This window comes from Apteryx mantelli, chromosome 4 (genome assembly GCF_036417845.1).
Source record: "Apteryx mantelli isolate bAptMan1 chromosome 4, bAptMan1.hap1, whole genome shotgun sequence".
NCBI classification, from domain to species: Eukaryota; Metazoa; Chordata; class Aves; order Apterygiformes; family Apterygidae; genus Apteryx; species Apteryx mantelli.
In genome coordinates this window covers 19,829,277-19,895,919 of record NC_089981.1, presented here as the reverse complement: position 1 = coordinate 19,895,919, position 66,643 = coordinate 19,829,277, and the positions used below count along the sequence as shown (strand labels likewise).

Genomic DNA, 66,643 nt, shown 5'->3' with positions numbered 1-66,643 from the left:
AAGCAAAGTAAATAAGTCAACATCTGTTAGTAGGCTTTTAATGCAGAAATTAATACAAGAAACATTCAGTTCTCTTAATGGTACACTAATTTATAAAGAGATAGGTGAATTAAGATTTGAAATGTACTTACATTTGCGTGAATTCAATGTGATTACTTCAGGTAGCTACTCAGCCTGAAATACCTGTTCACCTTGATCGGTACAACTTTCCTGAAACTTCAGTTGGTCTACATTATTTTTGTTCCATTGGAGACAAAGGAATTCTGTACCCAGATTATGCCAAGTGAATTTTCTGTATTAAATTAGATGGGTCAAATTCTAAGGTGACACTAACCAGTGCAGTTCCTTTGAAGTGCACCTCCAGAGGTGAGGTCATCTCATCTCATCTCATCTCATCTCATCTCATCTCATCTCATCTCATCTCATCTCATCTCATCCTAACTTATGTAGACTTGACTGCTCCAAACCAGTGCTCCTGCCTCAGCTGCAGGCTATTCTCCTACTAGGTGGAGTCACTCATCCAGTTATTTGATAAACATGAAAGTCTCTATTTTTATTTGAGCTTATTATATTATTAACATTTTTTTAGAAAAGTAAAAGTGTTCATTGCAGTCCTCTACACTCTGAGACAGACAGAGAAACAAGCATGCATTGAGTATTTATAAATAAAAAGCCCCTAGTGTTCTGACAATCAAAGCAAAACAGAGATCCAGTTTTCCCCTCTTCACCCTTTTATTAGTAAGTAAACATCCAGATGCAGTAATGGAAGAATAACGCAAATAAGAATAGATTGAGGCAGAAGCATATGGGGGTATGAAGTTGAGAGTGAATCCTTATCAACACAATCATTCCAAGCTTTCCCACCAGAGTGAGAATGTAGATCATGAGCAACACCACAAAGAGGGGGGCCTGCAGCTCTGGGTGATCCGAGAATGCTAGGAAAATGAAATCTAGCGCCATGGTGCTGTTTTCCTTTGCCATTTAGTAGAGTTTGTTTTGCCTCCTATGAGAGTAGAGAAAAAGAAAAAAGAAAAGTCCCATTTTTGCCATTAATCCAGAGACGAAAAGTGCTGGGGGTCAGTATCTCACCGAATTTCTGTCTTCCACTACAAATAGGGACTTACTGAGCAGCAGCTTGAGGTGGCTCCAGGAATATACTTGCTTTCATGTCAGACTATCTGGTAGAATACTTCCCCTTTCTTGTGGTTCAGCCCCTACACTATAATATTGAAACAGTGATAAAATAGAGCCAGGAATATAATGAGAAATTGGTTGCTAATACTGGAGCATGAGGACATGAAGAATTTGTGCAACAGCATACTCATGCAAATAAACTGTCAGTTGTATACATTATGAGTGTAAACATATAAACTAGAGGTGCCTAAGCTTCTACTACAGTTAATGAAATTCTGCTAATAATACGCTCAGGGTATCCCAAATGGCTGCATGCTCCCCCATTCAGGCAGCGAAATCGAACCCTCAGTGTTCAGTATGAGTTTAGCACTACACTGTTAATATCAGAAATGCTAACGTCCCAGTTACATACAATTTTATTTCATTCCTTCTTGTCAATATCTATGCTAAATTCAATACATTTTTCATCTATGTTATGTTCATTATGACCTTTTTACCGATGTTAGATGAGACAGATGGTAATGTGAACAATTAACGTGCAGAGCCCGACGCACTGACCCGTCACTGCTGAACTCAGCCAAAGGGTGATGCTGACCCCTGTGTTCTCTTCTGGGGCTTTGCCATGCCCTTCTGCTCGGGGGTCCCTACTTGCCCTGGGGCTGTGCAAGGATGGTCACACTCCACCTCCCCTCCCTGGGGTTTGAGTTGCAGCATTTTTGCTTTGGTCTGGACCTGCTCCCTTTTCCAAAATCCGAGAGCAGGCAATGCCCAAAGGCTGGAAGTAGCCTGGGGTGGAGGGCAGCAGGGGTGTTGCTGAGGAAGGGGAGCAGCAGTTGGGGAGCAGCAGCTGCTTGGGCTCCCTGCATGGCTGAAGCTGTTGCCCTGACTGCACCCAGCAGGAGCTGGTTGGGGGCTCCCAATGGGTGGAAGCTGGCCCAGAGAAGTAAGAGGGGGCTGGATCTCCTTCCTTCTGCAAAGCAATGCCTGAAATGAAGCAGTAGAGTGTAGCAGCCAGGTTGGGTGCTCGTGAGTCTGTTCTGCCTCCTTCTGGGTTGGGCATTTGTTTCTACGCTGATGGGAGCACTGGCTGCCTCTTGTCAGAGTGGGGCCCGATGGGGGCCCTCCTGCCAGGGCTCCCCTGGGCCGAGGGGTCTGTTTGCAGGGCATGCAAGGAGATTTGTCCACAGTTTGCAATGCTGTTGGGCTCAGTGATGCCAGCTGAAGCCATTGCAGGCGAGGCGTCAGCCCTGTGTCCTTCCTCAAGCGAGGGATGGCAGAAGAGGTGCTTTATTTTCAAGGCAGAGTCTTGTCCAGACAGCTGTGGTCTTCCAGCCATTCCTGACCCTTTTGTAAGGGAAAACAGGGTGCTTCTTTTCCTGAAGAATCACCCATGGTTCAATAAGGTTGGCATCACTGCGATCCTGCCACCCCTTTTTGGAAAAAGTCCTTCTACAATTCATTAGCAGCTTCTCTTCTACAGTGTTGAGACGGAGGCCAGCTGGAGAAAGATGCTCTTGCACTTCCTAAGGTGAAGGGACATTAGAACAGGGACTGACCCTGCGGGAGAACCGTTCCACCATGATCTGCCCTGGTTCCCCTCCATCTCAGCAGAGAGCTCTTGAGGCAAAAAATAGGCAACTCCAGGGCCTGTGTGCTGTAGGCCCTGGTGCTAGAAAAGGTCTAGAGCTGCACCTCAGACCGCAGCCACCCCTTCCATGGGATATGTAAGCCATGCAGAGCGCGGGGGCCTGCTCTTGCCCCAGCACACCGTCTCTGGAGAGAGCAGGGTAGGCGAAAACTTTTCTTCTCCTTTCCTCTTGGCTTCACGCCCCATCAGAGTAGCTGGCACTTTGTGGCAAAGACACAGTGTGTGGGTATGTTCTGCGCTGCCACAGACTGCTGGAAAGAGTGCGTGTCCTACCCCTCTCAGGATGATCCGGATTCCTTCAGGGCCTGAGTTTTAGGGCCGTTTAGTTTAATTCCCACAAAGAAAAGACACCCACACGTGGTGAAGAGACAACACTGTTTCTTTGGGGAAAGGGCAGCAGAGGGTGGACCGGCAGCACTAGCCCAGGCCCCTGCGGGGTGGAGATGTGCTGCAGGCAGGGAGAGAGGCCAGCAACCGCCCAGACTTCCCAGCACGCTCAGGTGGCCCCTGTGTGCAGAGCACCCCGAGATGAGGACTGAGCAGAGCTCCGGCAGCAAATGCAGTTTTCTGCCAGAGAACGCTGCCACCTCTTCCACATGCTCCAGATCCCGGAGGCCACGGTTCCTTGGTTGGCTCTGTATGGAGACTTTGTCCTTGAAGCTCTCAGGATCAGGATGGTTTGGACCACCAGGGAACGGATTGAGGGCATGCTTGTCCTCTGCAAGGGCTGAAGGGCTGAAATAGGAAGGACGAGAGCAGAGATCAACCACCTGTATCTGTGCAGACCTCAGGCATGCCCTGGCCTCCTGCCAGGGCCAGTCCCACCCAGCTCTTCCCAGGGCCAGGAGAGAGCAGGGGGGACAAATGGATCAGCTGCACGTGTCTGGCCAGGAATGTCCCAAAGGCCCCTGAAATCTCTCTCTCTCCTCTCCCCACATGGCCCCTGCTGCACACGGGGAGCAGAAGCCTCCTTGCCTGGGGATGGGGATTGGCGCTCGCTGCCCAGGGTCTTTCTTCCTCCCTGCCAGCCCTGGCTGACAGCCTGATGGCCCTCACTCACCCTCAAAGATGTCCTGCAGCTTCTCCTCGCTCTGGTCCCTCATGTGCTGCCCGAGGAGCCCTAGGCACACACAGCCTGTCACAAATGCCGCTGCCCAGCGCAGCCCCAGCAGCACAGCTCCTGCCAGCCCTGCCGGCCTGGCCCCGCACCCTGCTCCCCACAGGCAGGGCTGACTCCAGGGTGGTCTCCAGAGCATAGCACTCAAGGAGGCTGTAAGGGCCTGAAGAAGGCTCCCACTAACAGCACATGCAAGGACAGGGATGGGAGAGGGTGACATGGAGCTGCCGGGCACCCAGGCCCTGCACAGGGCAGTGGGGGCTCTGACAGCCACAGGGCTGGTTGTCACTGCCAGTGCAACAGCCAGGACTGGGACCAAGCTGCCCTGGGATAGAGAGGGACCCCAGCGGTTGTGTGGCTCACCAAGAAACCTCACAGCTGCCTCTTGCAAGGGCTCCTGTGGGCTCTCCAAGTAGAGCAGGCCCTGGCGCAGGTATTCCTCTATCCTGCTCCTGTCTCCCGCCAGCTGGAGAGAGCACAAGGGCACAGGGTTGGTGCAGACCCTCCGCACTCAGCTGGCCAGTCCCTGCCCGCAGGACCAGTCTGCCCTTCCTGCCCCTGCTGGGACATTTGCCCAGCCACGAGCCATGTAGTGCTGAGGTTTGGAGGGAGCAGAGGGCAAGGTGCTCCCCAGGGATGCTGAAGTGTCAGCTGGGCCAGGGGCTGCTTTAGCATGCCGGGGTGAGCAAGGGGAGAGGAGCCTGGAGAACAGCCTGCCGGGGCAGTGTCCTTGAGGAAAGGGAGCATGTGCGAAGCTCCAGGCTGGGGGCTGTGGTTGCAGCTGTGGGTAGGGGCACAGCTGCCTGCCCCACACATTGGGCCTGGAGGGGGGCAGGCCTTGTGGAGGCTGGGTGCTGGGCACTTTGGGGCTGTCCTTTCCAGGCACTCGCCGATCCTCCACGTCTGCGATGTCTCGGTCAGGTGCCTGAGCTGCTCCCATTTCAGCAACTTCGCAGCCCTGAGAAGGGCTTCCTGAGAGGCCTGCACAGCAGCAGAGGCTAGGAGATGCCAGCACGGCCCAGGGGAGGAGACCTTGCGCCTCCCTCCTTGTGGCAAGGCTCGGAGCCTTTCTTGGCCCCTGATGGGAAGATGCCGCAGCTGGGGACCAAGCGTGGCCCTGGGTTCCAATGCCCCAGGCAGAGATGTGAGGCAACCACCATCTGAGGCCCCTTGTGCTGCCAGGGCAGCAGGACAGAGATCCCTAAGAGCTGCTGAGCTGTAGCCAAGGGCAGGAGGAGGCTGAAGTGCTGCGGTCACAGAGACGCCGGTGCAGGCCTCAGGCAGAAGCGCCTCCCCTGGGCATTCCCAGCATAGTGCTGGGCTCCCCATCCTGCTTGGTTGCTGCTCCCTTGTGCCCAGACTCCAGAGCCCGGAACCGGGGGTGCAGGGCTGGGAAATGTCCGTGCCTGGCTTTCCAGCCCCTGCTAGCTCTGCGCCTGCAGGGTCTCTTCCTGTGGCCTGTGCTGGTGGAGGGCTGTATGGAGGGAGTGGGGGGTGTGAGGGGACCCCACCTCTCCATCCATGTGTGCAGGAGGAGGCATGGCAGGAGGACGAAGGCAGCGGTGGGCTTGGTGTAGACAGGGAGGGGGTCTCTGCACCCTCCTCTGGCACTCAGGAGGTTGGGCCTCAAGGTGACACACATTCAAAGGGTCTGATTGCCAGCAGCCTTTGCTCCTGATGCTCAGGCCCACCCAAAGGGGGTCAGCATTGCCCTCCCCAGATGACCGGTCAGGTTAGAAAGGCACACCTGGGCCACGCTCTGGACCTGGTCATGCAAGTGGAAGAACAGGAGAAGCAGGCTCCTCTGCACTTGCTGCTTCATCTGCTGCCTTGCAGTGCCCACTACCATCTCCATCGCATCTTTGAGGAGCTGGATGGAGAGCTTTCGCACACAGCTGGACTCCTGGTGGGAAGGAAGAGGAGAGGAGCTCAGCACTGGCTGCTGCAAACCCACGATGAGCAAGGGGGTCCATGTGGCTGGAGCAGACGGGGCTGGCCCTCCACCTTGGCCCGTGGGCGCATCCCCCTGCTCAAAGCCTCATGTGCCTGCCCCAGTGAGTGCTGAGAGCCCGCGGTCATGCCTGGCAGAGCTGCCTGGGCTCTGAGAGCAAGCCTCAGCCTGCAGCTGGACTGCCCAGGGCCTGGGCTGGGCACGCAGTGCCTGTCACGGGGGCTGGGATGCCCCGGGGATGGGAAGGGAGGAGGGAGAAGTTGTGGTGGCCTGCAAGGGGCTGAAGGGAAGTTGTCATTATGGACCGTGCATCTGCTGGGCTGGGCATGAGCATGGGCCATGCCAGGGATGGGCTCTGCCCCAGGCCACTGCTGAAGAAGCCAGGCTATTCAGGGCTGTGCTGCAGGAGGAGGACAGGGCAGTGGTCCGAAACCTGCAGGGCAAAAAGTTTCCTGACAGCAGCCAGGACCCCTTCTGCAGAGGGAGGCACAAATTCCCATGCTAGTGGGCACACGTGGAGACAAACAGCCCAGAGCCCTGATGCCATACATAGCACACACAGGCCCGCCAGCAGGACCCCCGGCTCTGCCCCCAGCCTTACGTCATCCAAGAGTGGCAGGAGCTGCTGAGCCAGCTGCAGAGCGATGGGGCTGGCCCTCTGCCCGTCCTCCAGGAGATGGAGCATGTTGCTGAGCACAACTAGGGCCTGTGCGCCGATGTCCCTGTTTGCATCCTGCAGGCACTCCATGATGACTGGCAACAGGGCCTGCATTTTCCTTGCCTGTGTGAAACGCAACTGCATTGAGCACAACGTTCCTGCGACTGAGGTGGTTTGGAGCTGGCTTGCTTGGTGCAGGGCCAAGGTCCCTCTGTGGCACCGGTGCTGTTCTCCTTGTGCAGCACAGCCAAGGCTCTGCCCCAAAGGACTTGGGGGCAGAGGAAGAGGGTAGCTATCACCGCTCCTGATTCGCAGCAAAGTGCAAGCTACTGTGTTACCCAGCACTCCCTGCCCAGCCCCAGGCCGCTGGCATGGCTTCAGCCGGCTGTCCCCACTCACCGTCTCGGGTCTCCCACACAGTATGAGGAGGCCTCTCAACACCAGCCCACGCATGACTGTGCTCTGGCTTTGCAGGTATCTCTGGAAGAGGTTCAGGACACGCTCGTCCTCTCCGCTAAGGTCAGCACAGACCAGCAGCTGAAACACACACAGCAGCGACAGGCTGATGAAGCTGGCAGCACTTGCCATAGCAGGCAGTGCCGGATCAAAGCAAGAGCTCGGGGCAAGGCCACCAGGCCCAGACAAGGGCCAGCCTGAAGGCAGCAGCGGTTGTGAGAGCCCCTGTGGCCCTGCCCTGTGCTTCAGGGCACACCGTGCAGAACGCTCGCTTGCTCCTCTGGGCCTCGCAGCCAGCCGCAGCCTCTTGTTCTCATGCCTCTGAGGAGCAGTCGAGGAGAGAAAGCAGGCACAAAGGAGGCATGAAATACAGGTGGTGACAAGAGTTATCCCACCAGAAATGTGCTGAGGCCAAGGGTACTGCTGGGATGCACCCACTGCCCCGCTCCATTCACTGCCAAGCACCCCAAAGCTGCGGGCACAAGAGAGTAGAGTGGTTTGTGGCACCCCAGAGAGGCCCCGCTTGGCACTGGGCTCACCTCGATGAGGAAAGCCATGGCAGGGATCTCGTGGCAGGGCTCCTCGCTGCTGAGCAGCACTGTCAGCTGGTGGAAGATCCAGGCACGCTGGGGATGCAGGGCCTTTCTCATCTCTCTGGCAGGGGGAAGAAGGTAGCGTTGGTCCTGAGCAGGGCAGGCAAACCTGTTCTGGGACTGCACTGCCCAGTCTAGGCATTCTCCCACAGGCCAGGCCCAGCCAGGAATGGGAATGGGCCACCAGGAACCTCATGAACTTCAGCGGGGAGAAATGATAAGTGCTGTGCCTGTGACAGACTGGTGTGTGCTGGGGAGCATCTCTGCTGGGAGACCTGCAGTCCTGGCAGGCAAGCCTGAGCCAGCAGTGTGCCCTGGCAGCGAGTGGAGCCTAGAGCATCCTGGGCCACGTGCACAGGAGCACAGCCAGGATGTGGAGGGCTGTGCTTATCCCCCTTTACTTGGCACTTCTTAGGCCATGTTTGGGTACCCCCTCCAGGTTTGGCCCCCACAGCAAGAATGGTGTCAACAAACCCGAGCAAGTCTAGCAGGGACCACCAAGACAGTTGGGGACCACCTGTGAGAAGAAGCTGAGGGGAAAGTGCTTACTTAGCCTGGAGACCAGAAGGCCTTGGGAGGACCTAAGAGCAGCCTCACAGTGCCTACACGCCGGTTATCAAGAAGCCAAAGCCAGACTCTGCTGAGGTGCACAGCAGAGAGATGAGGGACAGTGGTCATAAACCAAAATGGGGAGGTTTGACTGGATAGAAGACTGTTTTTCCCCCCAGAGGACAGTCGGGCACTGGAAGGGGGTCCAGCAAGGCTGTGCAGCCTCCATCCTTGGAGATTTTTCAAGCCTTGACTGGAGAAGGCCCTGTGCAATGTGATGTGAATTCAGTGTTGAAAACCTGCATTAAGGAGGAGGTTGGACTAGAGGCCTCCTGAGGTCCCTTCCCACCCGAGTCCGTGATTACTCTGATTCAGTGATCACCTACGAAGGGGCTGAAGAGCCAGGACCTTTGCGCAGGCCACCCTGGATAGTATGTGATGTGGAGACAGTAATGCTAAACTAGGCAACATGTTGAATGAGACATCCTGTTTTTTTCCAAGCATCCTTAAAATACCACCACTGCTCTCTACTGGCATGAGTACAGCAGAGCAGCTCCTGAACATGTCTTAATGGTGGCACATGGCATGTTTTAGGTTGGACAAGGCTTTTCTTTCACAGGTGCTCTCAGGCAACTCATATGCATCCCTTCCCCAGCTGTTTGCAGCCACTGTCCATTCCCACCTGCAAGTGTATCACTGCCACCAGGGAGCCAAAGCATACTGCCTGAGAGTCCTCCTCAGCTGAGCTGAGGGTTAGATATCTGCCCTGCTTCCCACACTGAGGCCACAGGCACACAGAAAAGGAAGGAAGGAAGGAAGGAATGCTGCAGAAGAAAAGCACTAGCTGAAATGCCACTTGTGACGCTGGCAGGGCCGTACAGCCAGCCCTGCATTGGCATCCATCAGAAGAAAGGTCGTGCAAGGCAGTGATCTGCTTGGAGGATGAAAGTGGTCTCCCATGGCCAAGAGCATCTTGTGGGGAGCAGCCCCAGAGGAGATGAAGGGCTGTGTGCTTGGCACCCGGTTCTCCAGCTGTGGTAGGGCTCTGGTGTGGGGCTGCCCCCGGGCCCCGGAGCAGTGATCAGGTGGCTCCCGTGTCCAGAGGTGCTCCACTGGTCATGGTGCATTAAGGGAGTCCTTAGCCCCTGAGCTGGGCTGGGGCACACTGCTTCTGGAGAGAACAGATATCTCCATTTTGCCCTCTATGTTCTCCACAGGTTGAACTATCAGTGGAGAACTGGACAAACTGTGGAGCGTGAGGTGCTGTGGGGGAAGCCAAGCTTGATCCTCTTAGAAATGAATGCATTTGTGAGCAGAGAGAACCTCAGGTAAACTAGCCCAGAGGTAGGTGTTACCTCCAGAGTTGGAGGTAAATCCCAGAAAGAAAGACTTAGTAACAACAGATGTAAACTCACTGAGTGTGAACTCAGAGACTTGGTAAAAGAGTGTCCTGGTTGGGATTCACCCGCCTAACTGCAGGTGTTCAAAAGTTGTTTCTGTAAGTCTGGCCTTGTTGTCCAGGTGTCCTTAATCCTGTACAGTGAGAAATAGGTGCTTCTGATGAGTGATATGTCCTGCAGAGGTGTCCAAAGCTAGCCTGAGTCCTTGAAAAGACTAAGTAAAGAAGCTGATATGGCACCCCACCGGAGGAAAACCCTGCTGCACAATCGTATGAGGAAGGGCAATATGAAACTGCAAGTTGTCTTCAAACTGGAGAAGGGAGAATGGTAGCAGATTGATTTCTGTGTTTTGGTATGCTTTTTCTTTAACGCACGTTCAATTCAAGCAAAAATATTACACAAATAAAAGTAAATTTAACGTGACTGGCCATGACAGAGACGAACAGATTTCCTTCAACTGAGCCAGTAGTAAGAAGTTACTCATACGTGTTTCTCCAGAAACACAGGAAGAAGTTGTTCTTCTGATTTACATCCTTCCACAGAAATGCATTGTCTTGTGTTTAGTTCTTCCCTGCAAAGTTAAGTGCGTCAGTATAATGACTTATCCTCTGCAGGCATTATTTCTGATATGTTTGGGGGATTTGCCAAAACATTAGCTGCAGAGAGAAATCTCTGCGTGATGCAAGCCCAGGTCCTCAGGGGAAGCTCGCTCTGTTTACCAGGTGCCCTGGAGAACCTCTGATAACTTATCCCATGAGTATGGGATGAGTGGGACATCATTCTGGTTTCACAGAGACCGACAGAGCCTATATTTGGACTTCCGCTCAGTCCTCACTGAGTGGGGGTCTGCCAATAGCTCGGGGAGACCACTGAACGGAGCAAACGTGAGTGAATTTCTGAGACAAAGAGATGCTGGATGGCGATGTGTTGAGTGTCCTCATATGTCTCTGAGAAGAATTGGATAACTTTGTGCCTGGACAAAATCCTCCGTCAGCACCTGGCTGATGATCCTACCTGCCTGTAGTTTCACTGGGACGGAGGAGAACTGTGAAGAACTGCAGGAGCACCAATGTGAGGTAGGAAATTAAGGATCTTGCTAAGAAACTACTGATAAAGAATGCAGCAAAGATGCAAAAGAAGAGGTGGGAAATGGCAGGGCACATGGAATAATGCTTTTACACATGGTGTCGGATTAACCTTACTAGACCTGTGCTGCTCACTAGAATTCACGAGCAGGAAGAGTGTCATAGTGCACAAGCAACACGGCCAAGGGGGATTCTTAGTTTAGCACTGTGTTTAAGTCAGGTGCTAAAGTTAATTTTTTCCACGTCCCAGAATAAGGCAGAACCTTTGTCAGCTTGTCTCACCCGTGGCACGCTTCCAAAATGAACGTTGGCCAAATACCTCACCATTACTATTCACTTTTGAAAGTTTGTCTGAATCATTACAGCTTGTCTGTATCCAGGTAAGAGGCATGACAGTTGGAGATTTCAGGTTCTGCTGAAAACTCTGGAAGACTAATGTATGTTAACAGGATGAGGTCCTGTGGGTGGGGCAATTTTGCCTCACCCAAACACACAACCATCCCTGGGTTGGTTACACTTACTTTTCACCACGGGATGACACATCTGTAGAAGAGCACCTTCCCCACCAGTCCTACGCGGAGTCCAGGGGACAAAGCACCAGGAAGCAGAGAGCACACCGACATCCAAGGCATACTTTGACACAGCTCTGCTAGGTCCTGGTGGTTTTTCAAGCGTGGGTCCCAGGCTGTTGTCAGGTCCAAGCTCGCCTCACATCTGTATTGTTTCTGCATTATGGAAACAAGTCCAGATGGGCTTGGGAGAAACGCCAGAGGAACTTGCTAGAAAGAAAGTTTGAGCCCATACTCCCCACTTGCTTGGGCAGGTAGCTGTGTCAGGCAAGGAATGGCCACATCTGCCCAGGAAGAGCTTCTGCCTTGGCCTCCTCAGGATGTTGCTGACACCCAGGGGAAAGTTGGCTGGGCTCCAGAGCCCCGGGATGCATGGTGAAACGGGGCTTTGCCGGCAGCTCTGCTGCAGGTAGCTGGCCGTGACCAGCGCTCCTGTAGGCAGTGCAGACAATCCTGGACCCCAGCAGGAAGGTGCAAAAGAGAATGTAGCTTTCTGTCACTCATGACTGCTCCATCCTCCTGTTTCCTCCCCCCCACAAATTAAGTTGTCCTTATCTTTTTCAGGACCTTCACTTGAGGCTCACGTGGTATAACTTCTGGAGTACTGTGTCCATTTCTGGGCTCCTTAGTAGAAGAGAGACATGGAAGTATCAGAGAGAGTCCAGCAAAGGGCTATGAAGATCATTAGGGGGGGACTGGAGCTTCTCTCTTAAGAGAAAAGGCTGCGAGAGCTGGGCCTGCTCAGCCTGGAGAAGAGAAGACTGAGAGGGGATCTTATCAAGGTATACAGATATCTTAAGGGAGGGTGTCAAGACGATGGGCCAGACTGTTTTCAGCGGTGCCCAGCGACAGGACAAGAGGCAACAGGCACAAACTGAAACACAGGAAGTTCCATCTGACCGTGAGAAAAAACTTCTTCACTGTGAGGGTGACAGAGCACTGGAACAGGTTGCCCAGAGAGGTTGTGGAGTCTCCTTCTCTGGAGATATTCAAAAGCCGCCTGGACGCGATCCTGTGCAACATGACCTAGGTGACCCTGCTTGAAAAGGGGCGTTGGACTAGATGATCTCCAAAGGTCCCCTCCAAGCTCCACCAGTCTGTGATTCTGTGATGAAGGCCACCCGTTCTCACTAGGTATTCTTCAGCAGCACTCTTGTTTCAATGGTTATATGCACTCAGTGATATCCTAGATCACTCCTTCTTTGCCCTATGTGCAGATCTCTGTCCTGTGAGGAATCTTCACTGACTCTTGGGCATCCAACCTTTGTAAGTTTAGCTCTACACAGGTCTCTGCTTTCCCTTTAAAAGCAGGAAGTGAGCAGCTACAGGTGATGATTTACCCCAAATGGCTAAGACCTTTCTTTGGAGGGGATGAATTGCCCTGCAGAAGTGCCTGACTCCAATTTATTTTAGCAAGCACTTCCTCAGGTAAGGGGAGAGCTTTGCAATGAAGAGGTTAGTGGAAGTGTAAGGCAAGCATTGTATCATGCCCTGCATTGGAGGAACATGTAGGCATTCTGTTACCCATTGGAAAATCCTTTCTAAAGCCTGTGAAAATGACAGCTTAAGGCATGCCTTAGTATTCTGAAAGGGCATTTGAAGGGTACTACTACTACTACTACTACTACTACTACTAGAGAAGTAGTATACCCTTCTGTAATTAAGCTGAGAGTAGTCTCGCTTGACTGAGCATAGAAGTTTCTACTTAGATATGTTTCATCACATCTATATTATTTAATAACAGTTGGTTCTGGACTTCTAACGTAACAACAGATATTTTAGATGTCTGCTTGAGCACTTTCACATCAGCTGTGCAAAAGAGACCAAACCCCTGAACTGGAAAGGAAATGATTAAGGGGAGATTTGCCTTAAGATTTACCCACCTTGGCAACCTTTGTCAAAAGGTCTTGCGTCAAAAGGTTAAAAGTGAGTGTCTAGCTGAAGGAGTTGTTTGGCGTGCACGATGGTGTGCAGGGAGGCAGCTGGCCTTGGTCACCTTTTCGACATCTACGGAACAAGCCTCAAAGCCCGAGCTTTTCATTTAAACCTCTCCCATAGTCAAGCTACCCTCAGAGGATAAGTCTTCTTAATCTAAGAGAAATAGTTCATAATAGGTCAGAAGAGCCAATCCTCTACACTGCCAGGAAAGCCAGAGGGCCACTTTGGCTCTAGCTTGTCTATAGCGTGGTAGTCCAATGAATCTCACTTCTAATGAAGGAAACAAGAGCAGAAGGAAAGACTCTGCCTAGTCTGTAAACAGATAAAGAGAGGCCAGTTTCCACCCTGAAAGCACAGCCACCTTTCCCCAGAACTTTAAGTTCCAAGATACCCTTCCGCTTTGTGATAGGACCTTGTATTACCTGGAGCCTTGAGAGGGATCTGCTTAGGCACTGTAGCTGCTGCATCAAAATACAGGAAAACATGAATAAGGGTGCATGGTCCGCAGCTGTCATCATTATATTTATGAAACATCTCATGAGCCCCCCAAAATCTGCATGTAGATACTGGATTTGTGCCTGGAAGGGAATCAGGGGTCACAGAACAGGTTGTGACACCCTGCTTTCTTTGTTGGATGCTTATGGAAAAGACTTTCTAAGAACTGCTGAGTTTTTTCTTCCAAAGAGGTTACTGTCACTGCAAGAGAATAATCAGCAGTTCTTTTACTTTTTTCCTTTTCCATTTAACCTCAAAGGCAGTGTCATCTTTTCACATTGATATTTTGAAGTGGAAATTGCATCCAGCATTGTTTTCACCCTCTTCCTTCTAGGTCTCTCTGCAGCGATTAAGGACAGTACCAATGGTGGATGAGAACTGCACCAGGGTGACCCACTTCACCCTCGCAGGACTCACAGATCACCCACACCTGAAGCCCGTCCTCTTCGCCCTCTTCCTGGGCACCTACATGCTGACCCTAGTGGGAAACCTCGGCATCATCGTGCTGGTCAGGGTCAGCCCCCAGCTCCACACCCCCATGTACTTTTTCCTCAGTAACTTGTCCTTCTTAGACATTTGCTATTCCTGCACTATCAGCCCCAAAATGCTGTTGGACCTTTCAGAAAAACACAGAGCCATTTCTTTTGCTGGCTGCCTCATGCAGTTAAACTTCTATGGTGTTTTTGCCACGTCTGAGATCTACCTTCTGGCTGCCATGGCGTATGACCGCTACGTGGCCATCTGCAGCCCCCTGCTCTACGGGGTCGTCATGTCTCCTGGACTCTGCACGTGCCTGGTTGCCGGGTCCTACCTTGCAGGGCTGCTGAATGCCATCATACACACGAGTGGCTTGCTCCAGCTCTCCTTCTGTGGCCCTCACGTCATCAATAACTTCTACTGTGATGGGCCCCCATTGCTTGTTCTCTCCTCCACTGACACATGGCTCAACGAGGTTGTGATGTTTGTGTTTGTGGGCTTCAACATGACCACCACCATCCTGCTCATCATCGCCTCCTATGCCCGCATTGCGGTGACCATCATGAGGATGAACTCTGCTGAAGGCAGGCGCAAAGCCTGTTCCACCTGTGCCTCCCATCTAGCAGCCATGACCATCTTCTACGTATCTGCTGCTTTCAATTACATGCAACCCAGTTCAATGAACTCAATGGAGAGCAAGAAAATTTCATCCATCTTTTATAGCATTATAATCCCCATGCTGAATCCCTTGATTTACAGTTTGAGGAACAAGGAGGTGAAGCATGCCACAATCAATATTATCAGGAGGAAAGTGTACTTCTGAAAGGCATTCTCATTTTATATGGTTTTCCTTAGTTTTTCTTCTTTGGAAAGAGAATGTTTCATGCATGTTTCTGAGATCTGCTGCTTCCAAAACTGTTTGAAACCTCATAGATTAGGACTGGAGAATTAATTAGCCAGCTCTCAGACTGATTGTGCCCACTGACACAGCTACATCTTTCTTGTCTGAAGAACAAGCTTCTCGTCCAGTTAGTCTGTCCCCCACACTCTCATAGATATATTGCCACTGTGCAAAACGGCAAAAAGTGAGTTTATGAGCTGGAGATGGTGATGCTGTGGATCTGCACACAAAATCACAGAAGGGTTAAGGTTGGAAGGGACCTCTGCAGCTGTCTAGTCCAAGCCCTCTGCTTAGAGCAGGATCAGCTACAGTGGGTTGCTCAGGACTGTGTGCAGTCGGGCTTTGAATAGCTGCAAGGATGCAGACTCCACAACCTCTCTGGGCACCCTGTTCCAGTGTGTGACCACCCTCACCATCAAAACCTTTTTGTTATGTTTAAATAGCATTGCCTGTATTTCATTTTGTCTTTTCACTGCGCACCACCGAGAAGAGTCTGGCTCCATCTTCCCTACCTCCCCCTGCATCAGGTATTTCTATACATTGATAAGATCCGCCTTGAGCTTTCTCTTCTCAAAGCTGAACAGTCCCAGCTCTCTCAGCCTCTCCTCACAGCAAAGATGCTCCAGTCCCTTAATCACCTTCACAGCCCTTTGCTGGACTCGTTCTAGGAGCTCCATGTCTCTCTTGTACTGGGGAGCCCAGGCCTGGACACAGCACTCCACGTGTGGCCTCACCAGGGCTGAGTGGAGGGGAAGGATCACCTGCCTCGACCTGCTGGCAACGCTCTGCCTCATGCAGCCCGGGAGGCTGGTGGCCGCCTTTGCCACAAGAGCACATTGCTGGTTCATGCTCAACTTGTTGTCCACCAGGACTCCCAGGTCCTTCTCTGCAGAGCTGCTCTCCAGCAGGTCAGCCCCCAGCGTGTCCTGGTGCATGGGGTTATTCCTCCCCAGAGGCAGGACTGTGAACTTCCCTCTGTTGAGCTTCATGAGCTTCCTCTCTGCTCCTTTCTCCAGCCTGTCAAGACCCCTCTGAATAACGACACAACCGTGTGCTGTATCAGCCACTCCTCCCACTTTTGCACCATCTGCAGATTTGCTGAGAGTGACTTTGGTCCCATCATCCAGGTCACTAATGAAGTCGTCAAACAGTATTGGCCCCAGTGTCTACCCCAGGGAACACCACTAGTGACTGGCCTCCGGCTGGACTTTGTGCTGCTCTTAATGACAGAGCTGAAAGGAAGAGACTCATTATCCTAGTGACCCAGGAAGATTTTTATTCCCCTTGACCATGCTAGTGAACACCTACACTGACCACTTCCCCAGTAATCTGCAATGATAGTGTTTCTAGTATAGCACCAGGAGGTCACAACACCGATGGGAGAGGAGAGGGCATCACATGCTGGCAGGTACGCACATGTGTGGCAACAGCAGAGAACAGTGCGTAACATAGTCAATCCAAAGGATAGAGGGGCAGTAAGAGAAGAAAATGGTGAAATGAATTCGAGGAGATTATAAGAGCAGGAAAAAATAAAAGAGAGTCCTCCAGGAACACAGGCTTTATGAGTGAAATGTCTTCTCACAGGCCCTCTTAAAGTATAGGAACGTTGAAATTCCCCTCAAAGCTTTTTCAGCTGCTTCGGACCATCTCCTTTTTCTGTTAGCCAAAACTATTTGTTTCTATTTTCCATTTTTGTCACGCAGCCTCACCATGTTTCCAGAATGCCTATGCTGAGTGAACGGGAGTTTGAATGTACAGTGTTCAATGAAGACTATTTAAAAGCTGTGATAAAATGTAAACTTCAATGAATGATGAACAAGCTTATGTTACATTTCTATATCTGAATAGTTTGAGGCTGAATCATGAAGTGTTGTGCTACCTGATTTGTTGACCACCACTACCCTCCTAGGATATTAAAGGTATAACTTCATATCCTTGGACTGACTATACTCTTCTGTATGTATAAAGAACATGTTAAATGAGTTGTTCAAATTCATATTCTGAGTCTTCCCTTAAAGTAAGTTTTCTTCTCTAGATTATACTGAGGGTCAGAGGCACTTTTTCCATTTCCTGCGCTCAGCACGGGATATGAAACCGTGGCCGAGTACAAAAAAAGGGGTTCTGAGCTGAAGTTAATGACGTTCTTTATTTCCTCCTGCGCACTGCTTTCTTTATAGGTATGCTGACTTTCACTTGCCATCTTCCTGCCCAGCACCTTCTTGTGCGTGGCTTCTTTGAGAGCCCCTTGGGGTGCAGGTCGCTGCCTTGTGCTCTGTGTTTCATGACTCTGCCCATGCCCACGCTGGTTAGCTCTGGATCACATTGCGGAGTGGTCCTGGAGCATGCGCCATACACCCCTGCTACAGAACACAGAGCTGGAAATCATGTGCTGACCTCAATCACCACCAAGGAAATCAAGGCTTTTTAAAATTGTCAAGCAGAGAAACTGAGGGGATGGTTGTTTGTCCCCCTGCAAGGCTCACACCACTTCCCTTTTCCTTCTCCGTCCCTTGGCTGTGGTGGTGCAGGCATCACTCTGGACTCAGGTGCCAACCTGGGTGTCCTGAATGCTGGCGGGCCCTCCCCATGCAGCTGCTGGGGGAACTGGTCCCCATTACCCCGGCAGAGCTTGAGGGCTCACCTGCATCCTTGCCGAGGCCGACAGAGGCATCGCTGGCAGCCCCTGCCTCGCGGACAGGTCAACATCGCCTGCCCCTGGTAGCACTGCCCGTGCACCAAGCGTGTGGCTCAGCTGGACACACGCTACCTTGCCATCTGATGGGTAGGGCCTGATGACCCAACTTGAAGGGACTACATAATCTCTGCTGACTCAGGCAGACGCTGCAATGCCATGAAGTTCTCTAAGAGAAACCAGGTGCTAATGTCCCCTTTGAGTCTGAGGTGGGAGGTTAGCGACTCCCTGAAGCCTGCCAAGATGTGGGCCTGCATGAATAGCTGAATTCACTAGGACTAGCAGCTCCTTTAAGCTCAGGCCAGGGGTTTCAGCCCTTCTCTGAGATGTATTGTAGGCGCGACTGGCTCCTCCCCTGTCTCTTGGATGGACCTCAGACCTGCACTGCAGGTAGCTTCCCTCCTAGATGGACCCTTGGAACATACATTGTGGCTGGTCTCTGGACCTGCCTGGTCTCCTTTTGCTCCTGATGGGAGGCCCTGGATGGACTCCGGACCTGCTTCTTCACTTGTGGTGCCTAGGGCTGCTGATGGGCCCTATTACTGGCCCCTGATGCTTGCTTCTAGTGTGTTGGGGGTCTCCTTCATGCTGAGTTTTCTAGCTCTCCATGCTGCAGCCCCTGTGAGGCCCCAAGCTCCTGCTGCAAGGTGCTAAGTGACTTCTGCCAACCCTTGGTGGCCAGGGGAAGCTGCCTTCTCAGCTGCTGCTGGCAAGCTGCATGGACTTGGACCTCTGGTGCAACCTCCGTACCAATGGAGTGGAGGACTGGGGAGGCATAGGCCAACGTACTGACCCGTAAGCTCCCTAACCACAGGCTTCAGGGCCGAGGTAGTTGTGACAAACCAAACAGCTTTAGAAGTGCTCGTTGCCATTAACAAAGAAGAAAGTTTCCTTCTTGATAGTCTCTCTGAGGTTGTCCCGCAGTGGCTTGTTAGGAAGAATGAGGTAAGGTGAGTGTGAGCTCTCCAAGAAGGTTTCAGGGTCATTAGGGACTTTCTTCCTAATGCCCAGAAGGGCTTGTTAAGCTGATGACTCCTGGAAGGCTGGCTGGCTGGCCCCCAGAGTGAGCTTCTTGTTTTGGGAAGCAGAACAGTGTCATTTGTGGCAGAAATAGATTTAACCTAGCCTAGCGTAGCCTAGGTGATGAGAGCTTGGAGTTCAGGCCAGCCGAGGGGCTTCCAGTGAGTCAAGCTTCAACTCTTCCCTCTGCCTGCTGGTGGACAAGGCCTCTCATTTGGTCTCCTTAAAGAATAAGACATCTCTGGTTCTCACTACACATACATTTCATATGCATTTGTTGGCATTCACTAATCAGATGTTTCATCTTTGCCTGTTTTTCCCTCCATAGAAAATCAAATAAAAACTTGAGAAGTCCTTTAGGTATTGTGGGAGCCTGGGTTGGTCAAGGAGAGGCTCGTGTCTAGCTCTGGCTGTGCTCCCCCTTTTCTGCCTTACTGTGTATGAAATAATTTTGCATTTGTCTTTGTACATAGCTGCTAAAGGCCTCATCTATCCTAGGGGCTTCGACTCTTCCGGGGGAGTCTGTGGGACATGTGGGTTTCTCCAGTACAAAGGCCAGCACATAAGTACGAAGGACAGGGTGAAAAGCACCAGCTTGTTGGTGCGTGTGTGTGAGGAGGAGCAGGGGATCACTGCGGGGATATCGCAGAAGAAGTGATTGATCACACTGGGCTTGCAGAAGCGTAGCTGGAAGCAAGGCTGCTATGTGTCACGGCATTCACGATCCCCACCGTGTAAGGGCCAGCTATCAGCCGGGCACAGATTTTGGGTACATAATGACAGCGTAGAGCAGAGGTTTGGAAATGGCCACGTAGCGGTCCTAGGCCATCGCTGCCAGGAGGTGACACTTGGTAGGCACAAAGAGGCTGAAGAACCACATGTGTGTGGCTCACTGCAGAAGTGAAATGGCTTTCTGCTGAGCAAAGAAATTGGCCAGCACCTGGGGGGTGACCACGGAGGAGCAGCAGAGGTCTACAAGGGACAGGTGACTGAGGAAGAAGTACGTGGGGGTGTGAAGTTGAGGGTCAACCCCAATTAGAAAGATCATCCCGAGATTCCCCACTAATGTGATGACGTAGCTCACCAGGAAAACCAAGAGAAGGGGAATCTGCAGTTCCAGGCAGTCTGAAAACCCCTCAAGAATGAACTCTATTGCTTCTGTGCAGTTTTCTACCATCCTTTCTTCCCAGCCTGAGTGAAGAAAGAAAAAGCCAGGAGAGGGGCTAGTGTTAGATAGCTCGGTAGCCATGCCCTGGTAGTCCTAGGAGATAATCTCATGGGGCTGGCAATCGCTTTTCTGTAGAAATGTGATGTAGGACTGGAAAGACTTCTGAATCACCTTTAGTCCTTGTGGGCAGCTCTAGCAAATCCTTCTTTTCAGGAGCTAATCCAGCTCCGTTCAGGCATTAGTTGCTTGCCACTTCCTTTCTTACTGCAGAGTTCAAATCAGCTATGCTGTGCTGGGTGGTCAAAATGTCTCCTTGTCAGATGGTGTCCAGAACCGCTAAATGATGTTTAGAAAAAGGTCATATATTGGGGAGAGAGGTGCCCGCCTGCCCGGGGAGAGGCTCTGGAGGAAGGAAGGGGGGCTGCTGGCTCTGGGAGGGACTGAGCATGCTTTTGGGGAGACGGCTGGCTCAGGGGGAGCTGACTGGGGGGTGGCAGGGAAGCAGACCTGAAGCTCCAGGGAAAGAGGAAGCCTTTCCAAGGTCTCTGGAGAGCCTGAGGGATCTGTGGACTGTGTGAAATCTACCTGGAGTGGAGACACAGGCTGGTAGAAGGCGTTTGCCCTGCAAGACTGCTGTGATGGGCACTAAAGGTGTGTTCAAGCCCTCCCTCACCCAGCGCGGCTCGACTCCCCCAGCCACCTAGTTTGCTTGTTCCACATCGGTATCTTTGCACTCCTACAGAGAAAAGCTTTCAGGACTGGAGCCTTTGGTGTCCATCACTGTGCTCTTTCCAGGCGAGAGCGGGGAAGATGGCAGTCCCAACTCAAGGCTCGCGGTTATTCATGTTGTTCCTTGTGAGTTCGCAATCGGTCTCAACTTACAGTTTAGAAAATCTGTGCTAGTGGAGACCTTGAGAGATCACCCAAGCCATCCCCTGACCTAGGACCAGTGCAGCCTGGCAGATGCTCTCCTGCGGCTTGAGGGCTCAGCCAGCTGCCCCAGCAACATCGCTGCACAGTCACAGGCTGATCACCAGTTGGGAGCTTCCCTGTTACAGGCGATGAAGCCCTCCTTGCCATTTGGAATAAGAAATCAAGAGTAGGAGTAGAATTTCTGCCTTCTCTTCCTTTGAGTGGGCAGCTTCAGTGTTGCCTTACCCTGCCTGTTGCGCAGGGTGAGGCACCCCACCAAACACATGCTGGGCCAAGCAGCTGCAGAGCTACCCTGATCTTCAGCTTTTCACTGGCGCAATTTCTCATGGAAACCCAAAGTCCTTTTGGTCTGCTTGCCCCACTGTCCTCTGACCACGAGGAACCTCTTTTGTCCCAAATCCTCTCCCTGGGAGAAGAGAGTTATCCTGGCACTATGCATTGCTTTAAAAAAAACAAAAACAAAAAGGTTCCTGTGTGTTTTGAAAGGATGGTCCTTTCAGTTAAGCTTACTGTGCTCGGGGACATGATTATCGCCTTGTTTTCACTTCTGTGTGATAGAGGAGCACATTGCTGGGGAATGGTGGACTCTGTGATGCTGGACCAATACCTCTGCTTTGCAAGTGTCCCAGCGACCTCAGTTTTGATTGCAAGGTCTGTTCTGCCTTAGGTTATCCTCAGGGTGGTGGGAAGAATGCTAGAGACTTGGTTTCTTTCCATCTGTACACATATACATTTGGCTCTGTTTATATGTATATATGTGTGTGTGTGTGTGTGGAATACAGAAGAAAGACTGAAAAGTGCATTTCTATTGGACGCAGCATGAAGTTTATTTATTTGCAATTTACTTAAGCCATTTAAAATAAAGATCAATCTTTAAATGAAAGGTGCCTTTTCATAATGCAGATGAAAAGGTCCAAGTGTATGTGCCAAGATGGTATACTTCCACGTCCGACAAAAAACATTGCTTTCTGAACTGGTCAAAATGTTCCTGTTTAATGCCTTCTCTATCCCTCCTGGGATGGCATTCATTGTGCATTTTAGTGCCCTGAGGGCAGCAAGGGGGCATAATAGCCCTGAGGAGCCTCACCTGGAGCCCCACTCACACCACCCTGCCCATGGCCCAGGAGCCCTGTTTAAGCTCAGCCCAGGGCCTTCAGCCTCTTCCTGAGCTATGCTGTAGGTGTGCTTGTCTCCAGCCTGGTCTCTGCCTCCTGGGTGGACCTCAGACCTGCACCATAGGTCGCCTCTGGATGGGCCCCAGACCTGGCTCCTTGCTTGCCGTGCCTGGGGCTGTCAAGGGAGCCTGTTGCCAGCCCCAGGCTCTGCCTGCTGGCTCTGTGCCTGTGGGTCTGTGTCCCCATGGGGAGGGTCCTGCCTGTGCTGAGGTCCCAGCTGGCCCTCGCTGCTCCCCAAAGCTTTGTCTTGTTGATATGCTTGTGGGCAGGGTGGCTGTGCAGAGGGACCTGGGCAGGCTGGGGGAATGGGCCACCGGGAACCTCATGAACTTCAGCAGGGACAAATGATAAGTGCTGTGCCTGTGACAGACTGGTGTGTGCTGGGGAGCATCTCTGCTGGGAGACCTGCAGTCCTGGCAGGCAAGTCTGAGCCAGCAGTGTGCCCTGGCAGCGAGTGGAGCCTAGAGCATCCTGGGCCACGTGCACAGGAGCACAGCCAGGATGTGGAGGGCTGTGCTTATCCCCCTTTACTTGGCACTTCTTAGGCCATGTTTGGGTACCCCCTCCAGGTTTGGCCTCCCACAGCAAGAACGGTGTCAACAAACCTGAGCAAGTCTAGCAGGGACCACCAAGACAGTCGGGGTCTGAGACACCCCACTTGTGAGAAGAAGCTGAGGGAAAAGTACTTACACTAGCCTGGAGACCAGAAGGCCTTGGGAGGACCTAAGAGCAGCCTCACAGTGCCTACATGCAGGTTATCAAGAAGCCAAAGCCAGACTCTGCTGAGGCACACAGCAGAGAGATGAGGGACAGTGGTCATAAACCGAAATGGGGAGGTTTGACTGGATAGAAGACCGTTTTTCCCCCCAAGAGGACAGTCGGGCACTGGAAGAGGGTCCAGCAAGGCTGTGCAGCCTCCATCCTTGGAGATTTTTCAAGCCTTGACTGGAGAAGGCCCTGCGCAATGTGATATGAATTCAGTGTTGAACCTGCATTAAGGAGGAGGTTGGACTAGAGGCCTCCTGAGGTCCCTTCCCACCCGAGTCCGTGATTAGTCTGATTCAGTGATCACCTACGAAGGGGCTGAAGAGCCAGGACCTTTGTGCAGGCTCCATGGATAGTGTGTGATGTGGAGACAGTAATGCTAAACTAGGCAACATGTTGAATGAGACATCCTGGGTTTTTCCAAGCATCCTTAAAATACCACCACTGCTCTCTAGTGGCATGAGTGCAGCAGAGCAGCTCCTGAACATGTCTTAATGGTGGCACATGGCATGTTTTAGGTTGGACACCTTTTCTTGTGAGCAGAGGGAACCTCAGGTAAACTAGCCCAGAGGTAGGTGTTACCTCCAGAGTTGGAGGTAAATCCCAGAAAGAAAGACTTAGTAATAAGAAATGTAAACTCACTGAGTGTGAACTCAGAGACTTGGTAAAAGAGTGTCCTGGTTGGGATTCACCTGCCTAACTGCAGGTGTTGAAAAGTTGTTTCTGTAGGTCTGGCTTTGTTGTCCAGGTGTCCTTAATCCTGTACAGTGAGAAACAGGTGCTTCTGATGAGTGATATGTCCTGCAGAGGTGTCCAAAGCTAGCCTGAGTCCTTGAAAAGACTAAGTAAAGAAGCTGATATGGCACCCCACCCGAGGAAAAACCCTCCACACAATCGTATGAGAAAGGGCAATATGAAACTGCAAGTTGTCTTCAAACTGGAGAAGGGAGAATGGTAGCAGATTGATTTCTGTATTTTGCTATGCTTTTTCTTTAACAGGTGCACGTTCAATTCAAGGAAAAATATTACACAAATAAAAGTAAATTTAATGTGACTGGCCATGACAGAGACGAACAGATTTCCTTCAATTGAGCCAGCAGTAAGAAGTTACTTGGATGTGTTTCTCCAGAAACACAGGAAGAAGTTGTTCTTCTGATTTACATCCTTCCACAGAAATGCATTGTCTCATGTCTAGTTCTTCCCTGCAAAGTTAAGTGCATCAGTATAATGACTTATCCTCTGCAGGCATTATTTCTGATATGTTTGGGGGATTTGCCAAAACATTAGCTGCAGAGAGAAATCTCTGCATGATGCAAGCCCAGGTCCTCAGGGGAAGCTCGCTCTGTTTACCAGGTGCCCTGGAGAACCTCTGATAACTTATCCCATGAGTATGGGATGAGTGGGACATCATTCTGTTTTCACAGAGACCGACAGAGCCTATATTTGGACTTCCGCTCAGTCCTCACTGAGTGGGGGTCTGCCAATAGCTCGGGGAGACCACTGAACGGAGCAAACGTGAGTGAATTTCCGAGACAAAGAGATGCTGGATGGCGACGTGTTGACTGTCCTCATATGTCTCTGAGAAGAATTGGATAACTTTGTGCCTGGAGAAAATCCTCCGTCAGCACCTGGCTGATGATCCTACCTGCCTGTAGTTTCACTGGGACGGAGGAGAACTGTGAAGAACTGCAGGAGCGCCAATGTAAGGTAGGAAAATTTTTTTTGTCAGCTTGTCTTGCCTGTGGCACACTTTCAAAACGAACGCTGGCCAATACCTCACCATTATTATTCACTTTTGAAAGTTTGTCTGAATCATTACAGTTTGTCTGTATCCAAGTAAGAGGCACGACAGTTGGAGATTTCAGGTTTGGCTGAAAACTGTGGAAGACTAATGTATGTTAACAGGATGAGGTCCTGCGGGTGGGGCGATTTTGGATCATAATTGTTGGAAATGCCTGTTCAGGTGTCAATGCCTGTCTCTGAACACCATTCCCTTAATCATGGGGATCTCAAAAACAGAGTATGTACTGACAAAAGGCATAGTATGCAAACATACTCCTCAGGTGTACTTCACTGCATCCCACCAGGAGCTGCAGGAGAAGAGATGCACAAATGAATGAGAGAACAAGCACGCCTACTGTAATGTGCAAGATGGGATTTGGGGGACTGATGAGACAGGATACCCCAAACCTCACAGGTCCCCCTTGCCTCACCCAAACACACAACCATCCCTGGGTTGGTTACACTTAGTTTTGACCATGGGATGACACGTCTGTAGAAGAGCATCTTCCCCACCAGTCCTACGCGGAGTCCAGGGGACAAAGCACCGGGAAGCAGAGAGCACACCGACATCCAGGGCACACTTGGACACAGCTCTGCTAGGTCCTGGTGGTGTTTCAAGAGTGTGTCCCAGGCTGTTGTCAGGTCCAAGCTCACCTCTCATCTGTATTGTTCCTGCATTATGGAAACAAGTCCAGATGGGCTTGGGAGGAACGCCAGAGGAACTTGCTAGAAAGAAAGTTTGAGCCCGTACTCCCCACTTGCTTGGGCAGGTAGCTGTGTCAGGCAAGGAATGAGCACATCTGCCCAGGAAGAGCTTCTGCCTTGGCCTCCTCAGGATGTTGCTGACACCCAGGGGAAAGTTGGCTGGGCTCCAGAGCCCCGGGATGCATGGTGAAACGGGGCTTTGCCGGCAGCTCTGCTGCAGGTAGCTGGCCATGACCAGCGCTCCTGTAGGCAGTGCAGACAATCCTGGACCCCAGCAGGAAGGTGCAAAAGAGAATGTAGCTTTCTGTCACTCATGACTGCTCCATCCTCCTGTTTCCTCCCCCCCACAAATTAAGTTGTCCTTATCTTTTTCAGGACCTTCACTTGAGGCTCACGTGGTATAACTTCTGGAGTACTGTGTCCATTTCTGGGCTCCTTAGTAGAAGAGAGACATGGAAGTATCAGAGAGAGTCCAGCAAAGGGCTATGAAGATCATTAGGGGGGGACTGGAGCTTCTCTCTTAAGAGAAAAGGCTGCGAGAGCTGGGCCTGCTCAGCCTGGAGAAGAGAAGACTGAGAGGGGATCTTATCAAGGTATACAGATATCTTAAGGGAGGGTGTCAAGACGATGGGCCAGACTGTTTTCAGCGGTGCCCAGCGACAGGACAAGAGGCAACAGGCACAAACTGAAACACAGGAAGTTCCATCTGACCGTGAGAAAAAACTTCTTCACTGTGAGGGTGACAGAGCACTGGAACAGGTTGCCCAGAGAGGTTGTGGAGTCTCCTTCTCTGGAGATATTCAAAAGCCGCCTGGACGCGATCCTGTGCAACATGACCTAGGTGACCCTGCTTGAAAAGGGGCGTTGGACTAGATGATCTCCAAAGGTCCCCTCAAAGCTCCACCAGTCTGTGATTCTGTGATGAAGGCCACCCGTTCTCACTAGGTATTCTTCAGCAGCACTCTTGTTTCAATGGTTATATGCACTCAGTGATATCCTAGATCACTCCTTCTTTGCCCTATGTGCAGATCTCTGTCCTGTGAGGAATCTTCACTGACTCTTGGGCATCCAACCTTTGTAAGTTTAGCTCTACACAGGTCTCTGCTTTCCCTTTAAAAGCAGGAAGTGAGCAGCTACAGGTGATGATTTACCCCAAATGGCTAAGACCTTTCTTTGGAGGGGATGAATTGCCCTGCAGAAGTGCCTGACTCCAATTTATTTTAGCAAGCACTTCCTCAGGTAAGGGGAGAGCTTTGCAATGAAGAGGTTAGTGGAAGTGTAAGGCAAGCATTGTATCATGCCCTGCATTGGAGGAACATGTAGGCATTCTGTTACCCATTGGAAAATCCTTTCTAAAGCCTGTGAAAATGACAGCTTAAGGCATGCCTTAGTATTCTGAAAGGGCATTTGAAGGGTACTACTACTACTACTACTACTACTACTACTAGAGAAGTAGTATACCCTTCTGTAATTAAGCTGAGAGTAGTCTCGCTTGACTGAGCATAGAAGTTTCTACTTAGATATGTTTCATCACATCTATATTATTTAATAACAGTTGGTTCTGGACTTCTAACGTAACAACAGATATTTTAGATGTCTGCTTGAGCACTTTCACATCAGCTGTGCAAAAGAGACCAAACCCCTGAACTGGAAAGGAAATGATTAAGGGGAGATTTGCCTTAAGATTTACCCACCTTGGCAACCTTTGTCAAAAGGTCTTGCGTCAAAAGGTTAAAAGTGAGTGTCTAGCTGAAGGAGTTGTTTGGCGTGCACGATGGTGTGCAGGGAGGCAGCTGGCCTTGGTCACCTTTTCGACATCTACGGAACAAGCCTCAAAGCCCGAGCTTTTCATTTAAACCTCTCCCATAGTCAAGCTACCCTCAGAGGATAAGTCTTCTTAATCTAAGAGAAATAGTTCATAATAGGTCAGAAGAGCCAATCCTCTACACTGCCAGGAAAGCCAGAGGGCCACTTTGGCTCTAGCTTGTCTATAGCGTGGTAGTCCAATGAATCTCACTTCTAATGAAGGAAACAAGAGCAGAAGGAAAGACTCTGCCTAGTCTGTAAACAGATAAAGAGAGGCCAGTTTCCACCCTGAAAGCACAGCCACCTTTCCCCAGAACTTTAAGTTCCAAGATACCCTTCCGCTTTGTGATAGGACCTTGTATTACCTGGAGCCTTGAGAGGGATCTGCTTAGGCACTGTAGCTGCTGCATCAAAATACAGGAAAACATGAATAAGGGTGCATGGTCCGCAGCTGTCATCATTATATTTATGAAACATCTCATGAGCCCCCCAAAATCTGCATGTAGATACTGGATTTGTGCCTGGAAGGGAATCAGGGGTCACAGAACAGGTTGTGACACCCTGCTTTCTTTGTTGGATGCTTATGGAAAAGACTTTCTAAGAACTGCTGAGTTTTTTCTTCCAAAGAGGTTACTGTCACTGCAAGAGAATAATCAGCAGTTCTTTTACTTTTTTCCTTTTCCATTTAACCTCAAAGGCAGTGTCATCTTTTCACATTGATATTTTGAAGTGGAAATTGCATCCAGCATTGTTTTCACCCTCTTCCTTCTAGGTCTCTCTGCAGCGATTAAGGACAGTACCAATGGTGGATGAGAACTGCACCAGGGTGACCCACTTCACCCTCGCAGGACTCACAGATCACCCACACCTGAAGCCCGTCCTCTTCGCCCTCTTCCTGGGCACCTACATGCTGACCCTAGTGGGAAACCTCGGCATCATCGTGCTGGTCAGGGTCAGCCCCCAGCTCCACACCCCCATGTACTTTTTCCTCAGTAACTTGTCCTTCTTAGACATTTGCTATTCCTGCACTATCAGCCCCAAAATGCTGTTGGACCTTTCAGAAAAACACAGAGCCATTTCTTTTGCTGGCTGCCTCATGCAGTTAAACTTCTATGGTGTTTTTGCCACGTCTGAGATCTACCTTCTGGCTGCCATGGCGTATGACCGCTACGTGGCCATCTGCAGCCCCCTGCTCTACGGGGTCGTCATGTCTCCTGGACTCTGCACGTGCCTGGTTGCCGGGTCCTACCTTGCAGGGCTGCTGAATGCCATCATACACACGAGTGGCTTGCTCCAGCTCTCCTTCTGTGGCCCTCACGTCATCAATAACTTCTACTGTGATGGGCCCCCATTGCTTGTTCTCTCCTCCACTGACACATGGCTCAACGAGGTTGTGATGTTTGTGTTTGTGGGCTTCAACATGACCACCACCATCCTGCTCATCATCGCCTCCTATGCCCGCATTGCGGTGACCATCATGAGGATGAACTCTGCTGAAGGCAGGCGCAAAGCCTGTTCCACCTGTGCCTCCCACCTAGCAGCCATCACCATCTTCTACGTATCTGCTGCTTTCAATTACATGCAACCCAGTTCAATGAACTCAATGGAGAGCAAGAAAATTTCATCCATCTTTTATAGCATTATAATCCCCATGCTGAATCCCTTGATTTACAGTTTGAGGAACAAGGAGGTGAAGCATGCCACAATCAATATTATCAGGAGGAAAGTGTACTTCTGAAAGGCATTCTCATTTTATATGGTTTTCCTTAGTTTTTCTTCTTTGGAAAGAGAATGTTTCATGCATGTTTCTGAGATCTGCTGCTTCCAAAACTGTTTGAAACCTCATAGATTAGGACTGGAGAATTAATTAGCCAGCTCTCAGACTGATTGTGCCCACTGACACAGCTACATCTTTCTTGTCTGAAGAACAAGCTTCTCGTCCAGTTAGTCTGTCCCCCACACTCTCATAGATATATTGCCACTGTGCAAAACGGCAAAAAGTGAGTTTATGAGCTGGAGATGGTGATGCTGTGGATCTGCACACAAAATCACAGAAGGGTTAAGGTTGGAAGGGACCTCTGCAGCTGTCTAGTCCAAGCCCTCTGCTTAGAGCAGGATCAGCTACAGTGGGTTGCTCAGGACTGTGTGCAGTCGGGCTTTGAATAGCTGCAAGGATGCAGACTCCACAACCTCTCTGGGCACCCTGTTCCAGTGTGTGACCACCCTCACCATCAAAACCTTTTTGTTATGTTTAAATAGCATTGCCTGTATTTCATTTTGTCTTTTCACTGCGCACCACCGAGAAGAGTCTGGCTCCATCTTCCCTACCTCCCCCTGCATCAGGTATTTCTATACATTGATAAGATCCGCCTTGAGCTTTCTCTTCTCAAAGCTGAACAGTCCCAGCTCTCTCAGCCTCTCCTCACAGCAAAGATGCTCCAGTCCCTTAATCACCTTCACAGCCCTTTGCTGGACTCGTTCTAGGAGCTCCATGTCTCTCTTGTACTGGGGAGCCCAGGCCTGGACACAGCACTCCACGTGTGGCCTCACCAGGGCTGAGTGGAGGGGAAGGATCACCTGCCTCGACCTGCTGGCAACGCTCTGCCTCATGCAGCCCGGGAGGCTGGTGGCCGCCTTTGCCACAAGAGCACATTGCTGGTTCATGCTCAACTTGTTGTCCACCAGGACTCCCAGGTCCTTCTCTGCAGAGCTGCTCTCCAGCAGGTCAGCCCCCAGCGTGTCCTGGTGCATGGGGTTATTCCTCCCCAGAGGCAGGACTGTGAACTTCCCTCTGTTGAGCTTCATGAGCTTCCTCTCTGCTCCTTTCTCCAGCCTGTCAAGACCCCTCTGAATAACGACACAACCGTGTGCTGTATCAGCCACTCCTCCCACTTTTGCACCATCTGCAGATTTGCTGAGAGTGACTTTGGTCCCATCATCCAGGTCACTAATGAAGTCGTCAAACAGTATTGGCCCCAGTGTCTACCCCAGGGAACACCACTAGTGACTGGCCTCCGGCTGGACTTTGTGCTGCTCTTAATGACAGAGCTGAAAGGAAGAGACTCATTATCCTAGTGACCCAGGAAGATTTTTATTCCCCTTGACCATGCTAGTGAACACCTACACTGACCACTTCCCCAGTAATCTGCAATGATAGTGTTTCTAGTATAGCACCAGGAGGTCACAACACCGATGGGAGAGGAGAGGGCATCACATGCTGGCAGGTACGCACATGTGTGGCAACAGCAGAGAACAGTGCGTAACATAGTCAATCCAAAGGATAGAGGGGCAGTAAGAGAAGAAAATGGTGAAATGAATTCGAGGAGATTATAAGAGCAGGAAAAAATAAAAGAGAGTCCTCCAGGAACACAGGCTTTATGAGTGAAATGTCTTCTCACAGGCCCTCTTAAAGTATAGGAACGTTGAAATTCCCCTCAAAGCTTTTTCAGCTGCTTCGGACCATCTCCTTTTTCTGTTAGCCAAAACTATTTGTTTCTATTTTCCATTTTTGTCACGCAGCCTCACCATGTTTCCAGAATGCCTATGCTGAGTGAACGGGAGTTTGAATGTACAGTGTTCAATGAAGACTATTTAAAAGCTGTGATAAAATGTAAACTTCAATGAATGATGAACAAGCTTATGTTACATTTCTATATCTGAATAGTTTGAGGCTGAATCATGAAGTGTTGTGCTACCTGATTTGTTGACCACCACTACCCTCCTAGGATATTAAAGGTATAACTTCATATCCTTGGACTGACTATACTCTTCTGTATGTATAAAGAACATGTTAAATGAGTTGTTCAAATTCATATTCTGAGTCTTCCCTTAAAGTAAGTTTTCTTCTCTAGATTATACTGAGGGTCAGAGGCACTTTTTCCATTTCCTGCGCTCAGCACGGGATATGAAACCGTGGCCGAGTACAAAAAAAGGGGTTCTGAGCTGAAGTTAATGACGTTCTTTATTTCCTCCTGCGCACTGCTTTCTTTATAGGTATGCTGACTTTCACTTGCCATCTTCCTGCCCAGCACCTTCTTGTGCGTGGCTTCTTTGAGAGCCCCTTGGGGTGCAGGTCGCTGCCTTGTGCTCTGTGTTTCATGACTCTGCCCATGCCCACGCTGGTTAGCTCTGGATCACATTGCGGAGTGGTCCTGGAGCATGCGCCATACACCCCTGCTACAGAACACAGAGCTGGAAATCATGTGCTGACCTCAATCACCACCAAGGAAATCAAGGCTTTTTAAAATTGTCAAGCAGAGAAACTGAGGGGATGGTTGTTTGTCCCCCTGCAAGGCTCACACCACTTCCCTTTTCCTTCTCCGTCCCTTGGCTGTGGTGGTGCAGGCATCACTCTGGACTCAGGTGCCAACCTGGGTGTCCTGAATGCTGGCGGGCCCTCCCCATGCAGCTGCTGGGGGAACTGGTCCCCATTACCCCGGCAGAGCTTGAGGGCTCACCTGCATCCTTGCCGAGGCCGACAGAGGCATCGCTGGCAGCCCCTGCCTCACGGACAGGGGAATGTCACCTGCCCCAGGCAGCGCTGCCCGTGCACCAAGCGTGTGCCTCAGCTGGACACGTGCTACCTTGACATCTGGGTAGGGCCTTATGACCCAACTTGAAGGGACTACGTAATCTCTGCTGACTCAGGCAGACGCTGCAATGCCATGAAGTTCTCTAAGAGAAACCATGTGCTAATGTCCCCTTTGAGTCTGAGGTGGGAGGTTAGTGACTCCCTGAAGCCTGCCAAGATGTGGGCCTGCATGAATAGCTGAATTCACTTGGACTAGTAGTGCTTTCGCATCATTCAGCATTTTTTTAACATGTTAACCAATTTAATACCACATCCATTTGAAGTGTGGTTAAGCAGCTGCACATCTCAGAGAGATGCAAGGCTGCACCAGCAGTCAGCCCTGTGTTGGAGAGGACTATGGTTTGACATGCATTGAAGAGGGAGGGGCAAGAATCGCAGGTGGGAAAAGCCTAGCATTGCTGCACATCAAGGCCTGCTTTTACTGATAGAGCTGGCCGTGGAGGAGGCCACCTCACAGACTTCAGTCCCTCAAGCAGCAGAAAGCAACTAAGAACCACCAGCGCAGTTAGCATCCATGAGCTGGGGTAGTAGCACTGTTTGAGTCAGGGCCCTGAAAGCAATAATAGGCCTTGATGGCCCTGAAGAGCCTCACCTGGACCTCCACCCAGCCCATAGCCTAGGACCTCATTTAAGCTCAGCCCAGGGGTTTCAGCCCTTCTCTGAGATGTTTTGTAGGCGTGACTGGCTCCTCCCCTGTCTCTTGGATGGACCTCAGCCCTGCACTGCAGGTGGCTTCCCTCCTAGATGGACCCTTGGAACATACATTGTGGCTGGTCTCTGGACCTGCCTGGTCTCCTTTTGCTCCTGATGGGAGGCCCTGGATGGACTCCGGACCTGCTTCTTCACTTGTGGTGCCTGGGGCTGCTGATGGGCCCTATTACTGGCCCCTGATGCTTGCTTCTAGTGTGTTGGGGGTCTCCTTCATGCTGAGTTTTCTAGCTCTCCATGCTGTAGCCTCTGTGAGGCCCCAAGCTCCTGCTGCAAGGTGCTAAGTGGCTTCTGCCAACCCTTGGTGGCCAGGGGAAGCTGCCTTCTCAGCTGCTGCTGGCAAGCTGCCTGGGCTTGGACCTCTGGTGGTAACCTCCGTACCAAAGGAGTGGAGGACTGGCGAGGCATATGCGAACGTACTGACCCATAAGCTCCCTAACCACAGGCTTCAGGGCCGAGGTAGTTGTGACAAACCAAACAGCTTTAGAAGTGCTCGTTGCCATTAACAAAGAAGAAAGTTTCCTTCTTGATAGTCTCTCTGAGGTTGTCCCGCAGTGGCTTGTTAGGAAGAATGAGGTAAGGTGAGTGTGAGCTCTCCAAGAAGGTTTCAGGGTCATTAGGGACTTTCTTCCTAATGCCCAGAAGGGCTTGTTAAGCTGATGACTCCTGGAAGGCTGGCTGGCTGGTCCCCAGAGTGAGCTTCTTGTTTTGGGAAGCAGAGCAGTGTCATTTGTGGCAGAAATAGATTTAGGGTAGCGTAGCCTAGGTGATGAGAGCTTGGAGTTCAGGCCAGCCAAGAGGCTTCCAGTGGGTCAAGCTTCAACTCTTCCCTCTGCCTGCTGCTAGACAAGGCCTCTCATTTGGTCTCCTTAAAGAAGTGTTCTCACTACACGTGCAGTTTATATGCATTTGTTGGCATTTGCTAATCAGATGCTTCATCTTTGCCTGTTTTTCACTCCATAGAAAATCAAATAAAAACTTGAGAAGTCCTTTAGATATCGTGGGAGCCTGGGTTGGTTGAGGAGAGGCTCGTGTCTAGCTCTGGCTGTGCTCCCCCTTTTCTGCCTTACCGTGTATGAAATAATTTTGCGTTTGTCTTTGTACATAGCTGCTAAAGGCCTCATCTATCCTAGGGGCTTCGACTCTTCCGGGGGAGTCTGTGGGACATGTGGGTTTCTCCAGTACATAGGCCAGTACATAAGTACGAAGGACAGGGTGAAAAGCACCAGCTTGTTGGTGCGTGTGTGTGAGGAGGAGCAGGGGATCACTGTGGGGATATCGCAGAAGAAGTGATTGATCACACTGGGCTTGCAGAAGCGTAGCTGGAAGCAAGGCTGCTATGTGTCACGGCATTCACGATCCCCACCATGTAAGGGCCAGCTATCAGCCGGGCACAGATTTTGGGTACATGATGACAGCGTAGAGCAGCGGTTTGGAAATGGCCACGTATTGGCCACATAGTGGTCCTAGGCCATTGCTGCCAGGAGGTGACACTCGGTAGGCACAAAGAGGCTGAAGAACCACATGTGTGTGGCTCACTGCAGAAGTGAAATGGCTTTCTGCTGAGCAAAGAAATTGGCCAGCACCTGGGGGGTGACCACGGAGGAGCAGCAGAGGTCTACAAGGGACAGGTGACTGAGGAAGAAGTACGTGGGGGTGTGAAGTTGAGGGTCAACCCCAATTAGAAAGATCATCCTGAGATTCCCCACTAATGTGATGACGTAGCTCACCAGGAAAACCAAGAGAAGGGGAATCTGCAGTTCCAGGCAGTCTGAAAACCCCTCAAGAATGAACTCTATTGCTTCTGTGCAGTTTTCTACCATCCTTTCTTCCCAGCCTGAGTGAAGAAAGAAAAAGCCAGCAGAGGGGCTAGTGTTAGATAGCTCGGTAGCCATGCCCTGGTAGTCCTAGGAGATAATCTCATGGGGCTGGCGATCGCTTTTCTGTAGAAATGTGATGTAGGACTGGAAAGACTTCTGAATCACCTTTAGTCCTTGTGGGCAGCTCTAGCAAATCCTTCTTTTCAGGAGCTAATCCAGCTCCGTTCAGGCATTAGTTGCTTGCCACTTCCTTTCTTACTGCAGAGTTCAAATCAGCTATGCTGTGCTGGGTGGTCAAAATGTCTCCTTGTCAGATGGTGTCCAGATATGATAAATGATGTTTAGAAAAAGGTCATATATTGGGGAGAGAGGTGCCTGCCTGCCCGGGGAGAGGCTCTGGAGGAAGGAAGGGGGGCTGCTGGCTCTGGGAGGGACTGGGGAGACAGCTGGCTCAGGGGGAGCTGGCTGGGGGGTGGCAGGGAAGCAGACTTGAAGCTCCAGGAAAAGAGGAAGCCTTTCCAAGGTCTCTGGAGAGCCTGAGGGATCTGTGGACTCCAAGAAGGTGTGAAATCTACCTGGAGTGGAGACACGGGCTGGTAGAAGGCGTTTGCCCTGCAAGACTGCTGTGATGGGCGCTAAAGGTGTGTTCAAGCCCTCCCTCACCCAGCGCGGCTCGACTCCCCCAGCCACCTAGTTTGCTTGTTCCACATCGGTATCTTTGCACTCCTACAGAGAAAAGCTTTCAGGACTGGAGCCTTTGGTGTCCATCACTGTGCTCTTTCCAGGCGAGAGCGGGGAAGATGGCAGTCCCAACTCAAGGCTCGCGGTTATTCATGTTGTTCCTTGTGAGTTCGCAATCGGTCTCAACTTACAGTTTAGAAAATCTGTGCTAGTGGAGACCTTGAGAGATCACCCAAGCCATCCCCTGACCTAGGACCAGTGCAGCCTGGCAGATGCTCTCCTGCGGCTTGAGGGCTCAGCCAGCTGCCCCAGCAACATCGCTGCACAGTCACAGGCTGATCACCAGTTGGGAGCTTCCCTGTTACAGGCGATGAAGCCCTCCTTGCCATTTGGAATAAGAAATCAAGAGTAGGAGTAGAATTTCTGCCTTCTCTTCCTTTGAGTGGGCAGCTTCAGTGTTGCCTTACCCTGCCTGTTGCGCAGGGTAGAGGCACCCCACCAAACACATGCTGGGCCAAGCAGCTGCAGAGCTACCCTGATCTTCAGCTTTTCACTGGCGCAATTTCTCATGGAAACCCAAAGTTCTTTTGGTCTGCTTGCCCCACTGTCCTCTGACCACGAGGAACCTCTTTTGTCCCAAATCCTCTCCCTGGGAGAAGAGAGTTATCCTGGCACTATGCATTGCTTTAAAAAAAACAAAAACAAAAAGGTTCCTGTGTGTTTTGAAAGGATGGTCCTTTCAGTTAAGCTTACTGTGCTCAGGGACATGATTATCGCCTTGTTTTCACTTCTGTGTGATAGAGGAGCACATTGCTGGGGAATGGTGGACTCTGTGATGCTGGACCAATACCTCTGCTTTGCAAGTGTCCCAGCGACCTCAGTTTTGATTGCAAGGTCTGTTCTGCCTTAGGTTATCCTCAGGGTGGTGGGAAGAATGCTAGAGACTTGGTTCCTTTCCATCTGTACACATATACATATGTACATTTGCCTCTCTTTATATGTATATATATATGCGTGTGTGTGTGTGTGCGCGCGGAATAAAGATGAAACACTGAAAAGTGCATTTCTATTGGACGCAGCATGAAGTTTATTTATTTGCAATTTACTTAAGCCATTTAAAATAAAGATCAATCTTTAAATGAAAGGTGCCTTTTCATAATGCAGATGAAAAGGTCCAAGTGTATGTGCCAAGATGGTATACTTCCACGTCCGACAAAAAACATTGCTTTCTGAACTGGTCAAAATGTTCCTGTTTAATGCCTTCTCTATCCCTCCTGGGATGGCATTCATTGTGCATTTTAGTGCCCTGAGGGCAGCAAGGGGGCATAATAGCCCTGAGGAGCCTCACCTGGAGCCCCACTCACACCACCCTGCCCATGGCCCAGGAGCCCTGTTTAAGCTCAGCCCAGGGCCTTCAGCCTCTTCCTGAGCTATGCTGTAGGTGTGCTTGTCTCCAGCCTGGTCTCTGCCTCCTGGGTGGACCTCAGACCTGCACCATAGGTCGCCTCTGGATGGGCCCCAGACCTGGCTCCTTGCTTGCCATGCCTGGGGCTGTCAAGGGAGCCTGTTGCCAGCCCCAGGCTCTGCCTGCTGGCTCTGTGCCTGTGGGTCTGTGTCCCCATGGGGAGGGTCCTGCCTGTGCTGAGGTCCCAGCTGGCCCTCGCTGCTTCCTGAAGCTTTGTCCTGGAGCTGTCCTGTTTTAGGTTTTTGTTAATGCATGGAGGAGATGGAGTGCACCCTCGTCAAGTGTGTGGGTGATGCCAAACTGTGGGGCTGGACCAGCTGATATGCTTGTGGGCAGGGTGGCTGTGCAGAGGGACCTGGGCAGGCTGGGGGAATGGGCCGCCAGGAACCTCATGAACTTCAGCGGGGACAAATGATAAGTGCTGTGCCTGTGACAGACTGGTGTGCGCTGGGGAGCATCTCTGCTGGGAGACCTGCAGTCCTGGCAGGCAAGCCTGAGCCAGCAGTGTGCCCTGGCAGCGAGTGGAGCCTAGAGCATCCTGGGCCACGTGCACAGGAGCACAGCCAGGATGTGGAGGGCTGTGCTTATCCCCCTTTACTTGGCACTTCTTAGGCCATGTTTGGGTACCCCCTCCAGGTTTGGCCTCCCACAGCAAGAACGGTGTCAACAAACCCGAGCAAGTCTAGCAGGGACCCCCAAGACAGTTGGGGGCCACCTGTGAGAAGAAGCTGAGGGAAAAGTGCTTACTTAGCCTGGAGACGAGAAGGCCTTGGGAGGACCTAAGAGCAGCCTCACAGTGCCTACACGCCGGTTATCAAGAAGCCAAAGCCAGGCTCTGCTGAGGCGCACAGCAGAGAGATGAGGGACAGCGGTCATAAACCGAAATGGGGAGGTATGATTGTATAGAAGACCGTTTTTCACCCCAGAGGACAGTCGGGCACTGGAAGAGGGTCCAGCAAGGCTGTGCAGCCTCCATCCTTGGAGATTTTTCAAGCCTTGACTGGAGAAGGCCCTGCGCAATGTGATGTGAATTCAGTGTTGAACCTGCATTAAGGAGGAGGTTGGACTAGAGGCCTCCTGAGGTCCCTTCCCACCCGAGTCCGTGATTAGTCTGATTCAGTGATCACCTACGAAGGGGCTGAAGAGCCAGGACCTTTGTGCAGGCTCCATGGATAGTGTGTGATGTGGAGACAGTAATGCTAAACTAGCCAACATGTTGAATGAGACGTCCTGGGATTTTCCAAGCATCCTTAAAATACCACCACTGCTCTCTAGTGGCATGAGTGCAGCAGAGCAGCTCCTGAACATGTCTTAATGGTGGCACGTGGCATGTTTTAGGTTGGACACCTTTTCTTGTGAGCAGAGGGAACCTCAGGTAAACTAGCCCAGAGGTAGGTGTTACCTCCAGAGTTGGAGGTAAATCCCAGAAGGAAAGACTTAGTAACAACAGATGTAAACTCACTGAGTGTGAACTCAGAGACTTGGTAAAAGAGTGTCCTGGTTGGGATTCACCCGCCTAACTGCAGGTGTTGAAAAGTTGTTTCTGTAGGTCTGGCCTTGTTGTCCAGGTGTCCTTAATCCTGTACAGTGAGAAACAGGTGCTTCTGATGAGTGATATGTCCTGCAGAGGTGTCCAAAGCTAGCCTGAGTCCTTGAAAAGACTGAGTAAAGCAGCTGATATGGCACCCAACCCGAGGAAAAACCTGCCGCACAATGCCGTGGGAGAAAGAACAATATGAAACTGCAAGTTGTCTTCAAACTGGAGAAGGGAGAATGGTAGCAGATTGATTTCTGTATTTTGCTATGCTTTTTCTTTAACAGATACATGTTCAATTCAAGCAAAAATATTACACAAATAAAAGTAAATTTAACGTGACTGGCCATGACAGAGATGAACAGATTTCCTTCAATTGAGCCAGCAGTAAGAAGTTACTTGTATGTGTTTCTCCAGAAACACAGGAAGAAGTTGTTCTTCTGATTTACATCCTTCCACAGAAATGCATTGTCTTGTGTTTAGTTCTTCCCTGCAAAGTTAAGTGCATCAGTATAATGACTTATCGTCTGCAGGCATTATTTCTGATATGTTTGGGGGATTTGCCAAAACATAACCTGCAGAGAGAAATCTCTGCGTGATGCAAGCCCAGGTCCTCAGGGGAAGCTCGCTCTGTTTACCAGGTGCCCTGGAGAACCTCTGATAACTTATCCCATGAGTATGGGATGAGTGGGACATCATTCTGGTTTCACAGAGACCGACAGAGCCTATATTTGGACTTCCGCTCAGTCCTCACTGAGCGGGGGTCTGCCAATAGCTCGGGGAGACCACTGAACGGAGCAAACGTGAGTGAATTTCTGAGACAAAGAGATGCTGGATGGCGATGTGTTGACTGTCCTCATATGTCTCTGAGAAGAACGGGATAACTACAAAGTTATCCTGGACAAAATCCTCTGTCAGCACCTGGCTGATGATCCTACCTGCCTGTAGTTTCACTGGGACGGAGGAGAACTGTGAAGAACTGCAGGAGCACCAATGTGAGGTAGGAAAATAAAGGATCTTGGTAAGAAACTACTGATAAAGAATGCAGCAAAGATGCAAAAGAAGAGGTGGGAAATGGCAGGGCACATGGAATAATGCTTCTACACATGGTGTTGGATTAACCTTACTAGACCTGTGCTGCTCACTAGAATTCACGAGCAGGAAGAGTGTCATAGTGCACAAGCAACACGGCCAAGGGGGATTCTTAGTTTAGCACTGTGTTTAAGTCAGGTGCTAAAGTTAATTTTTTCCACGTCCCAGAATAAGGCAGAACCTTTGTCAGCTTGTCTCGCCCGTGGCACGCTTCCAAAATGAATGCTGGCCAAATACCTCACCATTACTATTCACTTTTGAAAGTTTGTCTGAATCATTACAGTTTGTCTGTATCCAGGTAAGAGGCACGACAGTTGGAGATTTCAGGTTCTGCTGAAAACTGTGGAAGACTAATGTATGTTAAGAGGATGAGGTCCTGTGGGTGGGGTGATTTTGGATCATAATTGTTGGAAATGCCTGTTCAGGTGTCAATGCCTGCCCCTGAGCACCATTCCCTTAATCATGGGGATCTCAAAAACAGAGTATGTACTGACAAAAGGCATAGTATGCAAACATACTCCTCAGGTATACTTCACTGCATCCCACCAGGAGCTGCAGGAGGAGAGATGCACAAATGAGTGAGAGAACAAGCACGCCTACTGTAACGTGCAAGAAGGGATTTGGGGGACTGATGAGACAGGATACCCCAAACCTCACAGGTCCCCCTTGCCTCACCCAAACACACAACCATCCCTGGGTTGGTTACACTTACTTTTCACCACGGGATGACACGTCTGTAGAAGAGCATCTTCCCCACCAGTGCTACCCGGAGTCCAGGGGACAAAGTACCGGGAAGCAGAGAGCACACCGACATCCAGGGCACACTTGGACACTGCTCTGCCAGGTGCTGGTGGTGTTTCAAGAGTGGGTCCCAGGCTGTTGTCAGGTCCAAGCTCGCCTCACATCTGTATTGTTCCTGCATTATGGAAACAAGTCCAGATGGGCTTAGGAGAAACGGCACAGGAACTTGCTAGAAGGAGAGTTTGAGCCCATACTCCCCACTTGCTTGGGCAGGTAGCTGGGTCAGGCAAGGAATGACCACATCTGCCCAGGAAAAGCTTCTGCCTTGGCCTCCTCAGGATGTTGCTGACACCCAGGGGAAAGCTGGCTGGGCTCAAGAGCCCCAGGATGCATGGTGAAACGGGGCTTTGCCGGCAGCTCTGCTGCAGGTAGCTGGCCATGACCAGCGCTCCTGCAGGCAGTGCAGACAATACTGGACCCCGGCATGAAGGTGCAAAAGAGAATGTAGCTTTCTGTTACTCATGGCTGCTCCATCCTCCTGTTTCCTCCCCCCCCAAATTAAGTTGTCCTTATCTTTTTCAGGACCTTCACTTGAGGCTCACGTGGTATAACATCTGGAGTACTGTGTCCATTTCTGGGCTCCCCAGTACAAGAGACATGGAACTACTGGAGAGAGTCCAGCAAAGGCCTACGAAGATCATTAGGGGGGACTGGAGCTTCTCTCTTAGGAGAAAAGGCTGCGAGAGCTGGGCCTGTTCAGCCTGGAGAAGAGAAGACCGAGAGGGGATCTTATCAAGGTATACAAATATCTTAAGGGAGGGTGTCAAGACGATGGGGCCAGACTGTTTTCAGCGGTGCGCAGTGACAGGACAAGAGGCAACGGGCACAAACTGAAACACAGGAAGTGCCATCTGAATGTGAGGAAAAACTTCTTCACTGTGAGGTTGACAGAGCCCTAGAACAGGTTGCCCAGAGAGGTTGTGGACTCTCCCTCCTTGTAGATATTCATTATTCAAGTGATGATTTACCCCAAATGGCTAAGACCTTTCTTTGGAGGTGAAGTGGAGTCAGGCACACTGCAGAAGTGCCTGACTCCAATTTATTTTAGCAAGCACCTCCTCAGGTAAGGGGAGAGCTTGGCAATAAAGAGGTTAGTGGAAGGGTAAGGCAAGCATTGTATCATGCCCTGCGTTGGAGGAACATGTAGGCATTCTGTCACCCATTGGAAAATCCTTTCTAAAGCCTATGAAAATGACAGCTTAAGGCATGCCTTAGTATTCTGAAAGGGCATTTGAAGGGTACTACTACTACTACTACTAGAGAAGTAGTATGCCCTTCTGTAATTAAGCTGAGAGTAGTCTCACTTGACTGAGCACAGAAGTTTCTAATTAGATATGTTTCATCACATCTATATTATTTAATGACAGTTGGTGCTGGACTTCTAACGTAACAACAGATATTTTAGATGTCTGCTTGAGCACTTTCACATCAGCTGTGCAAAAGAGACCAAACCCCTGAACTGGAAAGGAAATGATTAAGGGGAGATTTGCCTTAAGATTTACCCACCTTGGCAACCTTTGTCAAAAGGTCTTGCGTCAAAGGGTTAAAAGTGAAAGCGTCTAGCTGAAGGAGTTGTTTGGTGTGCACGATGGCGTGCAGGGAGGCAGCTGGCCTTGGTCTCCTTTTCGACATCTACCGAGCAAGCCTCAAAGCCCGAGCATTTCATTTAAACCTCTCCCATAGTCAAGCTACCGTCAGAGGAGAAGGCTTCTTAATCTAAGAGAAATAGTTCATGACAGGTCAGAAGAGCCAATCCTCTCCACCGCCAGGAAAGCCAGAGGGCCACTTTGGCTCCAGCTTGTCTATAGTGTGGTAGTCCAATGAATCTCACTTCTAATGAAGGAAACAAGAGCAGAAGGAAAGACTCTGCCTAGTCTGTAGAGAGATAAAGAGAGGCCAGTTTCCACCCTGAAAGCACAGCCACCTTTCCCCAGAACTTTAAGTTCCAAGATGCCCTTCCGCTTTGTGATAGGACCTTGTATTACCTGGAGCCTTGAGAGGGAACTGCTTAGGCACTGTAGCTGCTGCATCAAAATATAGGAAAAATGAACAAGGTTGCATGATCCCCAGCTGTCGTTATTATATTTATGAAACATCTCATGAGCCCCCCAAAATGCGCATGTAGATACTGGATTTGTGCCTGGAAGGGAATCAGGGGTCACAGAACAGGTTGTGACACCCTGCTTTCTTTGTTGGATGCTTATGGAAAAGAATTTCTAAGAACTGCTGCGTTTTTTTCTTCTTCCAAAGAGGTTACTGTCACTGCAAGAGAATAATCAGCAATTCTTTTACTTTTTTCCTTTTCCATTTAACCTCAAAGGCAGTGTCATCTTTTCACATTGATATTTTGAAGTGGAAATTGCATCCAGCATTGTTTTCACCCTCTTCCTTCCATGTCTCTCTGCAGCGACTAAGGACAGTACCAATGGCGGATGAGAACTGCACCAGGGTGACCCACTTCACCCTTGCAGGACTCACAGAGCACCCACGCCTGAAGCCTGTCCTCTTCGCCCTCTTCCTGGGCACCTACATACTGACCCTAGTGGGAAACCTCGGCATCATCGTGCTGGTCAGGGTCAGCCCCCAGCTCCACACCCCCATGTACTTTTTCCTCAGTAACTTGTCCTTCTTAGACATTTGCTATTCCTGCACTATCAGCCCCAAAATGCTGTTGGACCTTTCAGAAAAACACAGAGCCATTTCTTTTGCTGGCTGCCTCATGCAATTTTACTTCTATGTTGTTTTTGGCACGTCTGAGGTCTACCTTCTGGCTGCCATGGCGTATGACCGCTACGTGGCCATCTGCAGCCCCCTGCTCTACGGGGTCGTCATGTCTCCTGGACTCTGCACGTGCCTGGTCACCGGGTCTTACCTTGCGGGGATGCTGAATGCCATCATACACACGAGCACCTTGCTCCAGCTCTCCTTCTGTGGTCCTCACGTCATCAATGACTTCTACTGTGATGGGCCTGCATTGTTTGTTCTCTCCTCCACTGACACGTGGCTCAACGAGGTTGTGATGTTTGTGTTTGTGGGCTTCAACCTGACCACCACCAACCTGCTCATCGTTGCCTCCTACACCCGCATTGCGGTGACCATCGTGAGGATGCGCTCTGCTGAAGGCAGGCGCAAAGCCTGCTCCACCTGTGCCTCCCACCTAGCAACTGTCATGATGCTCTATGTGAGTTTTGTCCTCATGTACCTACGGCCCAGCTCTAGTTCAGCAGTTGATGAAGATAAGTGGGCTTCAGTTTTCTCTGTGGTAGTGATCCCTTTTTCAAATCCTCTGATTTACAGCCTGAGAAACAAGGAGGTGAAGGCTGCTCTGAGGAGACTTCTGAGGAGGAAAATGTGCCCATGAAGATGAGTGTTGTTTTGTTTTTTAAAAAAACCTTCATGCCTCTGTCTTATTTCTTGCTTGGTATCTTCCATGTTCAGTCCGGTGTGACCAGGTTGTGATCCCATCTAAAGTGTTCATAGGAGCAGGGCAGAGTGACTTTTCAGTGGGCTGGGGACCTTCATACTCAACATCTCACTCAACAGCCTAAAAGTAAAGAGGAGGTAGCTTCTCCTCCTCCTTCTGCTCAGGGACACTGTTTCCCAAAGCACTGATCAGTACTACTGAGGAGCTGTTCCTTCTTTAGCAAGTACGTAAGGGAGATGCAATGCATCATCTGAATTGCTACATGAGCTTATTTCCTGACTTCACAGCCACCACTAGTCTCCAGGGTCAACCATGCGGCCTCCAAATTTCTTTGTGGTGATTGTTGTAGCCCTGAAGGATGCAGCTGGCATTGAGGAAAGGAACTTCTGGCTGCCAGGTGGGCCTGCTCCTGCTCCTTCTGTCCCTAGAGAACATAACTTGGGGCGCTTGGTCCTGAGAAGCAGCTTTGGGACTCAAAGACGCATGTAAAAACCAGCAGGGAGTTTGCAGAGGGAAAGCCTGAGCTCCACGTGAGCGATCAGAGATGACACGTCATACTGGTGCTGCTGGTTGCAGCTGCCCAAGGCCCATGATGTGACTGCTGCTCTCCACTGATGGCCAGAGCTGTTGGCCGTGTGTGGCAGGAAGGCTTTTCTGCCCTGCGATTAGCTTCCATCACAGGCAGGACTGCAAAGTTGGACCTCTCCAGGAGGAGAGGGAAGAGAGTCTGATGGCACTGCTGTGGTGGGCTATAATTTATTAGGGAGAGCAACAGAGAGTTGTTCTTTCCTTCTCCAGGGCCCTGAAAGTGATGGTGGAACAGCCTGGAACAGCATTTGGGACAGGTTGCCCAGAGAGGTTGTGCAGTCTCCTTCCTTGGAGAGGTTCAAAAGCCATCTAGGCACAATCCTGGGCAACGGGCTCTAGGTGACCCTGCTTGAGCAGCAGGGTTGGACCAGGTGATCTCCAGAGGTCCCTTCCAACCTCAACCACTCTGTCATTCTGTGGGTGAGGTGATAACACCCCCTCCATCCTTTTTAGCAACAACTTTGCTTGTTTGTATTTTCCTTTCCAGAAGGTATCGTTGGACAGCGGACTTAGCCCACATACCTTCAGGCAGGCTTGTAGAGCAAAAGGGAATGCGTAACCCAAGCTGAATAGCCTGGAAAGGCATCAAAGCACCTGTGCCTTTCTTCGAGCACCTTTGGAAAACACTGGGCTATGTCACATTCCCAGAGCCAAGAAGAAAATCCCCTAAGCTTTTGGAAAAGACGTGGCTACCGCCAAGTAACTAAAAGCCACAGCCTGACTTGTGCTTACACATGTGGTAGTACAGCAAGGTGCCAGGGCAGGACCTAGAGCGCTGGCACAGATCACCCAGGCTGCTTAAGTGGTCTGACACCTTCCCTGGCACAACTTTGGACCCTTCCTCCCACCCCAGCAGGATGAGCTCAGCGTGGCAGTGGCGTATGCCAGGGGCTGTTTGCTGTCGGTGGCAGGCTGTGCTATTTTGGCCTGCTCCCTCCAGCACAGTCCTGCACCATCCCAGGAGACTCGGCGTGGCTGCCCTCTGTCTGCACGCACTGCTGCCATGCCCTCGCCTGTGCTCTGCATATCAGGACCATGCTATGAAACCCACTGTAGCTGGCTTTGTGAAGCCAGGCCACAGGCAGAACTATTCAAAATGGTCCAAGTGCCCAGGAGGGTTTGCATGGTGCTGGGAGGGGATGGCTGGCCTTGATCCAGGTGGAGGCCGCGTAGGTGCTGGGGGCGGCTGACTGGAGAAAATCTCCCTTTTACCTGTGCAGAGGTACCATCTGCTGGAGGAAGGCGGCCAGCTAACGATGGCCATGCAGTGATACGATCAGCTGGAAAAAAAAGGTGAATGGGGCCTCCATGCAGGTCCAGGACACATACTGCCCTTTTGGTCCATTCTGCGCAGAGCTGAGCTGGATGTTCATCTGGGCAATAATTGCAAGAGTGCATAATCCCGGCCTAGGAGTCATGAGCCCACCAACTGCTCCTCCTCCTGCTCGGTCGTCATGGTCAGGGCTGAGCACTCAGCCCGGGTGTTGAGGGAAATTCCCCTGTCCCTGCTGTTGCTTTTGTCCTGTCCATAGCTCCAGTGAGCGTCAGGTTGCTTTGTAATGGTTGGTGCCTGGGGAAGGGAGAGGTATGGGTGTATTCTGCGGTGACACTGACCAGGCTGTAGAGAGTCAGGAGGTGTGTTCTGGGTGATGGGGGGAGAGGAGGAAAGAGGGAATCAGTCATGTCTTCTGCTGTGAGGGTCCTACAAATGCTGCTGGAGACAAAGCGGCGATGGCTGGGAAGCGCCTCTGCATGGAGTCCTGCAATGTTGTTGGTCAGGTTACCTCCCACCTACACATGGTGTCAATGTGGCCACCCCCATCACATGTTTTCTGAAAAAGGCCATCCCTGACAGGACATATACATAGCCATGTGCAGGCATGTTACCTTCCCAGACACCTTCCTCTCCCTGGCCCAGGCAGAGGAGGTGGCACCGTTTGTACTTCAAGCCCTCTAGACCTTGACTTTGAATCTCATTGCTGTTCCAAAGTGAGGTTTGCCACTGAAGGGAGTGACCAGCCCTGCACAAACATCTCTCTGCAGCCTGGTTAAGTATTATGTTGTGTAAGGCAAGAGCAGATGTTGCTTGGGTTGCTCATAGCCCACTGCCTGGCTCTGAGCGTGGACCCAAGGTCCTGCAGGAAGGCTGCGAGACCTTCTCTTTGCCCTCCTCAAAAACACTGCTGAAGAGCTGTAAGAGTCCATAAGCTAAAGCCGCATGAACGAAAACACGGACAGCAGTCAAATTGTGGAGATGGTGATGCTAACTCAGGGGCCCAAGAGGAAGAATACTGACCTGAAATGTTACAAAACCTTGAGGGGAAAATCAGAAGAGTTGCCAGGAGGATGAAGGCTCAGCCCCTTCCCAGGGGTGAAAGATGCTGCATCTTCCCAGCCTGGCTGATGCCCACCTGGCCAGCAGCCTCAGTGGGATGGGGCAGGAGCACAGCAATGCCTACCTCAGTAGCCTGCTGGTCTGAGCTATCATCTTGTGTGTGCCTTAGCTAATAAATACTTGCTGTCTACTCTTAAGCTGTGTGTAACCTGCTTGCAGAGTCTTTGTGTGCATGGCAAAAGATGACCAAGCAAAACCAGCCCAGTAGAACATGGGTTATACTCATGCAAGGAACTGGTTGGCAGGACATAAAAGCAAAGAGGAAATCTCCTGGATGATGCTTTTCAAAGTCTCATGCCAGCAGGGCTTATATCTATACTGGGAATCAATAAGCCAGAAATAAATTGCTACTAGACTTATCAGAATTGTCTGTGAAAAGGTAAAAACTTATAGGCACATAGATATGAGGACAAATCATGTGTACATACTAAACCCAAGCACTGAAAAATTACTGGAGCTGGAAAAGACCTGCTAGCCACTCAATGGATCCCTTACTTGATTCCAAAAAGGCACTGCAAATCAGCCCGTCTTGAACAGAAAGAACGCTTTCTCTTCTTTTCCCTCCTTGTTTGTTTACTTACTCTACCATTAAAAAAGTGCCATTTTTCAACTGGCGTCAGACACTGCAGCAAGAACAAGTAGTCATAGCTTGCTTTTTAATGTTCTTGCATCACTGGAAATAATACCTTTCCCTTCCTTGTCTTCCAGCTAAGCTACACAGAACTTGTTCTTTTTCAGCCTTCGCACACAGAGGACTACAGGACTTATTCCTATTACCTGGAAGCTCGGAATGTACCTGTAAACTTGATAGTTCTTCACAGACAGTGGAAATTTTGTGGATGAAAAGCATCATGACAGTATTTGTTTCTTTTAAGCCGCAAGGGACAGCTTTCTTCAGATGTTTCTGAGTTCCAGATCTCAGATGGTCTCATTAGGACTGTCGTAAGGTGCCTCTAAAAAACTGAGTAATTGTCTCAGAAACAGTGAGGGCCCAGATTTCATGCGATTCTGCTGTGTGCACATTGTGCCCCTTTTCAGAATAACAATAATAACTTCTCAAAGACTTGCACAAACAGTTCAGAAGGGTATGACTGAAACTTCCTAGTATACAGTAAGTTGGTAGTGCATATCGACCACTGTGATTACACTGGCTCATGCCATGAGTTAGTGGAGCACATTTCTAAGACTTTGAGGCTAGACTATTGAACCCATTGAGCAGTGCTAATTTGAGAAATTGAAACCAAGCAGTTGAACACCATTCTCCCTGCTATGAATGTGGCAGGGCAAGAGACAAGAGGGTGGGGAAAATTTCACTTAATCTCTGTTTCTGTAATTAGGTATCGACACAGGTTGTACTTCTCCAAGTTCCCATTGCAGCCAACTTGGAGCTGGTCAGCGCAGCCAAGTCTACAGTCTAGAGAGCGGTTCGGCTCACCCTGAAACACGCACCTACGTTTGGTGTGATGAGTTGCTGTGTCTACTAGATCTTTACTGACTGTAAGAGCAGTTTAGACCCCGGTTCATATTCAGAGACTTCTGTTGGGGACAGCCATGGCTTGATTTGGTTGCCTAAGCTTAGGCCTATTTAAGCAACTTGGGACATCATACTAGGCCTGAGACACACGGAGGGCTGGCAGATGTGACTCCAAACAGAGGCGGATTTGTAAAGTGCACCTGGGGGGGAGGCAAAACAGGCAGCTGACTATATGTGGGCAGCAGAACTGAGCACCCAAACTGTTTTAAACTTCACTGTCTAAAGCTCAAAGCAGGAGGGTGACTGAGCACTGGAAGAGGTGTCCCAGAGAGGTTGTGGCATCCCCATCTTTGGAGATATTCACAGGTCGTCTGGACACGGTCCTGGGCAACCTGCTCTAGGTGACCCTGCTGGAGCAAGGGAGACCATCTCCACAGGTGCTTTCCAACCTCCACCCTCCTGTGGTTCTGTGTTCCCCATGTACCAGGCTCCTAGCAGGCCCTGTCAGGCTGTGTCTCCTCGCCCATACCCACACACTGGGGTCCTGGGGGGCCCTGGGGGCTCTCTTCCACCATATCCAGATACCAGGGTCTCAGAGGGTCCTAGCGTGCTGTACCCTCGCCATACCCAGATACCAGGATTCTGGGGTGCCCTCTGGGACTGTATCCCCCCATACCCAGATGCCAGGGTGTCCTGGGGCCTGCGTCCCTCCATAGCCACATGCCCAGGACCCCAAGCACTGCAGGGCCGTAGCAGGGAAAGGGTGACCCCCGTGGCCAGGGCAAAGGGAAGGCGGGGGCGGCAACTGAGGTACAAGCTGGGCAAGAGCAGGTACACGATGGCCACCAAGGCCATGCCCGGCGCCTGTGGGAGCCCCAAACAAGAGTCGGCTGAGGGAGGGAGGCCCAGGCCCACCTGGAGCATTGCCCCCAAGTCCCGTCCTGCCCCAAGGGCGCGAGGGCCCCACTCCCCCTCCTGCCACCCCAGTGTGGCTGGGTGGCTGGAGCCCCGCACAGACCCAGCCTGGCTTGACCCTGCACCGGCAGCCCCCGCACTGCCCCGTGGGCTCCCTATAGCTGCCAGAGGTGGCCCTGACCCAGGTGGGCAGGACACGCGTGGCCCACGCTCTGGAGGCCCTGTGCCCCCATGCCACCTCGCTGGGACACTGGTACGGGCCGTGCTGCCCAGTGCCCGCAGCACATCCGGTGCCCCCACACGGGGACCCTCCGGGCCCCCAGGGCTGTACAAAACGAGGAACAAACACGCTCCTATGGCTAAATGCGCTGCCCGAGGAGAGCCCGCCGGGTGTCCCCAGCCCCCCCCACCTAGCTCCAGTGTGACCTCACAGCCACCACCACGCCCCACGGCAGGGCCTGCTGTGAGGTCAGGGCCGCCGTCCCTCGGCAGCTGGCAGCAGCTTGCGGTGGCCTCGCAGCCCTCTGCTCTCAGCAGGCCCCTTGCTTCCGAGGATCGGGTCGGTGCCTTGCCGTGCACCAGCCAAACTCCTGGGCCTGAAGGGGTCCAGCTGAGCTGAGAGCTTGGCCTCCCCCAGAAATGGCGAGGGGGAGAGCTCCCCGTGGAAGGAGGCGAGAGGCACCGACAGCCTCCTCCGGCAGCAGCGCTGCCAGCGACATGGCGGAGGATGCCGCCGGGCCCGGCCGGTGCTTGGAGAATCGGTATGAGGCCAGTTTCTTCTGCCTGGGTGTCCGGCTGGGTTGGCAGCGCAGATGCAGCCTAATGCGGGGTGCGCTTTTGAGGGGGCCGGGGGGCAGCACAGCACCTCGCAAATGTGTCTGGGCAGCAGGCTCTGGCAGAGGAGCCCTGCAAGGCTCCTTCCTCCTCTTCCTGTTGGGTGGAAAAACACCCCCCAGAAAAGATCCCGGGGATCTCCAGGGAAAGCACGCCTCCTTCCTTAGCAAAAGAGAAAGCAAGCGCAGCACAAAGACTGCCAGAAAGCTGTTTTCCCTTGCCAGATCTGTTTATTTCCCTGGCTTATGGAAACTCCTTTTCCAAAGGTGCTCTTGGAGCACTTTCTTCCCGGAAGAGCTGCCCGCCCTGTGGAACAGGGCTGACAGAGACCATGTGCCTTTTGGGGGTTGGTCTGTCAGCTTTCTGCCAGCAGCAGCAGACTGCCAAACTCGCTCCTCTGCCGCCTGTACAGGAAAATCCACCTGGGAAGGGCTTTGCCCCAGACTTGGAGCATTCATAACAACGAGGCTCCCTTTTTTTCAGGCAAGAGATCGCCCTGCACAAGAGGAGGCTCTTGAAAATCCTCCTCTTGTTGATCCCAGTCACTCTTGGTGAGTTCTCATGAGCAGACACCTGTCAGCAGTAGCACCAACAGGCTGGGTGCCAACTCTCAGGGTGAGGGAGAGGCACTAGGGCGCCTTCCAGTTTCCCGTTTCAGGGACTCAGGGTGCTCCTGAGATGCTCTCTGCAAGTGGAGCCCACCCTGCCTAAGAACTGATATCGATGCACACAGCATTAGGAAGTGGGCCAAGCAGGACCCTCTTGGACAGAGGTCCCGCCTGTTTTGCAGCTTGCCCTTTTGGGTGGTCTCTGTAGAAACTCCCATGGCCCAAGTGCTTCCTGAGGATGTCCAAATCAAAGGAAGCTTGGTGGTCTCCCCGCCAGGCAGACAGAGAGAGAGAGAGAGAGAGAGAGAGAGAGGGAAAAGGCTTTGCAGCTGTGGAGGGGAGGCTAGAGAGAGTCCTTCTCTCTTGTGGAAATGAGTTCCAGGTGGCGAGCCCATCCCTCAGATGGGCCCAGCTCTGCATTGCCCCTCACTCTGCTGCTCCAGTATCGCAACACTGCTCAGAGGTGTGTTGTGCTGCGGGAAGCAGAGGCAAGGACAGGCAGCCAGGGTCAGACCTGGAAGCAGAGCCCAGCTGATTTGGGGCTTCTCAGAAGGGCAGTGCAGGTGGCGTGATGGAAAAGTAGCTCTTAGAAGGCCCATAGAGCCTGGTTTTGGTGCTCGCAGGAGCAGTAAGGGGAAATGGGGAGGAGCTCTGGGGCACCAAGCATGCCTGGAGAGGACAGTTGTGTAGACCCCTGAGGCCTGGGGCAAGGGCTCCCAGCTGGAGTCACGTCCTCTCTCCGCACCAGGTCCCCATGTCCTCAGCTAACCTGTTGCTACCCCAGTCTGAGAGGAGACAACGTGACCACAGGGATCTTTAGAACTCCTAGTAAAATAACTGTATTTTGGTGATGTGAATTACAGCTGGTGTTTACTGCATGGTGTTGCTGCCAGCATGGACAATGTGGGCAAAGGAAGTGACACAGGTGAGTGACTGTTGTTGTGGGAGAGGAAAGTCCTGCAAAGGAGCGCTGCTGGTGGTGCTTGGACGACTCACCGACTCAGCCGGTTCCATGCAGAGTGAGTCACAGAAGCAGCAGCTTAGGCCATGTCTCCCCAGAGAAGCCCCCTCTGGGAAGCCCCGGCAGTTCTGGGAGTGCATATTCATTCTAATGGAGAGCCTTTGCCTTTCAGGAGCTGCTAGGGCTGTCTGCAGCAGAACTGCAGCCCCTGTGGTAAGAAACAGTTCTGCTGATTCTGTGGAGTAGCGTCAATCGACCTCATGCTCTTTGCGCTCCCTTGCAGAAGGGACAGGGCTCATGTCTTTCCCTCGTGTCTTTGCCTTTTGCTAAACCTGGCAAAGCAGGGAAAGAAAAGGGGGCCCAAGCACACGTGTCTCTTCTCCTCCCTGAGCTTGCAGGCCCCCAGCAGGGGCTGGGCAGCTCTCTGACAGGATCTGCTTTCCCACTGTCTTCAGGACCTCGCTTGCTCTGTTGAGGGAGCAAGCCCAGGAGATGCAGCTTCTGACGGAGCAGACGGCTCACCTGAGTGTGGAGATGTGCAACGTGAAGAAGGTGATCCCGCATTTGGTGGAAGAGGGCTTGGATGAGCAGGACCCCTGCAAGGCACTTCCCGGGGTGGTTGGTGGGGTTTTCTTGCTCACCTCAGGCACCCATCCCTTCCCAGGAGCTTGCTGGTTGAGCTTGTCCTCTATGAAGCCCCTTCTTCAGGCCACCTTTAGCCAGGCCACTTCAGGCAGTGGAGGACTCCCGACAGCCTCCTCTTGGCACGCCCGTGCCTCTGGTAGCTCTGGCCTGACCCCTGAAGCAGTGACGAGACACAGGAACGTTCACGGGAGCAGCCGGTGCTGGCAGAGCCTGAGCCTGACCTGGAGAGCCGGGGGGGTGGAGACGAGGGTGTTGGGAGTCTGACCCACGTCTGCACTATGGCTGTGGGCAAAGGTGCTATTCACCGGTCCTCGCTTTTCACATCAGAAAGCATTGAGTCTTGCCGCTCCTTGGACTAGGCTTCTCTTGCATTTTTCTAACACAGACTCACTGTGCTAGGACGCAGTGGTCACACTGAACTGCCTGCTGATGTGGTCATTTTTTGTGTTCATGCATGTCTTTCCCAGGAAGTTCAGCAAACGAAGCAGGCAATGTCTCAGACAAGTTGGGAAGACCGCATGCAGGTGTCTGACTGGGCTCTGAAAAGCTCAGGTATGCGCACAGGAAGTCAAGTCTCCTTGCCTTGTGCTTCTGTATAGACCTCCTAAAAGGAGGCTGCTCACCAAGGCGGAGGGAGATGAAGTGACGTCTTGGGGTCCAAAAGCGAGTTTGTGGCAGAGTGGCTCTCTTGGATTCACTCCCAGGCCTGGGATCAGGCCCCTCACTGGTGCCTCTGGCACTGCCCCTACAAACGTTTCGGTGCTCACAGAAGAGCTCTATTCCTCTCCACTGAGTTTACATTAAGGTTATCTGGAGTTGCAGACCTTGAGTTTAGAGCTGCCCTCAGCTGCTCTCTCCTCATTTCAGGTGCCACCATCGACAGGCAGAGAACATCGAAGAGCTATGAGTGGGAAGATAATTGGCTCTGCGGGGTGTGTTGGTTCCTTTCTGCTGCAAACCCTCCAGATACAATTTTGCAGGTATCCTAGCAGAAATCATCAGTGCTGGTTTCATTCCTTCCTGCCAAGTTGGGGACAAATGCCAGGGCATCTCCCCTCTGTCCTTTGGTCTTGCTCAAACCCACAGCACTGATCCGGTTCCTGAAACCTAAGGTCTAATACAGGGCTTGGCTTGCTACAAATCAGTGGTTCCCCTTAGGAGGAACACTGCACTGAACAGAACTGCAGCATCCTGCCAGAAGCCCTGGTCACAGTTGGGTGAAGGAGTTTCTCCTTAGCACCCCCATTTGCCTACCCCATCCCTGATAGTCCCTTCCATTCTTCGATGGGGTGGGAGGCTTGGGGGAGAGAGCGAGGGGAGCTGCAGAGCTGCTGGGCAGAGCTGTAGCTGTAGGACCCTGACTCGGATATGGGGTGGCAGATTTCATGCTTTCCTAATCAAAAGTTTCCTCTTTTCAGGAATACTGAGAGTGCCCTTTATCAGGTGGGAAGAAGGCCTCGTGCTTCTGCCCATTTCCTCACACACTATTCATTTATCAGCTGGAATACAGCCCATAGACAAACAGGCGCCTGTGCTGCTGCCTACATGGGTAGTGGTGCTGGCTCTGCCACTCCCTCACTACTCTTTACTGTTGTCTTTTGCTTGCAGCCAGACGTTTCCCCGGGGCACTGCTGGCCTTTCCAAGGGTCTCGGGGCCAGGTGGTCATTAGGTTGCCTGCACAAATCCGACCGACTGCTGTCACCGTGCAGCACATCCTCAAGGCATCTGGGACCATCAGCAGCGCCCCCAGAGATTTCACTGTGTCTGTAAGTCTTTGCCAGGCACTTCTGGCTTGGCTCTGGCCGTGGGGAAAAGCCCTTAACGGGGACCTGCTCATCTTTGTGCATCCTTGGAGAGTCGTGTCCTGGCTTCTCCTGAGCACTGCAGTGGCCTGAGGGGCTATTTCCAGGGACGGGATGGCTTTATCGCTCTTAAGACTTGTTTTGGCCAAGCATCTCAAGGCTCTTGATCAAAACTCAAGGAGCAGACTCCGCTTCACCAGAGCCTGCACCCACCTACCGCTAGCGCCCCAGCAGGGGCTGGGCGAATAACAGGTCCGCATGCAGTGTGCACGGTTCCTCTTTGTCGAGTCTGACCTGCTCCCCTTGTGCTCTGTCTCTGAGGGAGTGGATGCGGAAGGAGAAGAGGAAACTCTCCTGGGGACCTTCATGTATGACGAGGAAAAAGAGGCCATTCAGACCTTTCCTCTGAAGGTAAAGGAAGTGCATGTGGGCAAGATGCCTGGGAGGAAAAGAGGTTTGCCTGCAAATCCGTGGCAGAAAGACTGTGGGTGGTTTCTCCCTGGGCAGAGGGGCCAGTGGGCAACACCGTCAGTCCTGGCAGCAGGCTGGACGGCATCCTCTCTTCCCAGTGTGCCTCCCTCTGCCCGCACTCTCGCTCCTGCTGGCAAGGCAGCTGGAGGAGATAGCAGGCCTTTGGCGGGGTTGCACACCGGGCTGCCCTGCGTGCAGGAGCGCCTGCCTGGCCTCTCTGTTAGCACAGAGAAAGCAGCAGAGGGAAGGGGCTGAGGGAAGGGGGGCGCAGGCCCAGCCGAGGCAGGCGGTGGCAAGGAGGACACCAGATGTCTTCCGCCACAGCAAGAGTTTCCCCATGTCACAAGCCTTCCCAGCAGCCCTGCTACCAGCGAGCCTCCAATGTCCACAGCTGCTCTCACCCCCTTTCGAGAGCTTGCTCCTTCCCAGAAGCAGCAGGGCTGGCAGAGGCAGATACCTACCGATTGTTTTGTTGCTCTTTACTCCCCAGTCAAGCTGTTGCTTTTCCCCTTATTTTCTTTACAGAACGAGCTTCCCAGGGCCTTTCAGTACATAAAACTTCTCATACAGAGCAACTGGGGAAACCCAGAGTACACCTGCATTTACCGAGTGCAGGTTCATGGGAAGAGGGCAAACCAGAACTAATGCCATTAGCCAGAAGACAGGGTGAGACCTTCTCGGACCAAGAATGAAAAAAAGAAGGCAAGAAGAGAAGAGATGTGGCAGTTCACTTTGCTGTGGATCAATGTCATTTCACAGGCGCTCTCAAAACCAGCCCGTTTCTTGCTTTCACACAGTGAGGTGTTTGTTCCTCGGCCTTTCTGCTTTCTCTCCACTGCACAGATGTTTTCCTAATAAAGCAAAAGGAGACAATGCTTGCATAGCCGTTCTTTTTCTCTAATCCTTGAGCACTACGGGCACCACCCACTTGAGCCCAGGAAGGAGTCAGAGCCTAGCAGAGCTTGGGCTGAAAGATCCCCACACCTCTGACCCCTTCCGTGCAGGGTTCACGGTGAGCCTGCTTTTCACCTGCAGAAGCAACTGAACTGAAAGGACCCCGACACCACAATGTCAAACACTGCAAAGCTAGGAGAGGGCAGAAGGAGGCTTGCTCCTTCACTCATCTTTCAACACGCCTGTGCCTTATGTTGTAGGGTTTTTTTCAGGATGTCCTCTCCATTTTTGCACAGACCCACCCTAGCTGCTCACTTTTACCTAAGATAGTCACTTACACGCAATAGGAACTTTAATAGAAATATATATATACATAGATATGAGTGTACAAATATGTAAAAAACATATTTTATTTATCCATACATACGCTATTACATATATATTTAGATATGTGTATATGCAAAGCACATATATACACATTTATAAGAACAAATAAATTAAGTATACATAGCCACAAAAGCCTAGGTTTAAAATGGATAAAACATCCTTTAATAAGAGGTAATGGAATGAATAATGGAAGTTAATTGCGAATAGAAAGTAATTAAAAAAAGTAAAAAGCAGGTTCGGGGCCTCCCACTTCTCAAGGCTGCAGATCAAGCCCTAACACATCTGGGGTGGGGGGAACTTCAAGAGGGCGGAGGGGTGGCACCAAAAGGGTGGCGAGCACAAACATGCTGGAACGTGCCCAAGCGCTACAGACCCCTCCTCGGAGACCACCAAGGGGCCCCCTGTGCAAACGCTGTCAGGTACAAAACAGAGACCAGTTCTGTGAGCTGAACCAAAAGGCCCCTGCATCCGGTCCCAGCCCAACAGGGTGACCATGCAGTATTACTGCGGCAGACTTCGGGCTTTGCATAGTGCTTTAAGGCATGGGCAACACTGTCTGCAGAAATGGAAAACCAGAACAAAATGCCGGCTTCAGAAGAACATGTGCATGGGGACGACAAGAAAAAGCCCCGAAAAGATTCCCCCAAAGGACCATGTGAACCAGAAGAACTGGCCAACGGGCCTGGGAATTGCAAACTATTATTTTGAGGTGAGTGTCACACAGAGAGGGTGGCTGGTCTGAAGGAGTTCCCTTTGCTCACGGTTGTGGGGGGATCTTGCAGCTCCCTCTAAAACCATTACTGGGGTGCAGGCTGGTGCTATATGTGTTTTCTTGTTCTTAGGCCAACGCTGCAAAGAAGAGGCAGACCAAGCACGCAGTCAAGACTGGCCTGATAGACCATGGAGGCGGAGCAGGAAGAACCATGGGGATGTTGCAGAGCTGAATGAGCATGATTATTATTCAGGACAGAGGAGCAGCAGGTGGGATGGAGGTGATAAACGGGCTGATGACGGTGCTATGACAGAGGCTGTCAGAAGTCAGGAAGGTACTCATACAAGTGCTGGCTGTGCTGATGAAGCTGTGGCTATTGTTTGCAGGACAGTGAAGCAAAACTCAGTTACAAACAAGGCCATTAATTGGTAAAGCTAAGCCAGTTTTTTGGGGGGTGCAACAGCGAGTAAACGGTTTTAACACTCAAAGACCGTGATGATTATGTTTTCTGTGATGTAACTGGGAGGGCACCGCTCAAAAAAAGAGTTCATTGTTCTGTTGCTTCTGGGGCCTTGGCTTGCAGGCTAGCGAAAGAGAAAAAAATAGTTTCAATGAAGACTGCTAATTAGGAAAGCTAAACGAACTTTGTGTCACCGTAAGCATCTTGTTGGCAAGGGGTTACAGGGATCACAAGGGCTCTTAAGTGCAAACTGCTTTTCTGAACCTGATGGGCCAGTGAACATTTCTCCCACCAGGGTGTGAGATGACCCCCTGGAAACAACTTCCCGGTTACTGCAGCCCCCTGCAGAGCAAGAGGCTTTCATACATCATGAGGATATCTCCCAGGGTTGGCCACCAGCTGCTCTGCCAAGTCCTCAGGAGGTCATTTGAAAGCCCAGCTTTACCCCCTGATCCCCCCCTCAAAATGCAGCAGAAGTGGTGGAGGAGGCAGCAGACCACCCCGTGGCTTCCATGGAGCATGTCTGGCAGTGGGAATGGCCGATCCAGAGGTTCAGGACTAGGCAATGTGGAGAAGAATACCAATATGTTAATTTAGATCAGTTTTCACTACATGAAGCTTATGAAACATTTGTTTGAGGGTGGAGAGCAAGTTTTTGACCATTTACACAGCCTGTTTGAACCTGGTGATTGCGCTCAGCTCCACCTTGAAGCTGCCAGTATGCATGACTCTATATTCTCCCGCTACTACTTTAAGCACTATGAATGCTGAGAAATTTTTAGGATGGCTCGATACTCTCCAGCAAAGTCAGAGCGCTGTCTCGATCAGACTTTCTGCCTGGCTATCATTCTTGTAAAAGCTGTTGGGGGTGGGGTACGCAGAGCCCTACTCTCTATCCCCCACTCCAAAATTACAGACAAAAAGCAGCCCTCTTTAACTGATCTAAAGGCCAGCAACAATCATGTCTGTTTTGCTGGGAGTCTCACAGCACTTACAGCAGTGATCTGACAGATGCAGAGCTGTTAAGCTGAGCAGAAGAGCTGCATGACAAACTGGGGTCCTCTGTGCACAAGGAGGTTGCGCTGAGTGACATCCCCTTGTCTGAGGATCTGCTACTTGTTAATGTATGTATCATCCTCCTATCCGAGAGGAATGAGGGTTGGGGGATTTCTAAGCCGAACAACAGGTTTAGTTATCCCAAGACCTGTTTCCTTCCTTTACACGATGAACATTATTATGGTGTTAAGATGTCAGGAAGGATATTTGGGGTGAGAAACTTTTGTGAGCTTGGTCATACGTTGTATAACCATGGCCATAACTGTAAATATTATTGCCAGCTCTGCTTGTCTCACGACTGTACAGCTAGCTTGGGGACAAAGATAAGTTGCCCTAGCTGCAGGGTGCTGTGCAGCTCTGGGGAATGTTTACAGGGGAACCATGCTCTGGCTATTAAAAAACAAGTTGATTGGTTGGCTATGATGAAACCAAGTATCCAGAGCAGTATATACAAGAGCTGCCAAGGGATAATAAATTTACTTTTTGATGTTTTCAATGTGCTTATATTTTTTTAGGCTACTAGCATATTAACTAGCTGGAGGCTGGTGCTTCTTGGTCCTTTTGTGAAGCTATTCTACCTCCTGTGGCCACTAGTCACCAAACTAGAGAGCACGGGGTGCTCTTTCCTTGGAGAAGTAGGACATGGACTCGGTAAATTCGGTATAAACAGCCTTTCAAACCATTCCTGGAGCAAATTCTCTCACTACAAGGACACCGAGTCTGCTGTGTTTGGCTCAAACGCCTTTAATTGTTTCAGGTAAAATAAGAGAGGTAAAGAAGGGTGAACTAAGCAAAGCTGAAAGATTGGCCTCCTTTGGAAGGGAAAGGTACAAGAATCTCCCTCTCCACTTTTCTTAGGTGTCTGCAGACTGACTTGTCTTGGGTGCTAGCTCTAGAAAGAGATTTTTGTCGCCGGCACCGAGCCGAGCCGGGCCGGGCCAGGCCTCCCTCCCTCCCTCCCCTCAGCGGGGCCGGGGAGCAGCGCCGCCCCCTCCCGCGCCTCTCCCGCTGCCGGCTCTCCCCGCTGACTGTCACTGACCGGTAGCGCCCAGCAGGCGGCCGTTAGCTCCCGCGCTCTGGGGACCCTTGGTCACGACCCTCCCCCTCTCCCCGCGCGCGCCCAGGGGGCCGTTAGGTGGCCCCGCCCCGCGCGCCCAGTTGACCGTTGTGATTCTGGAGAAGACGTAGGTGGTTAAATCTCTCGGAGAATTCTTTTAATTTCCAGATATGAACTGAGGTAAATGTTGTGACATAGTACTGTGGAAGAGAAAAAACAAAGCAATGTACGTAGCATTCACAAGATGGGCTTTTTCTTGTGGAAAATGTGTTTAGCATTTGGCTCTGTGAGATGAGCAGTCTCCTTCATTCCTCTGTTCTTTCATTCCTCCCCGCCCTACCCTCCAAATCAACTGAACTGCAAAATATGAAGCAAGAATCTCTCCTTATATTTGCGCAAGTAGCAGTGGTTCCTACTGAGACTTCAATCTAACAGGAGTGTGTCAAACCTTGGCAGTAACAGTTATGCTTAGTAACAGCATTTTGACTGCTTTCTTATGACCTTGGAGAATGAAGCAAACATGACAGCTCCTGGAATAAGCAAATTCTGAACAGCTCTGAGTAATATCACACATCTTTTTCCCTTTGACACAAAGACTACGTTTGGCTAGACTCTAAAGGACAACAGATTAGAGCAGGACACATTCTGTGATTGCTGTTCATTTTGACTATCGCTGAAGCAAAGTAAATAAGTCAACATCTGTTAGTAGGCTTTTAATGCAGAAATTAATACAAGAAACATTCAGTTCTCTTAATGGTACACTAATTTATAAAGAGATAGGTGAATTAAGATTTGAAATGTACTTACATTTGCGTGAATTCAATGTGATTACTTCAGGTAGCTACTCAGCCTGAAATACCTGTTCACCTTGATCGGTACAACTTTCCTGAAACTTCAGTTGGTCTACATTATTTTTGTTCCATTGGAGACAAAGGAATTCTGTACCCAGATTATGCCAAGTGAATTTTCTGTATTAAATTAGATGGGTCAAATTCTAAGGTGACACTAACCAGTGCAGTTCCTTTGAAGTGCACCTCCAGAGGTGAGGTCATCTCATCTCATCTCATCTCATCTCATCTCATCTCATCTCATCTCATCTCATCTCATCCTAACTTATGTAGACTTGACTGCTCCAAACCAGTGCTCCTGCCTCAGCTGCAGGCTATTCTCCTACTAGGTGGAGTCACTCATCCAGTTATTTGATAAACATGAAAGTCTCTATTTTTATTTGAGCTTATTATATTATTAACATTTTTTTAGAAAAGTAAAAGTGTTCATTGCAGTCCTCTACACTCTGAGACAGACAGAGAAACAAGCATGCATTGAGTATTTATAAATAAAAAGCCCCTAGTGTTCTGACAATCAAAGCAAAACAGAGATCCAGTTTTCCCCTCTTCACCCTTTTATTAGTAAGTAAACATCCAGATGCAGTAATGGAAGAATAACGCAAATAAGAATAGATTGAGGCAGAAGCATATGGGGGTATGAAGTTGAGAGTGAATCCTTATCAACACAATCATTCCAAGCTTTCCCACCAGAGTGAGAATGTAGATCATGAGCAACACCACAAAGAGGGGGGCCTGCAGCTCTGGGTGATCCGAGAATGCTAGGAAAATGAAATCTAGCGCCATGGTGCTGTTTTCCTTTGCCATTTAGTAGAGTTTGTTTTGCCTCCTATGAGAGTAGAGAAAAAGAAAAAAGAAAAGTCCCATTTTTGCCATTAATCCAGAGACGAAAAGTGCTGGGGGTCAGTATCTCACCGAATTTCTGTCTTCCACTACAAATAGGGACTTACTGAGCAGCAGCTTGAGGTGGCTCCAGGAATATACTTGCTTTCATGTCAGACTATCTGGTAGAATACTTCCCCTTTCTTGTGGTTCAGCCCCTACACTATAATATTGAAACAGTGATAAAATAGAGCCAGGAATATAATGAGAAATTGGTTGCTAATACTGGAGCATGAGGACATGAAGAATTTGTGCAACAGCATACTCATGCAAATAAACTGTCAGTTGTATACATTATGAGTGTAAACATATAAACTAGAGGTGCCTAAGCTTCTACTACAGTTAATGAAATTCTGCTAATAATACGCTCAGGGTATCCCAAATGGCTGCATGCTCCCCCATTCAGGCAGCGAAATCGAACCCTCAGTGTTCAGTATGAGTTTAGCACTACACTGTTAATATCAGAAATGCTAACGTCCCAGTTACATACAATTTTATTTCATTCCTTCTTGTCAATATCTATGCTAAATTCAATACATTTTTCATCTATGTTATGTTCATTATGACCTTTTTACCGATGTTAGATGAGACAGATGGTAATGTGAACAATTAACGTGCAGAGCCCGACGCACTGACCCGTCACTGCTGAACTCAGCCAAAGGGTGATGCTGACCCCTGTGTTCTCTTCTGGGGCTTTGCCATGCCCTTCTGCTCGGGGGTCCCTACTTGCCCTGGGGCTGTGCAAGGATGGTCACACTCCACCTCCCCTCCCTGGGGTTTGAGTTGCAGCATTTTTGCTTTGGTCTGGACCTGCTCCCTTTTCCAAAATCCGAGAGCAGGCAATGCCCAAAGGCTGGAAGTAGCCTGGGGTGGAGGGCAGCAGGGGTGTTGCTGAGGAAGGGGAGCAGCAGTTGGGGAGCAGCAGCTGCTTGGGCTCCCTGCATGGCTGAAGCTGTTGCCCTGACTGCACCCAGCAGGAGCTGGTTGGGGGCTCCCAATGGGTGGAAGCTGGCCCAGAGAAGTAAGAGGGGGCTGGATCTCCTTCCTTCTGCAAAGCAATGCCTGAAATGAAGCAGTAGAGTGTAGCAGCCAGGTTGGGTGCTCGTGAGTCTGTTCTGCCTCCTTCTGGGTTGGGCATTTGTTTCTACGCTGATGGGAGCACTGGCTGCCTCTTGTCAGAGTGGGGCCCGATGGGGGCCCTCCTGCCAGGGCTCCCCTGGGCCGAGGGGTCTGTTTGCAGGGCATGCAAGGAGATTTGTCCACAGTTTGCAATGCTGTTGGGCTCAGTGATGCCAGCTGAAGCCATTGCAGGCGAGGCGTCAGCCCTGTGTCCTTCCTCAAGCGAGGGATGGCAGAAGAGGTGCTTTATTTTCAAGGCAGAGTCTTGTCCAGACAGCTGTGGTCTTCCAGCCATTCCTGACCCTTTTGTAAGGGAAAACAGGGTGCTTCTTTTCCTGAAGAATCACCCATGGTTCAATAAGGTTGGCATCACTGCGATCCTGCCACCCCTTTTTGGAAAAAGTCCTTCTACAATTCATTAGCAGCTTCTCTTCTACAGTGTTGAGACGGAGGCCAGCTGGAGAAAGATGCTCTTGCACTTCCTAAGGTGAAGGGACATTAGAACAGGGACTGACCCTGCGGGAGAACCGTTCCACCATGATCTGCCCTGGTTCCCCTCCATCTCAGCAGAGAGCTCTTGAGGCAAAAAATAGGCAACTCCAGGGCCTGTGTGCTGTAGGCCCTGGTGCTAGAAAAGGTCTAGAGCTGCACCTCAGACCGCAGCCACCCCTTCCATGGGATATGTAAGCCATGCAGAGCGCGGGGGCCTGCTCTTGCCCCAGCACACCGTCTCTGGAGAGAGCAGGGTAGGCGAAAACTTTTCTTCTCCTTTCCTCTTGGCTTCACGCCCCATCAGAGTAGCTGGCACTTTGTGGCAAAGACACAGTGTGTGGGTATGTTCTGCGCTGCCACAGACTGCTGGAAAGAGTGCGTGTCCTACCCCTCTCAGGATGATCCGGATTCCTTCAGGGCCTGAGTTTTAGGGCCGTTTAGTTTAATTCCCACAAAGAAAAGACACCCACACGTGGTGAAGAGACAACACTGTTTCTTTGGGGAAAGGGCAGCAGAGGGTGGACCGGCAGCACTAGCCCAGGCCCCTGCGGGGTGGAGATGTGCTGCAGGCAGGGAGAGAGGCCAGCAACCGCCCAGACTTCCCAGCACGCTCAGGTGGCCCCTGTGTGCAGAGCACCCCGAGATGAGGACTGAGCAGAGCTCCGGCAGCAAATGCAGTTTTCTGCCAGAGAACGCTGCCACCTCTTCCACATGCTCCAGATCCCGGAGGCCACGGTTCCTTGGTTGGCTCTGTATGGAGACTTTGTCCTTGAAGCTCTCAGGATCAGGATGGTTTGGACCACCAGGGAACGGATTGAAGGCATGCTTGTCCTCTGCAAGGGCTGAAGGGCTGAAATAGGAAGGACGAGAGCAGAGATCAACCACCTGTATCTGTGCAGACCTCAGGCATGCCCTGGCCTCCTGCCAGGGCCAGTCCCACCCAGCTCTTCCCAGGGCCAGGAGAGAGCAGGGGGGACAAATGGATCAGCTGCACGTGTCTGGCCAGGAATGTCCCAAAGGCCCCTGAAATCTCTCTCTCTCCTCTCCCCACATGGCCCCTGCTGCACACGGGGAGCAGAAGCCTCCTTGCCTGGGGATGGGGATTGGCGCTCGCTGCCCAGGGTCTTTCTTCCTCCCTGCCAGCCCTGGCTGACAGCCTGATGGCCCTCACTCACCCTCAAAGATGTCCTGCAGCTTCTCCTCGCTCTGGTCCCTCATGTGCTGCCCGAGGAGCCCTAGGCACACACAGCCTGTCACAAATGCCGCTGCCCAGCGCAGCCCCAGCAGCACAGCTCCTGCCAGCCCTGCCGGCCTGGCCCCGCACCCTGCTCCCCACAGGCAGGGCTGACTCCAGGGTGGTCTCCAGAGCATAGCACTCAAGGAGGCTGTAAGGGCCTGAAGAAGGCTCCCACTAACAGCACATGCAAGGACAGGGATGGGAGAGGGTGACATGGAGCTGCCGGGCACCCAGGCCCTGCACAGGGCAGTGGGGGCTCTGACAGCCACAGGGCTGGTTGTCACTGCCAGTGCAACAGCCAGGACTGGGACCAAGCTGCCCTGGGATAGAGAGGGACCCCAGCGGTTGTGTGGCTCACCAAGAAACCTCACAGCTGCCTCTTGCAAGGGCTCCTGTGGGCTCTCCAAGTAGAGCAGGCCCTGGCGCAGGTATTCCTCTATCCTGCTCCTGTCTCCCGCCAGCTGGAGAGAGCACAAGGGCACAGGGTTGGTGCAGACCCTCCGCACTCAGCTGGCCAGTCCCTGCCCGCAGGACCAGTCTGCCCTTCCTGCCCCTGCTGGGACATTTGCCCAGCCACGAGCCATGTAGTGCTGAGGTTTGGAGGGAGCAGAGGGCAAGGTGCTCCCCAGGGATGCTGAAGTGTCAGCTGGGCCAGGGGCTGCTTTAGCATGCCGGGGTGAGCAAGGGGAGAGGAGCCTGGAGAACAGCCTGCCGGGGCAGTGTCCTTGAGGAAAGGGAGCATGTGCGAAGCTCCAGGCTGGGGGCTGTGGTTGCAGCTGTGGGTAGGGGCACAGCTGCCTGCCCCACACATTGGGCCTGGAGGGGGGCAGGCCTTGTGGAGGCTGGGTGCTGGGCACTTTGGGGCTGTCCTTTCCAGGCACTCGCCGATCCTCCACGTCTGCGATGTCTCGGTCAGGTGCCTGAGCTGCTCCCATTTCAGCAACTTCGCAGCCCTGAGAAGGGCTTCCTGAGAGGCCTGCACAGCAGCAGAGGCTAGGAGATGCCAGCACGGCCCAGGGGAGGAGACCTTGCGCCTCCCTCCTTGTGGCAAGGCTCGGAGCCTTTCTTGGCCCCTGATGGGAAGATGCCGCAGCTGGGGACCAAGCGTGGCCCTGGGTTCCAATGCCCCAGGCAGAGATGTGAGGCAACCACCATCTGAGGCCCCTTGTGCTGCCAGGGCAGCAGGACAGAGATCCCTAAGAGCTGCTGAGCTGTAGCCAAGGGCAGGAGGAGGCTGAAGTGCTGCGGTCACAGAGACGCCGGTGCAGGCCTCAGGCAGAAGCGCCTCCCCTGGGCATTCCCAGCATAGTGCTGGGCTCCCCATCCTGCTTGGTTGCTGCTCCCTTGTGCCCAGACTCCAGAGCCCGGAACCGGGGGTGCAGGGCTGGGAAATGTCCGTGCCTGGCTTTCCAGCCCCTGCTAGCTCTGCGCCTGCAGGGTCTCTTCCTGTGGCCTGTGCTGGTGGAGGGCTGTATGGAGGGAGTGGGGGGTGTGAGGGGACCCCACCTCTCCATCCATGTGTGCAGGAGGAGGCATGGCAGGAGGACGAAGGCAGCGGTGGGCTTGGTGTAGACAGGGAGGGGGTCTCTGCACCCTCCTCTGGCACTCAGGAGGTTGGGCCTCAAGGTGACACACATTCAAAGGGTCTGATTGCCAGCAGCCTTTGCTCCTGATGCTCAGGCCCACCCAAAGGGGGTCAGCATTGCCCTCCCCAGATGACCGGTCAGGTTAGAAAGGCACACCTGGGCCACGCTCTGGACCTGGTCATGCAAGTGGAAGAACAGGAGAAGCAGGCTCCTCTGCACTTGCTGCTTCATCTGCTGCCTTGCAGTGCCCACTACCATCTCCATCGCATCTTTGAGGAGCTGGATGGAGAGCTTTCGCACACAGCTGGACTCCTGGTGGGAAGGAAGAGGAGAGGAGCTCAGCACTGGCTGCTGCAAACCCACGATGAGCAAGGGGGTCCATGTGGCTGGAGCAGACGGGGCTGGCCCTCCACCTTGGCCCGTGGGCGCATCCCCCTGCTCAAAGCCTCATGTGCCTGCCCCAGTGAGTGCTGAGAGCCCGCGGTCATGCCTGGCAGAGCTGCCTGGGCTCTGAGAGCAAGCCTCAGCCTGCAGCTGGACTGCCCAGGGCCTGGGCTGGGCACGCAGTGCCTGTCACGGGGGCTGGGATGCCCCGGGGATGGGAAGGGAGGAGGGAGAAGTTGTGGTGGCCTGCAAGGGGCTGAAGGGAAGTTGTCATTATGGACCGTGCATCTGCTGGGCTGGGCATGAGCATGGGCCATGCCAGGGATGGGCTCTGCCCCAGGCCACTGCTGAAGAAGCCAGGCTATTCAGGGCTGTGCTGCAGGAGGAGGACAGGGCAGTGGTCCGAAACCTGCAGGGCAAAAAGTTTCCTGACAGCAGCCAGGACCCCTTCTGCAGAGGGAGGCACAAATTCCCATGCTAGTGGGCACACGTGGAGACAAACAGCCCAGAGCCCTGATGCCATACATAGCACACACAGGCCCGCCAGCAGGACCCCCGGCTCTGCCCCCAGCCTTACGTCATCCAAGAGTGGCAGGAGCTGCTGAGCCAGCTGCAGAGCGATGGGGCTGGCCCTCTGCCCGTCCTCCAGGAGATGGAGCATGTTGCTGAGCACAACTAGGGCCTGTGCGCCGATGTCCCTGTTTGCATCCTGCAGGCACTCCATGATGACTGGCAACAGGGCCTGCATTTTCCTTGCCTGTGTGAAACGCAACTGCATTGAGCACAATGTTCCTGCGACTGAGGTGGTTTGGAGCTGGCTTGCTTGGTGCAGGGCCAAGGTCCCTCTGTGGCACCGGTGCTGTTCTCCTTGTGCAGCACAGCCAAGGCTCTGCCCCAAAGGACTTGGGGGCAGAGGAAGAGGGTAGCTATCACCGCTCCTGATTCGCAGCAAAGTGCAAGCTACTGTGTTACCCAGCACTCCCTGCCCAGCCCCAGGCCGCTGGCATGGCTTCAGCCGGCTGTCCCCACTCACCGTCTCGGGTCTCCCACACAGTATGAGGAGGCCTCTCAACACCAGCCCACGCATGACTGTGCTCTGGCTTTGCAGGTATCTCTGGAAGAGGTTCAGGACACGCTCGTCCTCTCCGCTAAGGTCAGCACAGACCAGCAGCTGAAACACACACAGCAGCGACAGGCTGATGAAGCTGGCAGCACTTGCCATAGCAGGCAGTGCCGGATCAAAGCAAGAGCTCGGGGCAAGGCCACCAGGCCCAGACAAGGGCCAGCCTGAAGGCAGCAGCGGTTGTGAGAGCCCCTGTGGCCCTGCCCTGTGCTTCAGGGCACACCGTGCAGAACGCTCGCTTGCTCCTCTGGGCCTCGCAGCCAGCCGCAGCCTCTTGTTCTCATGCCTCTGAGGAGCAGTCGAGGAGAGAAAGCAGGCACAAAGGAGGCATGAAATACAGGTGGTGACAAGAGTTATCCCACCAGAAATGTGCTGAGGCCAAGGGTACTGCTGGGATGCACCCACTGCCCCGCTCCATTCACTGCCAAGCACCCCAAAGCTGCGGGCACAAGAGAGTAGAGTGGTTTGTGGCACCCCAGAGAGGCCCCGCTTGGCACTGGGCTCACCTCGATGAGGAAAGCCATGGCAGGGATCTCGTGGCAGGGCTCCTCGCTGCTGAGCAGCACTGTCAGCTGGTGGAAG

At 51.7% G+C, this 66,643-nt stretch overlaps 4 protein-coding genes across 4 annotated transcripts; all 4 read left to right on the top strand.

Moving 5' to 3' along the window:
* The first annotated feature begins 13,957 nt into the window (after positions 1-13,957).
* Positions 13,958-14,893, top strand: LOC136991847 (olfactory receptor 5J3-like). Its single transcript, XM_067295304.1, has one exon. The coding sequence runs from the start codon at positions 13,958-13,960 to the stop codon at positions 14,891-14,893; it is 936 nt and encodes a 311-aa protein (XP_067151405.1).
* A 12,926-nt stretch (positions 14,894-27,819) lies between these two features.
* LOC136991846 (olfactory receptor 5J3-like) lies at positions 27,820-28,755 on the top strand. Its single transcript, XM_067295303.1, has one exon. The coding sequence runs from the start codon at positions 27,820-27,822 to the stop codon at positions 28,753-28,755; it is 936 nt and encodes a 311-aa protein (XP_067151404.1).
* A 13,379-nt stretch (positions 28,756-42,134) lies between these two features.
* On the top strand, positions 42,135-43,070 carry LOC136991845 (olfactory receptor 5J3-like). Its single transcript, XM_067295302.1, has one exon. The coding sequence runs from the start codon at positions 42,135-42,137 to the stop codon at positions 43,068-43,070; it is 936 nt and encodes a 311-aa protein (XP_067151403.1).
* Positions 43,071-49,222: 6,152 nt separating this feature from the next.
* On the top strand, positions 49,223-54,472 carry LOC136991844 (sperm-associated antigen 4 protein-like). The gene is made up of 7 exons (XM_067295301.1): positions 49,223-49,266; positions 51,364-51,526; positions 52,021-52,105; positions 52,421-52,533; positions 53,162-53,320; positions 53,678-53,767; positions 54,353-54,472. The coding sequence occupies exons 1-7, from the start codon at positions 49,223-49,225 to the stop codon at positions 54,470-54,472; spliced, it is 774 nt and encodes a 257-aa protein (XP_067151402.1).
* The last annotated feature ends 12,171 nt before the right edge of the window (positions 54,473-66,643 follow it).

Excerpts from the sequence above, each read along its gene's own strand:
- LOC136991847 (XM_067295304.1), top strand. The coding sequence starts at position 13,958 with ATGGTGGATGAGAACTGCACCAGGGTGACCCACTTCACCCTCGCAGGA.
- LOC136991846 (XM_067295303.1), top strand. The coding sequence starts at position 27,820 with ATGGTGGATGAGAACTGCACCAGGGTGACCCACTTCACCCTCGCAGGA.
- LOC136991845 (XM_067295302.1), top strand. The coding sequence starts at position 42,135 with ATGGCGGATGAGAACTGCACCAGGGTGACCCACTTCACCCTTGCAGGA.
- LOC136991844 (XM_067295301.1), top strand. The coding sequence starts at position 49,223 with ATGGCGGAGGATGCCGCCGGGCCCGGCCGGTGCTTGGAGAATCG. Across the intron at positions 53,321-53,677 it reads CCAGAGATTTCACTGTGTCT|GGAGTGGATGCGGAAGGAGA; the intron begins GTAAGTCTTTGC and ends TCTGTCTCTGAG. Across the intron at positions 53,768-54,352 it reads TTCAGACCTTTCCTCTGAAG|AACGAGCTTCCCAGGGCCTT; the intron begins GTAAAGGAAGTG and ends TTTTCTTTACAG.